Source organism: Melanotaenia boesemani, chromosome 21 (assembly GCF_017639745.1).
Source record: "Melanotaenia boesemani isolate fMelBoe1 chromosome 21, fMelBoe1.pri, whole genome shotgun sequence".
NCBI classification, from domain to species: Eukaryota; Metazoa; Chordata; class Actinopteri; order Atheriniformes; family Melanotaeniidae; genus Melanotaenia; species Melanotaenia boesemani.
In genome coordinates this window covers 21,862,188-21,934,276 of record NC_055702.1, presented here as the reverse complement: position 1 = coordinate 21,934,276, position 72,089 = coordinate 21,862,188, and the positions used below count along the sequence as shown (strand labels likewise).

The 72,089-nt window shown below is 41.3% G+C and overlaps 3 protein-coding genes across 5 annotated transcripts; all 3 read right to left on the bottom strand.

Moving 5' to 3' along the window:
• Positions 1-28,889: 28,889 nt before the first annotated feature.
• Positions 28,890-30,355, bottom strand: LOC121631990. 2 transcript variants are annotated; one of them, XM_041973110.1, is made up of 2 exons: positions 30,257-30,355; positions 28,890-30,035 (listed from the first exon to the last, which is right to left on the bottom strand). In XM_041973110.1, exon 2 carries the CDS (start codon positions 30,015-30,017, stop codon positions 29,133-29,135), a length of 885 nt encoding a protein of 294 aa, XP_041829044.1. In that variant the 5' UTR covers positions 30,018-30,035; positions 30,257-30,355; the 3' UTR covers positions 28,890-29,132. The 2 variants fall into 2 exon arrangements, with proteins under 2 accessions (XP_041829044.1, XP_041829043.1); XM_041973109.1 differs by having other exon boundaries at positions 28,890-30,032; positions 30,257-30,328.
• A 13,952-nt stretch (positions 30,356-44,307) lies between these two features.
• LOC121631995 lies at positions 44,308-45,758 on the bottom strand. Of its 2 annotated transcripts, none has more exons than XM_041973117.1 (2): positions 45,675-45,758; positions 44,308-45,453 (listed from the first exon to the last, which is right to left on the bottom strand). In XM_041973117.1, the coding sequence occupies exon 2, from the start codon at positions 45,433-45,435 to the stop codon at positions 44,551-44,553; it is 885 nt and encodes a 294-aa protein (XP_041829051.1). In that variant the 5' UTR covers positions 45,436-45,453; positions 45,675-45,758; the 3' UTR covers positions 44,308-44,550. The 2 variants fall into 2 exon arrangements, with proteins under 2 accessions (XP_041829051.1, XP_041829050.1); XM_041973116.1 differs by having other exon boundaries at positions 44,308-45,450; positions 45,675-45,748.
• A 20,812-nt stretch (positions 45,759-66,570) lies between these two features.
• LOC121632622 lies at positions 66,571-68,056 on the bottom strand. The gene is made up of 2 exons (XM_041974266.1): positions 68,026-68,056; positions 66,571-67,716 (listed from the first exon to the last, which is right to left on the bottom strand). Exon 2 carries the CDS (start codon positions 67,696-67,698, stop codon positions 66,814-66,816), a length of 885 nt encoding a protein of 294 aa, XP_041830200.1. The 5' UTR covers positions 67,699-67,716; positions 68,026-68,056; the 3' UTR covers positions 66,571-66,813.
• Between the last annotated feature and the right edge of the window lie 4,033 nt (positions 68,057-72,089).

Here is a 72,089-nt window from a genome sequence, read left to right as displayed (position 1 = left end):
TCCAAGCCTAAACAAAGACATTTGTCAGATTCAGCATTTGAGATTTTAACTGGAGCGGATACCATTGATGAAAAGTTCCATTATATTTGTGCAATACCACCGACAAAAGTCCAAAAATCTCCAAGAAGTCTGTCTGACATCCTGAGGATTGTGCCAAGATGTGTCATAGAATTAAAGATAAAATATGACCATACCATGGAATAAAAGTATTCTAAACTGCTTTAAAATTTAGTTTTTTGAGCCTTGTGATAGTTAAGATTATGCTTTGTGGCAGTCTCACAAATTTTTGTGAAACTTTAGATCGAGTTTCAAAATGTCATGGAAGCTCCTAATTACTGAAAAATTCTGACATCCCAAGTAGCGGAAAATATTCATAATTCATTGTAGTTTTCCATAACTGACCAGTGAAGTAAGATATAAAGTGACATTAAGCATGAGATTTTTTTCTTTCCTCTGGAGGGTAACAATAACAATAAAAAAGGGTTTTATCAGCTGCTAAGGTTTTGTGTTGACATTCTAAAATATATGAATCTACAGACCCTTCATCGACCGTTGTCAAGCAAGCATTTGTTTTATCTTTCCAAAAGGTCAGCTATCTCCATTCATACTGTTCACACAGTGAGATATAAATTCCACATATCAGTATTGTGTCTCTAAGCCAAGAGGCAATAATGGATCAGTTCTGCTTCTTTCATTTGATTATGGCCTCATTCATTGTTCCATTCTGTTATCTTTTTTAGACATGGACAAATGAGAATCATTTGATTCAGACAAAGCTCTAGCAAAGCAAATAAAGCACACAAAAATTACTCTCCCTCTCACAAACACGCCCATAAAATCTGTCTCTGTTTGTCTCTTGTCAGCAGTTACTCCTATGACTCATGCATTACTCTAAATTTCATACAGACAAAGGATCACGATTTGGATAGAGAGAAGCTGTGGGAGTCTGAGCGCAGTCTGCCTGCAGGCACACCAACTCATAAAATGCTGCACACACACCTTTTCTACAGATTTGCCCACAGAGACAGTGAGTTAATGGAATTGATGCTAAAGCTCTAAATGTGGCTTCTGGTGATCAGTCATTGCCTTGATTTTTTATTATTTTTTTAAAAACATGAACAGGCATGTTCATAATTCAAAGTTTCAGACCTGTGAGCTGCACTCCTTTCTATTTAAAAAACACAAATCTAACACATATGCATTGTGAAGTCATTCAGACAGGCAATGCAAGACAACCTAACTTATTTATTAACGCTCGTTAAGAAACAAGAAATTGCTGACTAGGGCAGTGCACAGAAAAAAACAAAACAAAACAAAGAGAAATTAAAAGACATACAGTAGAAAAATACTTTATGACTCATTCCTCTGGAAACTGTGTAGCTTTCACTTAACAACCTTCATTGGCCAATTAAAACTAATCTGTGCCAGTTTTTTCTTAGTAATCATAATATGATTTATACAGGTGCTCGTTATAAAATTAGGATATCATGAAAAAGTTTATTTATTTTAGTAATCCCATTCAAAAAGTGAAACTTGTATAATGTACAAAATTATTCCCTTCCAGACTGACATATTTCAAATGTTTATTTCTTTTAATTTGGTTATTATAACTGGCAACTAATGAAAACCCCAAATTGAGTATCCCAGAAAATTAGAATATTGTGCAAAGGTTCAAACTGAAGACACCTGGTGCCACACTCTAATCAGCTAATTAACTCAAAACACCTGCAAAGGTCTTTAAATGGTCTCAGTCTGGTTCTGTTGTCTACACAATCATGGGGAATACTGCTGACCTGACATTTGTCCAAAAGACAACCATTGACACCTTGCACAAGGAGAGCAGGACACAATAGGTCATTGCTAAAGAGGCTGGCTGTTCATAGAGCTCTGTGTCCAAGCACAATAATAGAGAGGCAAAGGGAAGGAAAAGATATGGTAGAAAAAAGTGTACAAGCAATAGGAATAACTGCACCCTTGTAAGGGACCAAGCGGGTGAAAGACAAGAACACATTTGGTTTTAAATAGGACCGGGTTTAATTTACCCCAAAAAATGCTCACGAACAATTTTGGGCTCTTAAAAGAGGTCAAATGAACAAAACTAAACAAAAGTATAACAATAACTCAGAAAACTTGAAATGAAATGTTCTCACAGTGTACAGATGGTACTCTGGCTTCCTTCCACCGTCCAAAGACATGCATGTTGTGTCAACTGGTCATTCTAAATTCTCCCAGGGAGTAAGTGTGAGTGTGAATGGTTGTTTGTCTCTGTGTTTGCTTTGTGATGGACTGGTGACATGTCCAGGGTGTACCCTGCCTCTCACCTGCTAAATTGCTGGGCTAGCTCCAGCTTCCCCGGTGACCCTTAATGGATGAAGCAGTATGGATTATGTATGTATGTATGTATGAATGAATGAATGAATGAATGAATGAATGAATGAATGAATGAATGAATGAATGAATGAATAATAATAATAATAATAATAATAATAATAATAATAATAATAATAAACAACATTTTTGTAAACCTATGTGCTCAATCTCCATTTTATGTTGCAACCCAATGAGCCTGATAAACTGCTCCCTTGAAACTTGAAGCTGGCTCTAAACATGTATTATTTTATTTAAAGTCCCATGTAAAAATTCACAAATTTATACCAGAAATAAACTTGGCCTCATTCCATAACACTAAATACTGTTCAGATTGTGAAAGAGTGGTTTAGGGAACAGGAGACATCATTTTCACACATGGCTGCGGCACTGCAGAGTCCATATCTGAACCCCACTGAGAATCTTTGGATGTGCTGGAGAAGGCTTTGCACAGCGGTCACACTCTCCCATCATCAATAAAATATCTTGGAGAAAAATTATGCAACACAGGATGAAAATAAATCTTGTGATATTGCAGAAAATTAGTGAGACAGTGACATGGAGAATGATGCCATAAGTAAAGCTAAAGGCGATCCAACAAAATACTAGAGTGTTTGACCTTTTGCTTTGGTGCCAACTTTTTTGGTCCAGATGAACAATTACAGTCACGACAGAGCCAGTCGCCTATGCAAATGCAAGGTTATAAAGTCAACAGTCTGATATATCCACATCTACAGCCTACAGTTCTGAAATTGTTATGTAACTGTAATTTTTTTATTTTTACGGGCACTGATGCATGAAGTTTCCTCACTTCATCTAGACAATGATACATGGGAGAAAATAAGTTGTCCTAAAGAAAATATATCAGCATGAAGAAGGAGCTTTAAATATTTGATTCAACCTCTCCCTTTCTACTCTCAGCTTTACAGGCAGCTGTTACACACTTTTGTATTCATTACCATCCAAATGAGTTCAGGACAATGCATTCAGGAGATGCAGATTTAAAGGACAGGTTGGTATCCTTTAGGTATAACAAGCTATGATATGAATATGAATGTACTGACAGTCAAAATGGAAGAAAGAAGAGAGCTTTAAGCTAGTAAAGAAAGGAAAGAAAACTGGAATTTGGGTTTTGACTTTTTGCATAGGCAGTCATGCAAACTGTGGGCGTTTAGTCTTTAACTACAAAAATATGGATCAGCGAGAAACTGAATCATAAACCCAGAGTTCAGGAGCAGAACCTGAACAGTATGAATGAAATGTGAAATAGTTTAATTGGTTGCTTGTTTCCTTTATATTCTAAAGGCTGTCAGCCTAATTTGTAACAGATAGTCTCCTTAGTGCAACAAACAGCTGATTGGAAAAGCCCATAAGTAAACTACAGACAATCACATTCAGACATGAACATATAATAAACATGGGCAAATAATATTTCTGCATAGTATTGTTACATATCTGAAAAAAAAAGCTTTTAAGCTGTTTAGGCTCTGTCCACTTGACGTGCAATGTGTTGCATCCTAGCCACCGGGAGGTGATCCAACAGGTCTGATGGCCCAAACTAAACCCCTTACAACACCGAGCCTAGGAAGCAGAGTGACAGCAGGTTATCATTACTGATAATGATCTGATGAAGCAGGAGAGAGTGAGGGGCTGCAGATCAGATGATGAGTCACGCTTACTGTAGAGGAGTCACTAACAGGCAGAATGGATAGTTCCTTTTGTAATTTTTCTCTATCCATACTCTGACTAAAATAAACAATAAACAACACATTGTATGAATAACCAGAGCATGAGTAAATGGCATCCAAACAAGCAGTTCATGCTTTTTAAAAGACCTTCAAAGTTATAAAGATTATTTTTTATTATTGTGAAATCCATGCAGATGAAACACTGCAACCATGTACTGAAACTCTCTGCAACACTATAAATGCTACCAACTATAATTAGAGGTCACTCCGTGCCTCTAGGGCTCCATTTCTCAATTATAGCCATAACTACTATTCTGGGGAGAGGCTCTATGAATTCAGTGGTGGGAAAAATAAATAAATAGAACAGCCAATTTACACCAATAATATATCACTCTTTCCATTATGAAATTAGGTTTTGACCTTTCCATATTAGCTAATACAGCTAAGTTCTATGCAACCTCAGACCAACTTACTTATATCTACTTTTTTTTTTCTTTGCTAGAGAAGAGAATCACTAAAATATCTCTGAATCTTATTATTTATTCAAAATCCTTTTTTCATTTATCTGACTGTGCAGTTGGTTGGCAGGATTTCATCCTAGCTAGAAAACAGAAATGCCTCAGCCACTGCCACAAATTAAAGGACAGAGTGCCATTTCCTGCCTCCTTATTTGTAGCTGCATAACAAGGCATCCTCTACAGCAATGATCTATACTGTGTTTTGCATGAGAGCCATATTGGCAAGACAAAGACAAGGAGGAGTGCTATCTTTAAAAACAAAACACATCCATTCAACCAAAATATTAAACATGTGTTCCTACATATCCCATAGCACATAAAATGTAAATAGAACAAAGAGAAATCTCCGCCCATTTTTCTGGATATTTCCCAAGTTTGTATACATCACACCTTTCTTTTTTTACCCCCTTGTAACAATTGCTGTCTGCTGGCTAGTCTCCTCGTTGGTGTCTTCACACCTGTTTTTATTTGCTACAGGTTCAGAGTCGTAATTTTCCTCAGTTGTTTTAGCACTGTGCATGTATCAGTATGTTTTTCCCCTTTTATTTAACTGGAAATCAGTCCATGTTTGGAGCATTTTATAAATAGCTAAGCTATCATTGGATGCTGCATTAGCCAAATACTGCAATTTCTCAGAAGAGTTGCCAAGTGACAGTTTCCACCACTTACCGAGAGAAATAAGCTTCGTGTAAGAACTTAACTTCTGTTATATATATAATATAATGCTATATGCTTCAATTGCTGTGCCTTTCCTTGAGGAGCAGTCATTTCTTTTAGGGATTTATTGAACAGAAGCTCTTTCATCAACAGGGTAAATACACAAATTAAATATGATTAAAAACTTTGATAACCACTGAGCAGTGAGAACAAATCTAAATAATATGTCTCATCAATTGCCTTTGTAATATATATATATATATATATATATATAGCAAGAGAGAGAGAGAGAGAGAGAGAGAGATAGATAGATAGATAGATAGATAGATAGATAGATAGATAGATAGATAGATAGATAGATAGATAGATAGATAGATAGATAGATAGATAGATAGATAGATAGATATAGTTTGTTTTGTTTTGTGTAAAGAGACTGTATGGGCACCCTGGATCCCCTTTAGGGATTGATGGAGTATTACTATTTCCAATTCAATTCAGTTACACATTATGTAAGTCTCAGAAACCCACCTGAATGAATTAAACTTTATTGTCATTGCCAACAGGCTGTGCACAACAAAATTTTGTGGCGTTAATAACCAACTGTAACACTCTTGTGACACAGCAGCATTATTCTGTCAGCTTTTTATAGCTGCTGTCATTCCTTACTGAGACTTCCAACTGATTAGCAACATGTGTTTTTTCCAGGTCATCCCCAATTACAAGGTGTGAATATGTGAAATCATCCTTGTTAGCACTAATCTATGTGTACAGTGTGTGGCATCAACACGGCTGCTTATTGTCTATGATGCTTTGGTACAAGAATCTAAAATTATAAGGGATATTTCACTTTGTTGCAGTGCCAAGTTTTTTCTTCTTCATATATTTTTTATCGGATGGTGAAACAAGAACAGTTTTCATTTTCTTTTTCAGAAGCTGATTTCCACTGTGCCATCCTGTAGCGTGTGAAAAACGGCTGGAACTGAAAGACCTTATCCATCTCATTGAGCATAAAGCCTTCACTGGTTTTGGTCATGCTAGGTGTTGCAATGCTTTCTGAATCACTGAAACCCACATTTTTGCCAAAGACCTGCAGGCGTCCTCTGTTATTAGGAATATCTTTGAAAAACAGCTGTTCACTTGGAATGACCAGAAGTATACACATGATGGAGATAAATACTTGGTAGTTTTAAACTACAAAGGGGTTAGCAGTGCGTCTAACTGCAACAATGTGGTGTTATTTTTTTCCAGGTGGACTTTGTGGAGATGTGTCATGCCCATCTTTTGATTCAATTCAAGGAAAGAACTCTACTCCATTAATTGTGAACTGTTAATTTTGAGCTTTGAGTTTATTATTGGATTATATTTAGAGGATGATGCTGGAGAGTGACTGAAAATGGACTGTACAAAACTTTACTTGAAGCCCAATATCTGCAAAATAATGGAGCTATTTTTAAAATGACCACCAGCCCATTGCTGTATATAAATATATGTATTAAAATAATTAAGAGCTGCATAAATCATAGTTTTATAAGTAAATACTGCATTATAGATGAGTTAAAGTACTGGAAGCTTCAGCGCTTTAAATTCAGCAGCACAGTGACATCTGCTGGTTTGTTCAGCGAACCTTACACCTGCTGATGTGCTGATGACTCTATTTGGGATGTTGTGTTCACTTCCAATAAATAATGTTTAATGATCATCCCTTCAAACTAAAAACTGACAGCAGCTGATCCACAACCGGAAGCTCAGGGAACTAATAATCTGTCATGTGGAGGATAATGTAGTTATTCACATTTGAAAGTAAGTATATTATTATCTTCTTTAGATTAAAACATTACTGATACTTACAATTATTTATCTACTTATTTATCTTTAAAAAATAAACAATCAAACTAAACCGTTCTCAAGAATTTTATAGAAAACATTCGTTGTCATGACAAGTCATACTAAAACACTGAATCTTCATTAAAACATGTTGTCATATTTACTTTTAAGAATTAAATGAAAAAAACACAGATCAAAACATGTCTTCACTTGAGCCTTATCCAGATGGTTTTTCCCTGACAGGTGGTGACAGGCGTTTGGTTCCAGTGCCCAAAAAGAAGCACCCTAGCACACACAGTGACTATAGACCAGTGGCCCTGACATCACATCATGAAGTTGCTGGAGAGGCTCATGCTTAGGCACCTTCGTACAATCGTCGGACCATTGTTGGACCTCCACGCAGGTTTTGCCTGCCAGCCCCAGATAAGAGTAAAAGACGCTATCATCTTCCCTTTTTTTTTTTTTTTTTTTTTTTTTAACTTGTCCTGTCCAGCATCATAGCAAGCAAAATGATAATCTGGTTGCTGTATCGTGCTGAACAAATTTGCTCCGCCAACGGGAGGCCTATGGGTAAGGCTCCTCTTGATAATGTGATTAATTAATTTATTTATTTACTTTGAATCACTGAATCTATGTAATCTTACTGGACCTGACCGGAGGGGACAGAAAAAGATGGAAAATAGCAAAAAGAAGCAAAAGGGAAAGAAGAAAGGAGACAAAAACATCACAGACAGAAGGAAACGACCCTTCAATCCACACCATCACCAGACAACAAACTGTTACACCTGTACATGAACACACCAGAAAATTTCCTACAACTTTTACAAGGAAACAGAGCTGCTAGTCATTAAGAGTTTTTAAATAATAACCAAATCAAAAAGACATATCATGAAAGTAGCACAACAGCAACCAGATACTAACTCAGAAAAAAAAAAAAGAAAAAAAAAAAAGAAGAAGAATCTCTTAGTATATAAACCCACTGGACAACTCAGTGACTATGTCAGCATGCAGAGCATGAGGAATAAGGAGTGATCAGAGTGGTGAGTGAGATCGTGCAAATGCGACCACGCCTCCACGGAGGTCAGAGGCAGACCAGGGCAGCCCAGAGACTCGGGCCTTCAGCAGCAGCCCCAGAGCACTATCCCAAGCTACCCCACCCCGAAGATGACTCCAGCCCCACCTGAAGGGCAGCAGAGGAGAGCCCCAGCAAGAGCCCCCTGGGGTCGTGGGGCACAGGTCCCAGTGGGCCAAGATTGGCAGCCGCCGTCTCCGCCAGGGACCGGCCTCCCCCACCCCCCCAAGGGCAGAGGGCGAGCACCATGCCCAGGTGAACCAGGCCCCCTCAGACAACCACCCGGCGTAGGCCAGCACACACCCCAATGTTTCAGCCGCACACCCCGGGAAACAGGGCGCTATCGACCCCCTTCCCCCACCCTCCACCTACTCCAATCTCCACCCCATATAGCCCCACACTCACACCCTCCCCTATCATCTTCCTGCTGCACAGAGCCTACAGCCACCTGGAGGAGACAGGTAGCAGTATGAGAGTCATGTTCTTCAACTTCTCCAGTGCTTTTAACACCATTTGACCTGCCCTGCTCAACAGGAAGCTACTGGACATGCAGGTATGCTCCGCTTGTGGCCTATGTGAGTCTGGGGAATTTCACATCAGACACCGTTGTGAGCAGCACAGGGGTGCCACAGAGAATGGTCCTGTTTCCCTTCCTGTTCACCCTTTACGCCTCAGACTTCATGTTCTCTTCACAGTCCTGCCACCTGCAGAAGTTCTCGGGTGACTCTGCCATCATAGGCTGTATCAGCAGGGCCAGGAAGAGGAGTACAGGGTGTGGTGGGACAGGTTTGTGGAGTGGTGTGGACTGAACCACCTGCAGCTCAATGTCACAAACACAAACAAGGTGGTTATGGATTTCAAAAAGCAGAGGACCCATCTGAACTCTGTTACCATCAGGGGAACATAAGTGGACATTGTGGACAGCTACACGTACCTGGGCACCAACTTGGACAATAAACTGGACTGGACAATAAACACTGATGCCATCTACAAAAGGTCAGAGTTGCTTGTTCTTCCTCAGGAGGCTCAGATCTTTCAATGTCTGCAGGATGCTGCAGATGTTTTATCACTCGGTGGTATCCAGCGTCATCTTCTACACTGTTGTGTGGTGGGGCAGCAGGCTGAAGACAGTCGACACTAACAAACTCAACACGCTCATCAGGAGAGCTAGATCTGTCATAGGAGTTGAACTGGAGTCTGTGGGGGAGGTGTCCGAGAGGAGGATGCTGATGAAGCTCCTCATTATTTTGGACAATGTCTCTCACCCCCTGCATGCCACACTGACATCTTCACTTTTATACAAAACACCTTTAGTATTCATTGTACACTTGAATAAGAACTTTTTGCTCCAATGGGGTGAAATAACTGGGATGCACTTTGTCAGCAGTTGTCATGGTGACTCCAGGCATTACATCTCCATTAATGATTAATTTTTATTGGGGTTCCTAACTCTGGGTAAAGATGCTCAGAGTTGATTGAAGCAACTGGAAGCTGATCTGGAGCTGAAAACTCAGAGTTTCTCTATTCAGAGTAAATCAACCCAGAGTTTCTTTCTAGACACAGACTTAGATTTTAGACTTAGACTTAGATAGGAGCTTGGTGCATCCCTCGTTCTGGGTGGCCCTGATTAGATCTCTGGCCATCATGGCAGAGGTGATCGAGCATGTCAGCTGAATATACCCGTGGTGTGCATACAGGTTGCCGTCACTTGCAGCAGAGAGTTTCCCAATTTGTGGATCAGTCGCCAAGTAGCTCGGTGGCTGATGGAGCTGAAGCTAGTGTGGGATTATATAGGCCATCTGGCAGTATTCGTGTCAGTTTCAGTGTCCTCCCCCTGTGAAAACCACATGTATTGGCCAGCGGATGAGTGCGCATTGAGGTGCATCATGCGTTGGCACTGACGGACATGCTGCTGTTTTGTTGAAAAACTGACCAAGGTTCCTGGTTCTGGGTTCACTGGTTTCACCTTGGCTCTGATGAAATGGTCTTTTAGATTCTGGTTCCTCCTAACAGCCCCTATCATCTGGTGGTCTTTGAGGAGCCCAGGGTTCTGGGGCAGGTCCTGGAAGTTACTCCCGAGCACACAAACTAATTTCACTGTGGGGGAGAAGAATACTGTGATGACCAAAGTAAGAATAGGAGACACATTGATCAGTCTGGTCTGGAGGAAAGACGTGAGACATTTCCTAAGAAAGGAGCGACAGTTCCCTCTGCTGGACAAAGAGTGAAACAGCACTTTAGTGTCTGCAGCAAAGTCAGACTGCTGTGTGCAGATTCTGTAGAATCTCAGCAGCTGAAATTTTACCAGGCCAGCAAACGTGTGTTTCGGATGGAAGCTGGTTTTCTGCAGGAAGGGCATGAGTATCACTGGGTTTGAAAAAAACTTTCATTTCCAATTTGTGGCTCTTGAAATTATTTCCTTTATATGTTGTTGTGTCTAGAAATCTATTGAATGTGTGTTTCTGGTTGATTTAAGTGAAATGGATGATTATTTAAGGTGCTCAAGAGAAGCTCAAAGTCCTGTTTTGAGTCACCCACACTCCCTAGATGTCATCCAGGAACCTGTAGGAATGTGAGGCCTGTGTATCACAGCTTTCTAGAGCTGAAGTTTCCCAGTCTGCCATTAAAAAGTTGGCATAAGCTGGAGCAAACTTCTTTCCCATTGCTGTTCCCCATGACTGTAAGTAGAACTCACCTTAAACTTAGTCGTTTCTGGTTACATTCACTTCCAGCAGCTGTAGCAGCTCTTAATCAGGTTTCTTTTTGTTGGGGTATTTCTGGAAAATCTTTTTAACCGCTTCCAATTCCTTCTTTTCTTTCTCCTTCAGTTTCCTTCTATGTTTGTATACAGACTGTCAATGTCAACTATGAATAAAATGCTTTTGTCTGGGAGTTTAATTTGTTTAATTTTATCAATGAAATTATAAGTATTTTTAATAGAACTCTCATGTTTGGTGGAAAGAGGACTGAGGAAGTGGTCAATATATTTGGCTGTATTATAGGTCTCACTGTTAATGGTTGGACACAATGGGGCGTCCATTTCTTTTAAATTGTTAATAATTTTATCAATTATAGGTACTGTTTCCATATAAATAGGTCTTCTCAGTTTAGTGTAATAGGTTTTATCATTAAGTTGTCTGTAGCCCTATTTTAAATATTGATCTCTGTCTAAAATCACTACTCCACTCCCTTTATCTGCTGGTTTATCATTGGGGTCCTCTTGTGGGGGTGGAGGGCTCCACCAGGTCCCACTGTCTGGTTCTGGGGAGTCGATGTGGATCGGGTGCTGGTGATGAACTGAATCTAGATGTTGTGATGGGCTGGTGATGGGGTACCGCTCTGCCAGATTGGCCACAATTACAACTTGAGCTTGTCCAGGCTCTCTGTCTTGAGTTAGTGACCCAGGTTTCTTTTAGCCCAGAATGCTGCAATTTCAAATGGGCCCCTCCCCAGTCCTGTGAAGAAAACCAAATAATGCTTGGTCCTCCTGATCTATATTATCAGTGTAGTTGTACTGAAGAATTTTTACAGTAGTACAGGCCCACTGATTTTCATTGTTTTCAATTACCTTCTGAATTTTTCTATTTGGAGTAGCTGGTTTCACCACATCAGCCAGGTTACGAGTCGTCTTATCAGTCGAGGGTGGGAGGTGTGGTTGTGCAACGTTTTTAAGATGATGTACTGCTTTAATGAGTTTGTGAATGAAACAGACCATAAAGGAGAAGTCTGGATCATTAGATTCAATTCTATGAGCCTGGGTGGGTCCGGGGTGTCTCCGGTTTGGTCCCACATTGAGTACCATGATGGGGTCTCCCTTGAGTGGAGTGTTGCTCACGGTCAGGCCGTCTCTCTTGGTGGACTGGTGAGCGGTGGTAATGATAGAAAGATCAAAGGCATTATTAAAGTCAAGAAACGACATAAAGCAGCTATGATAGATAAATCAAAAGTCAAGAATTTCCTGCTTCATGGAGGAGAGGCGGTCAGCACCACAGTGGTTCAGTCTAACCCCTGCTGGTCCATCCCCCAGTGATGTAAAGCTGAAAAAATCTAGATAGCTAAATTAGATATGATACCTCCCAGAAGTGTGAATGAGATGGGTTTTAGATAATCATCTCCTTATAATAAATATGGATCAGTATTATTATCATTATATCTTTATTGTTAAATAGAGTCCATTATTACAGTTATTATCATCAAATCTCATTATTCCCCTACTCAGGGATTTAAACCCTAACATCACTGAATACTTTCTTATTAACCCCATCCCATGTTATCTTTATATGTATCTTCTTATTTGTCTCTTTACTTTCTGACCAAGGAACTTTACTCCTAACCCTAGCCTCTCGGGCCCTTTATTTCATAACCCATCAGATTTCATTAACTGCTTGAGTCTGGGATTTATTAATGCCTTATTATATGATTTGATTTCTAACACTAATCTACTGCATCCCCATCTAGTTATTCCTAAATAAAAGATCAAACCAATGATTATAGAATATCCATTTATAAGAATTCTTTTATATTTTCTAAAGGTGATATGCTGGTGTGTCTCTTCCTCTTTACCAGGACATCCTGCCCAGAAGAGGTGATATTTCAGGGGAGTGGGGTTACCGGAAACAGGAATGGAATGGCCAGTGCACTAGCTCTGCAGCCTCCGGCCTTCATCTTCTGGCAGCAGAGTTAACATTGTTTTCTTTCCCTGCCCCAATCCCAACATAAGTGTATGTAACTGTCGCTGTAACTTCATTCTGATGGAAAAATCTGAAAATCTGGTGGTCCTTTAGACGGGAAGTTTGGGATTTATGAAACAAAGATGGAACCATCAATAAGAACGCTGTCATGTGTGGACGGAGCAGGAAGAAGTTTCAGTTATACCCAAGCTGCTCTATCTTAACGTCAAGCACGCATTTGTTGAGACTGCAACTTCAGGATTAACACCTAGTTTTCTGCAGACCAAAAGCTAGGTCTTTATATTCTGAGCTATCCTGTCATAAAACAGATTAAAGATTTTAGTCGCCCTAAAATAAAACCAACCAGACATCAGAGTGGACTTTATTGGCTTCTTCCCTTCACCGTAAAGGAACATATCAAAGTCTTTGCTTTGAATTATCTTTCTTATTTTTATTAAAAGCCATGCTGGAAACATAACTGTGTCAGAATAAGAGTTGAACTGTGAGGAAGTCGATGTGACGACGGTTAAATTCACCCTCACTCTGAACTGATGGAGTGATGCTGCTGAGCTGCTCTCATCTCATCTTAGATGTAATTTTATTTCTTCGTCTGTTTAACAGGTCAAACAGGAATAACCACAACAAGAGAGTCAGATGCAAACAGGACTTTAATTAAAGAAGATAAATCAGAATGAATTCATACAGAGTCACGGAAGAATGATTGATGTGACTGATTTGTAGGATCAATAACAGAGTTACATGTTGGTAGAAAAAACCCTCTGAGATCTCTGCATTGAAAACACTTATTTCAGAAGAGAAAATTCATCACCAGACTAATTAAACTTTTTCTTCTGCTTTTGCTGATGACGATGCTCAGATGCGTTACCATGACGACTCACTTGCTAAAGCACAGGAAGATCTGGGTTGCAGGCCAGCAGCCACAGCCATTGCCTGAGTTGAGGCTTTTATCAATAACATGGACCCCGGCATGTTGAAACGGCTCCACCAGCTCCTTGTTGAAGATCACAGTGATGGTTTTGATGGGGGAGGAGTCGCAGTTGGCCTTGTTGTACCACAGGAACACATCCTTTCCTTTGGTCCCCTCGTTGAGATCCTGGTTGACTGGTTGGTAGTTACCGTTTTGAAGGTTCTCGTACTCTTTATCATTGGTGGAAATCCTGCAGATCTGTGAGGCCTCCCTTTGGGTCGGTGGTCAGGCGGTACCAGATGAAGACGCTGGCCCCTCCTGCTCCTCTGTTGGTGTTTCATCCACTCGGATGGCAACCCGTTCTCAAAGTACTCTTGGTCACCTGCAGAGGAATTGTTGGCAGTGATGTCACAGACGTACACCTGTTTCTCTCTTTGCAGCCACAGGTAGATCCATTGTTTTCCAGCATTTCGGTTCAGATCACAGGCCGTTCGCTCCCAACCAAACTTAAACTTCTGGCTTCATCGTCAGTAGAGACGTCAACTTTCACAATGGGGATATCATACACTGAGGAGCCCCTTATAGTACCACAGGTAGATCTCATTTCCACATGCTCCAGCATTGAGGTTTTTGTCCACCTTGTGGTACCCTGCAGTGTTTAGGCCCTCACTCATTTCAGTGTTGAAGGAAAACTGGATCCTGGTGATCGGTGAGCAGTTTCCTTCTTTGTACCACAGGTGGATTTCCTTCCCTCCGACTCCTTTGTTCAGATCACATGCTGAGCTTTTTTAAAGTGACGTTCACGGAGCTCGGCCTCCTCGGCTTTATTCAGAGACACTTGGAGTTCGGTGATGTACATGGTCACTCTGGATTTCTGCTTTAAAATGAGAGGATACAGGAATGAAGTACACAATGCAGTGATGACAGGAATGTGCAAGAAGAAACATCTGATTCAGGTGTCAAACAGAAAAACTAAACAGAGAAATAAGTTAATCAAGCTATATTCAGAAGAACAGGAACTGCAGTGGTGCTAGCTGCTGGAGATGGAGGGACACTTTCAGCCTCCGTAATACAGAGTAAGAAGAGTGTTAAACACTTACGTGTCTGCAGACAGTGTAGGACTATAGAAAGTCACACTGGATGGCTGAATGCTGCTGTTCCTTCACATAGTCGGCTGCCTTTATATACACAGCTGACATGCTGAGGTGCTAAAGAAATTACCATGAAAGAGACGTCATTATTCAGAGGTACGCTCCACCCAGCTCCTTCATCTAGCTGTGTCATCCAACGGTCCTGACTTGACCGGTTGATTGACACAGCTAGATGACACATTATCGTTTGACTTTCATTAAACATTTATCCATTAAAATCATGTCCAACAAGAGAAGTTAGCTCTGTTCTCTGACATGACTGAAGATATGTGACTCCAATTTGTGTGTATTTATAAAACACTCTACGGTTTTTCTTTTCTTTAAAATATTCTTTGTATTTTTGCACCGTGGGATGGAGAGAAACGTCTTCATTGATTCCTGTGTGTGTACTCACATACTGCAAAACTGACAATATAAAGCTTGAATCAAGAATATCAATGACAAAATCCACAGCTTTTAATGGCAGTGACATGCCGTCCTTCTGAGAAAAACTGGAAATCCTTTATTCAATCATTTCTTTTCCAAAGAAAGAGTTCTGTCACTCTGACAAACAGTAAAATTATCTTGTTTTTGCAGGTACTGCTGCTCATTGTGAAATCATTTACAGCTTTTGCTTTTTCTCAAGAAATGCTTGGGAGTAACAACCTTATGACTCAAGAACCTGATCCACCTGTCTTAACCATTTCACTGTAACAGCATAATTATCAATGACAACTTGCTGCTGTTTACACTGGAAAGGTAAGGGACACAAAATATATTATAAAGTTTTGGGGTTCTTTTATGCAATTTTTTATTAATAATTTAAGTCTTGAATAACCCTTAACTGTGTCTCTTTTGTCATCACAGGGACGACACGAACAATGCTGTACCTGAGAGTACTGCAAACTTGTCCCAAACTTTTGATCATGGAAGAGACAGCAAATGTGGCACAAAGATCAAGCAAAGATCAAACATTGAAATTATACAGATGAATATGACATCATTTACAAACCAAAGAGATTGTGGACTTCAGTAGAGGCCACACTGACCATCATTGGTGCTGCTGTGGAGAAAGCGAGCAGCACCAAGTCCCTGGGGCTGCACATCTGTGAAGACGAGTCCTGGACAGCCAACCGCACGTCCCTGGTGGAGAAAGCCCAGCGGCACCTCTATTTCCATCCGCAGGCTGAAGAGAGGGAGAGCCCCCAAGTAGAGTCATTTTCATTATCTCTGATGCGAAACATAGTAAAACAGACAGGTCCTCACAATATCCGAACCATCAAATAATAAAATCCACTCACACACATCAACATGATCGTTCACTGGAATCAGCAATAAAAAAACACTGAGGACATCAAACTAGTAAAATAAAAATGAAAAACGAAATGATACATCAATGTCCCTTGAATAATAAAAATGCTCAAGAATTAAAACAACAACAAAAAAAAAGAATCAAAAACATGATTCAATAAAATCACAAAAAGATTAAAGTCATCTGTAGCTGTTTAAAATGCTACAGCACGTGGAACAAAGGTTTGGTTTTAGTCTGATTCTGAATCTCAGACCTGAGGGACGCAGTTCAAAGTCCTGGTGTGGCAGCTGGTTCTGGTTTCCCACAATGCCCCTGGCTTTCCACCTTACCTGCTGCTCATATACAGCAGGACTGAGGACTGAGGGAGGCCTCCTTCACCACCTGCTTAACTTCATAGAACCTTCTGTTATCAGGCAATCAAACCAGAAAATGAAGGAAAATGTTAAGTCCGATTTAGTAAAAGACTTCATGTTTTGATGGATTTTCATTCATCCATCATGTTTCTGAGCGACTAAACGTTGGCGAGGATCAGGGCCGGATTAAAAGTTGATTCCAGTGTCTTTCCTCCTCACTTGACTGCCGCTCAGTGCTTCTGTTCCATCTCTCTGTCATGGCTTCTGTCTCTTTCTTTCTTTCTGTCTCACAATCACTCATTTGGTCCTTACTCTTCAGCTCTCCATCCCCACCTTGTTGTGTCTCAGCCTCTTCTCTCTTCTTGTCATAAAATAATATGGAATCAATTCAGATCAACTGGACAGCCACAGGGCTGCAAACATTTCAATAATCCTTGGAGTGAGATTTGGTGGAACCAACCAAAATTCTGTTGCATACACAGTAGAAAGGCATTAGACATATTTTGACTCATTTTGTGCTGTTAATCATAAAATACAGCACTCAGGAGTAACAAAATATTTTAAAAAGGTGTATAAATAGGTCTTCAAAGTACCAACAGAAACCTCTAAATAAAACAGGAACCAACTCAACTACAAAAAAGAAGGGATAATAAGACAGAGAGAATTCCGCAATAATAATAAGATCTGTGTGCCTTGTCGGATTGGCATTTGGCCTTTTTTGGGGCCTTAATTATCAGCTGATCAAGGTGGTGAGAACATAAAAAATTTAGTACAGCATGTGGAAAATAAGATTATCTGCTTACAGCAGAACATACAGTGGAATAAAAGTTAATGTCAGTGTTACTGAGATTATTCTGTTTGAACCAGCTGCAGATGATTGATTGTAAACTGAAGAACTTCAGCCTCATCTGGACATGATGATGGACCTGCTGCTGCTGGGTCTGAGACTGAGGATCATGCGGTTCATGATGTTACCATGTTAAAGTGGAGCTGAAAGGTTCAGTATATATGATTGTTATGCAATCATAGACAGTTCCCAATTAGGCAGTTCCTAGTTAGGCAGTTCGCAGTTAGGCAGTTCCCAGTTAGGCAGTTCCCGGTAAGACAGTTCCCAGGTTCCCAGTCAGACAGTTCTGTGCTGGAAAAATCTTCGTGGGGAGAATCAAAATGATGCTGAGTCAAAACTGTCTTTCACAAGTTTATTATAGCAAAGAGAAATATAAAAAAAACATGCAGTCAAGCATGCAGAGAGATCTCTCTGATCAAACAAGGAAATGTCACAAAGTTATATAGATCTCTGATCACGCCATTTCTAACAATCATCATCATGCATGTCTCGATGGGGATATCTATAAAGGTTGTTGCTAGGGCAAATTTTGAGAGAGTTCTCCATAAAAGGAAACTAGACTAAACTTGAGACAGCAGGTGATCTTTGCTCTTCACTTCACCCTGCTAGTAAACAGGAAAAGGGAAACTATAAAGAGAACTGGCCAGCGTCTGTAAGTTTCACTGAACTTTAGAGTGAAAAGGCCACATGATAATTCTATTCTATTCTATTCGACAGTCATTTAGCAGACACTTTTATCCAAAGCAACTTACATTTGAGAGTAAGAACAACACAAGCATGACTTCAAACAAGATGGGACGTCACAATTAAGTGATAGCCAGACACCTTTTGAGTCCAGTTGGACCCAGGTGCTGTCATGTAGTGCTAGTGCAGTGCATATAATTTTTTTTTTTTTTTTGTCATTTTATTTAAATACAAGATCACGATTTCATCACACAATATCAACTAATTTGTAAGTGTAACAGTAAAGCTGCATCTTATGACAGCTTTAATACAGTTTAGGCCAAGCTCACACAATGATTTCCATCACAGTTCCCAGTCAGACAGCAGCTTCAATACAAAACATGACTCAGTGACATTTATTGGAGAATAAATTTCAACATAATTTTTTAAAACATATTTGTTGGAGCACATTTCCAATAATCACTTATAATAATGTTGTTCTGTAAATATATATATAAAAAAACTGAGTAAAGTCTGACTGTATGACTTTCATTATGCTGGATCAAGCAAACCTCCAAATTCATGTAAGATTTTTACATTTTTTATTATATATCTGTACTTTATTTTAATCTGATGGCTGTTGCTGTAACAGAAACATTGTGAGGTTTGTTTGTGAAAAGTTATGTTAATATGTGTGGTTTATTAATCGTTATCACCAAAATAGTCTGCTGTTCACATGGTGACTTTTTTAAACGGGTTTGTGATTTTCTAGTGTTATACGTCATTTGTAATTAGGCTCACAAATTGGTTGTTTTGGAGGCATCCATTGTTTCTGAGTTAGTGCAAATGGAACGACAAGATAACTGGAACACACCAATATTCCACAGTTCTTGAGATTTTTGGCATTTGGCAAAAGCGAATTGGATGAATTACATCCACCAACTGGTCTGGAGTGTGGAACAGACTGTTTCAAAGAGCCAGAGTTTTTAAAACATCAGTTCCACTGCAACAGTTTCCCAATCTGTGTCTATACTCATATACTCTGAGGTCAGAGTTTGCAACCGGTGAACTAAAGTCTGCAGGCTATGAGCCTCCAAGTCACATCACTCAGTGACTTTTAGCGACGCATATCACACAATCAGGTTATTGAGTCATAAGGTTGTTACTCCCATGCATTTCTTGAGAAAAGCAAAAGCTGTTCATGATTTCACAATGAGCAGCAGTACCTGCAGAAACAAGAAAAGAATAATTTTATTGTCTGTCAAAGGTGAGAGAACTCCCTCTTAGGAAAGGTTGTTGTTCATGTTGAAATAATTTAAAAAAGGGTTCCCAGTTTTCTCAGAAGGACGGCATGTCACTGCCATTAAAAGCTGTGAATTTTGTCTTTGATATTCTTGATTCAAGCTTTATATTGTCACATTCCTATATATATATATATATAGGAATATACATATATATATATATATATATATATATATATATATATATATATATATATATATATATTAGGGGTGTCAAAGGATTAAAAATTTTAATCTAAATTAATCACAGGGTAACAGGGTAACACAGAAAGAAATGACAAAAAGTTGAAAGTTGATATAACAATTGCTTTTTATTTTTTAAATTTCCAAAAGATCTTATTGAGACTGAAAAATAACATCAGCATAATCACCATAATCATAAAAAATAAAAAGTAAATTTGGATCTCCCGTGCCTGAAAATACACAAATGTGTTAATCACATTTTTTTTAATGAAACTAAAAGATGACGTAAATTTTAAAGAATTTTTGCAACTTAGCTGTTGTTCTTTTTTGCAGCACATACAGGGTAGATGAATGGAACTTTTATCTGTTTTGAACTCCACTATCACACAATTACATGTGGTCCTTTAACTTATTAATCTTTTAGCTAGTTGCTAAGGCATTCTAACTGGTTAACATTTTCTGAACGTAAAGCTGCCCATTTCTTCTGAATAACATGGCCTGTTACTGAGAAGATTTGTTTGCATGGAACTGTGAATGCGGGAGTCGTTAGGGATTTGCAGGCAAGCAGGGCCAGCGTGTCATGGGCTCCTGAATGAGCTGTTCACCACTGCATGGGGTAGTTCTCTGTCATGGTTGCTGCCTGCACTTCCCTAATCAGGCTCATCTGCTCCACCTGGAGCCGCCCTGATTGCCACACCATCGTCACCTGTTCCCCACTTCATTTAAACCCTACCCTACCAATTACCCTTGGTAATTTTTCTACAACACAGGTTGTACCTCTTCATCTGACTCAGAATCTGAGTCTGTCTTTAAAAGCTTAATTTTCTTCCTGGGTGGTCCATCTTGAGAGGTCTGCAGAGACCATCTGGGTGATTGTTCATACAGCCTGCCTCCAAGTGAGGTCCACATCTGTTCTCCTTTACTCTTGGGCAGACTCTTCAAGTCTTTGAAACGTGGATCCAGCGCCGTTGCAAGCTTGAGCCATGCATTGTTAGTATTTTCTTGGCGGGAGGCTAAATCGTCCACGGAGGTTGTCTTGAAGCTCACCACATTTGCAGAGTCTTCTTCAGAGACCTTCACCACTTGATGCAGGTGGCAGAGGGCAGGCAGTACTACTGAGCAGGAGATATAGGTGTCTCCACCAAGAATCTCAGTTGCATACCTGCAGTAGAATAACACACACACAAACACAATAAGTTATTAGAATACCAGCTGCTAAGCTAGCAAATCACTTAAACATTCGACTTTGATCAGTTCAATTTATCATTTTTTTTTATTTTTTTTATTTTCACACACCCCGACTTGGCGCCTGTACATTGGGGTTTACCCCGGTGGATGAAAGGCTAGCCTTCCTCCGCCTTCGGGTTAGGGTATGGGTCCTGACTGTTGTTTGTGCTTATGCACCAAATAGCAGTTTTTGGTTTTGGAGTCCTTGGAGAGCACTCCTTCCGGGGACTCCCTCGTTCTGCTGGGGGACTTCAATGCTCACATGGGCAATGACAGCGAGACCTGGAGGGGCGTGATTGGGAGGAACGGCCCCCCTAATCTAAATCCGAGTGGTGCTTTGTTGTTGGACTTCTGTGCTCGTCATGGACTGTCCATAACAAACATCTTATTCAGACATAAGAGTGTCCACATTTGCACTTGGCACCAGGACACTCTAGGCCGCAGTTCGATGATCGACTTTGTAGTCGTGCCGTCGGACTTGCGGCCGCATGTCCTGGACACTCGGGTGAAGAGAGGGGTGGAGCTGTCAACTGATCACCATCTGGTGGTGAGTTGGCTCAGATGGTGGGGGAGGACGCCGGTCAGGCCTGGCAGACCCAGCTGTGTTGTGAGGGTCTGCTGGGAACGTCTGGCAGAATCCCCTGTCAGAAAGAGTTTCAGAGGCAGGGGACATTGAGTCCGAATGGGCTGTGTTCCGTGCCTCTATTGTTGAGGCGGCCAGCCACAGCTGTGGCAGCAAAGTTGTCGGTGCCTGTCGTGGCGGTAACCCCGGAACTCGTTTGTGGACACCGGCAGTAAGGGATGCCATCAAGCTGAAGAAGGAGTCCTATCGGGCCTTTTTTGCCTGTGGGACTCCAGAAACAGCTGATGGGTATCGGCCGGCTAAGCGGAGCACAGCTTCGGCGGGCGCTAAGGCAAAAACTCGGGCATGGGAGAAGTTTGGAGAGGCCATGGAGAAATACTTCCGGTCGGCTTCGAGGAGATTCTGGTCCACCATCTGGCGGCTCAGGCGGGTAAAGCGGTGCGCCGTCAACACTGTGTACAGTGGGGATGGCGGGCTGCTGACTTCGACTCGGGACGTTGTGAGGTGGTGGAGGGAATACTTGGAAGACCTTCTCAATCCCACTAACACGTCTTCCAATGAGGAAGCAGAGTCTGGGGACCCTGGTGTTGGCTCTCCCATTTCTAGGGCTGAGGTTTCTGAGGTTTTTAATGAATGAATAAATAAATGAATCAATAAGTAAATGAGAAGTAGTACAGTTGAGTAAAATGAAAATAAAATAAATAACATTTGTGAAATCATAGAAGTCTGATGTCCAACACGCTCCATTCATGTGAAGCATCTATGGACAAAGAGTATTGTTTGGAAACAAATACTGTGAGATCTATCCAAAACATTTACTAGAATTTGCACAGACTGCTCAGGTTTATCCTTTTTTATCTATGTTTGTCCTATCATTTTTAAATCTTGTATAGTAGATTTCATATAGGTACATATTTTGATTGTTTGTCATTCTTATGTATTGTGAAATTTTGTAATGTGAGAACGAGCCAGTCTTTTAAATGGCTCTTTGAAAGGAAAGGCTCCTTAAGATCCGGCTTGAAAGAGCCATAAATCCCATCGTTATTAGCTGAGATTCTGGATTTTCTGTGGATACAGCACATGTTTACATTTACATCTACAGACCTGACGCTACACCCGGAAACAAGATGTTAACCCCTTAACTCCCGGTAGCGGAGGCCGCAGGTGCAGTCAAGCTAAAAATGAAAGTTTAGAGAATTTATAGGCCAGAAAGCTGGATAATGAAGCACTAAAGGTGCATAGATGGATTATTGTGCATATTGTGAATATTTCTCTCTCCTCACCATCTAGAAGCTGTGAGACTCTAATCCTGCTTTCTGTCTGTTCAACTGATGCTGATATTCATCATATATTGTTCTTTCTGTGTTCAGAAGGAAGCAGCTTCACAGCTTTACCTTTTAGTTAGTAAATCCTGAGCATTTCATCCTTCTTTCTCATAAATATTTTATTTTATAAATATATATGAAGAAATATTTTAACTGTTGGTGTTTAAAGAGAAAACTGCTGCTAAACCTGTTTATGTGTTTAGTGCAGGGGTCTGCAGCCTTTCCAATCCAAAGAGCCATTTTTTCCCTCAGCCAGCTAAATAAAACTACTTTAGAACTGCAAAAAGGCTACTTAATATATATTCTTAATGAGGAGCCACCGTGTGTGTGTGTGTGTGTGTGTGTGTGTGTGTGTGTGTGTGTGTGTGTGTGCATGTGTGTGTGTGTGTTTAGAGAAATTTCTGTGTCCAGTAAGTGCTGAGGGGGAGTTCAGAGTTCAGAGTCTGGTGGGTGAAGCTCTTCATAAGTCTGCTAAAGCAGCCCGGAGGCTCCGGTACCTTCTCCAAATGGCAGGAAGCAGGAAACAGGCTGTGCGGGGAGGGCTGGAGTCCCTCACAATGACGGCTGCTTTGAAGGTGAGCCGGGTGTTATAAATGTCCAAGAGAGGGGGAGGTGGGATACTAGTGATCTTCCCAGCTGTGTTCTCTATGCGCTGCAATGTTTTTCTGCTCTGTGCTCTGTGCAGCTCCCGAACCACACAGTGACCCAGCTGGTCAGGATGCTCTCAATGCTGCCTCCGTAAAAGGTGCACATGACCAGCAGTAGGTGTGTATAGCTCCGTGCTGCGTATTGTGGTTTTGCATTAATACCCGGGTTTGAGTGTTGTGAAAGAAATTTTGCTGCATATGGTAATCACTCATATATACTCATATAATAATCACATGTATATTCAGTTTTCTTTATTCATTTATTATTGTTAATCCATTCATTGTTACATTTTCATATTGTGTGTTCTCATTTTACAGAATATTGAAGTTACTGTTTTTCAGTGTTCACTGTTTTTCAGAGAGACTGACCACTCTCTTCCAGACCTTGGATATGGGAAACACACACCTGTTAGCTAGCAATAGTTGTTAAGGATATCAGCCTGGTTTTGGTGAGAACTGGAAGGAGAGCGGAAGATTTTTAGGGCTTCCCCGAACGTATAAGCTGAATCTCTTTAGGGGAGCTCCTCTGCCTTTCAGGGGGGCCAAGCTCCCCCGTATTTCGAACCCTGGGACAGATTAACTATGTTTCAAGTGGTTACCGGCCAAATGAAAGAGATTTGTACTAAAATCTAGTTAGTTGACCAACTGAATATGTGCTATGAGGTCTCTTCAAAAGCAGAAAAATATTGTAGGAGAAACTTAAACCGCTAAATTGGATTTTTTCCATTAAAACCAGCCATATTAATGCAACCTTTAGAAAGGATCTCGTGACTGTACCTGCAACTTTTTAGAAAAACATATAATCTATAAAAGCCCTTGGCAGACAAAGCTCCTATCCCCTTTCACTAACTGAAGCATAAGCCTATCCCTGCATGAGGCTGGTTTCTGTGTGAATCGCACCAGAGTGCAGCAGGCAGGGGCACTGCCAGGGATTTTGGGCCCCCTGAAAAGAAACTGGAGTCCCGTCCCCCCCACCTTAAAATTTTAATACTATAATCAGTGTTGTGTTCGTCAACGATGATTTTATTTAGTTGACTAACCTTTTTTTAATGACGATAATGAGACGGTGACTAGCTAAAAATGGCTCGCTGATGACTAAAACATAATGAGACATTTATGAGATTTCGTTGACAAGACTAGACGAAAATGTTCAAGGGCTGATTGTCCAACATTAAAAATGCATTTCAAAAATCTGAGCGCAATCTGTCATTCAGCAATGCTGCTGCACCTTGGCTACGCCCACCACTAGACGTGCAGCTCGCACACAGACAAGCAGTTTATTCATTCATAGATGAATCATGGCGGCAGCGTCGTCGAAGGGGTTTGGTGGTCGGAAGCGACAAAACGATATATGGACATATTTTAACCATAATCCATAATTTCACTGGCAGACTAGGTCAAGTTCAGCACTGCTCATATTTTGGGCATGTGTATGTTCAGGGTGGAGTATTGCACTTCAGAAAATTCTTAGAAATAAAGCCACAGTTACTAAAGTAAGGATGTTGTTGTTCTTTGCTTTTTTGGAGTAATTGATTCCACACTTGGCACTTTATCTGTGTAATGTATAACCCTAAGTAGATCAGAAAGTATTTGCTGTTGGTTGGGAAACCTAAGTCTAAAACAATTCCTTTGAATTTTGTAATTATTGATGAAAATAACCAAACAACAAGCTAACAATGTGTTGCTATATGTTTAACTTATAGATCTGCTATTTTCTTGTGTGACATCTTTGTATGATTAAGTAGGGCATCAATGGCAGAGTCCCTGTTGATGGGAAAGTCTAGGCTAAAGATATCATTTATATGGAAACGGTACCTATAATTGCATGCATGGATGCAGCAGTAAATGCTTACAATCCCCTTGACCAGTACCGTATGGGTTTCCCTCCTCTTCAGGATATTGTATCCCTGTTGGGTGAATCTGACTAATAAAGTGTTGCCAGTTTCACCAACATACTGGAGGCCACACACTCTACAAGTCATCAAACACACATAGATCTTTGAATGTTGGGTACCTCTACAATCACATAAAAAAGCAATCTTATTGTAGGAGCTACACAACCACTGACGATGTTGAAAAACTGACCAAGGTTCCTGGTTCTGGGTTCACTGGTTTCACCTTGGCTCTGATGAAATGATCTTTTAGACTCTGGTTCCTTCTAACAGCCCCTATCATCTGGTGGTCTTTGAGGAGCCCAGCGTTCTGGAGCAGGTCCTGGAAGTTATTCCCGAGCACACAAACTAATTTCACTGTGGGGGGAGAATATGTGATGACCAAAGTAAGAATAGGAGACACATTGATCAGTCTGGTCTGGAGGAAAGACGTGAGACATTTCCTAAGAAAGGAGCGACAGTATCCTCTGCTGGACAAAGAGTGAAACAGCACTTTAGTGTCTGCAGCAAAGTCAGACTGCTGTGTGCAGATTCTGTAGAATCTCAGCAGCTGAAATTTTACCAGGCCAGCAAACGTGTGTTTCGGATGGAAGCTGGTTTTCTGCAGAAGGGCATGAGTATCACTGGGTTTGAAAAAAACTTTCATTTCCAATTTGTGGCTCTTGAAATTATTTCCTTTATATGTTGTTGTGTCTAGAAATCTATTGAATGTGTGTTTCTGGTTGATTTAAGTGAAATGGATGATTATTTAAGGTGCTCAAGAGAAGCTCAAAGTCCTGTTTTGAGTCACCCACACTCCCTAGATGTCATCCAGGAACCTGTAGGAATGTGAGGCCTGTGTATCACAGCTTTCTAGAGCTGAAGTTTCCCAGTCTGCCATTAAAAAGTTGGCATAAGCTGGAGCAAACTTCGTCCCCATTGCTGTTCCCCATGACCTGTAAGTAGAACTCACCTTAAACTTAGTCGTTTCTGGTTACATTCACTTCCAGCAGCTGTAGCAGCTCTTAATCAGGTTTCTTTTTGTTGGGGTATTTCTGGAAAATCTTTTTAACCGCTTCAATTCCTTCTTTTTCTTTCTCCTTCAGTTTCCTTCTATGTTTGTATACAGACTGTCAATGTCAACTATGAATAAAATGCTTTTGTCTGGGAGTTTAATTTGTTTAATTTTATCAATGAAATTATAAGTATTTTTAATAGAACTCTCATGTTTGGTGGAAAGAGGACTGAGGAAGTGGTCAATATATTTGGCTGTATTATAGGTCTCACTGTTAATGGTTGGACACAATGGGGCGTCCAGGAGGGTCCTGAAAGGGGACGGGCCACTTGGAGCGCTCCTGGTGAATCTTGGGTAGCATATAAAACAGTCTTGCCCTCGGTTCTGAGGATCCCAACAAGTAGTTCTTCTGTTTTAAATTAATACATTTCTTTTAAATTGTTAATAATTTTATCAATTATAGGTACTGTTTCCATATAAATAGGTCTTCTCAGTTTAGTGTAATAGGTTTTATCATTAAGTTGTCTGTAGCCCTATTTTAAATATTGATCTCTGTCTAAAATCACTACTCCACTCCCTTTATCTGCTGGTTTATCATTGGGGGTCCTCTTGTGTGGGTGGAGAGCTCCACCAGGTCCCACTGTCTGGTTCTGGGGAGTCGATGTGGATCGGGTGCTGGTGGATGAACTGAATCTAGATGTTGTGATGGGCTGGTGATGGGGTACCGCTCTGCCAGATTGGCCACAATTACAACTTGAGCTTGGTCCAGGCTCTCTGTCTTGAGTTAGTGACCCAGGTTTCTTTTAGCCCAGAATGCTGCAATTTCAAATGGGCCCTCCCAGTCCTGTGAAGAAAACCAAATAATGCTTGGTCCTCCTGATCTATATTATCAGTGTAGTTGTACTGAAGAATTTTTACAGTAGTACAGGCCCACTGATTTTCATTGTTTTCAATTACCTTCTGAATTTTTCTATTTGGAGTAGCTGGTTTCACCACATCAGCCAGGTTACGAGTCGTCTTATCAGTCGAGGGTGGGAGGTGTGGTTGTGCAACGTTTTTAAGATGATGTACTGCTTTAATGAGTTTGTGAATGAAACAGACCATAAAGGAGAAGTCTGGATCATTAGATTCAATTCTATGAGCCTCGGTCGGTCCGGGGTGTCTACGGTTTGGTCCCACATTGAGTACCATGATGGGGTCTCCCTTGAGTGGAGTGTTGCTCACAGTCAGGACATCTCTCTTGGTGGACTGGTGAGCGGTGGTAATGATAGAAAGATCAAAGGCATTATTAAAGTCAAGAAACGACATAAAGCAGCTATGATAGATAAATCAAAAGTCAAGAATTTCCTGCTTCATGGAGGGGAGGCGGTCAGCACCACAGTGGTTCAGTCTAACCCCTGCTGGTCCATCCCCCAGTGATGTAAAGCTGAAAAAATCTAGATAGCTAAATTAGATATGATACCTCCCAGAAGTGTGAATGAGATGGGTTTTAGATAATCATCTCCTTATAATAAATATGGATCAGTATTATTATCATTATATCTTTATTGTTAAATAGAGTCCATTATTACAGTTATTATCATCAAATCTCATTATTCCCCTACTCAGGGATTTAAACCCTAACATCACTGAATACTTTCTTATTAACCCCATCCCATGTTATCTTTATATGTATCTTCTTATTTGTCTCTTTACTTTCTGACCAAGGAACTTTACTCCTAACCCTAGCCTCTCGGGCCCTTTATTTCATAACCCATCAGATTTCATTAACTGCTTGAGTTTGGGATTTATTAATGCCTTATTATATGATTTGATTTCTAACACTAATCTACTGCATCCCCATCTAGTTATTCCTAAATAAAAGATCAAACCAATGATTATAGAATATCCATTTATAAGAATTCTTTTATATTTTCTAAAGGTGATATGCTGGTGTGTCTCTTCCTCTTTACCAGGACATCCTGCCCAGAAGAGGTGATATTCAGGGGGAGTGGGGTTACCGGAAACAGGAATGGAATGGCCAGTGCACTAGCTCTGCAGCCTCCGGCCTTCATCTTCTGGCAGCAGAGTTAACATTGTTTTCTTTCCCTGCCCAATCCCAACATAAGTGTATGTAACTGTCGCTGTAACTTCATTCTGATGGAAAAATCTGAAAATCTGGTGGTCCTTTAGACGGGAAGTTTGGGATTTATGAAAACAAAAATGGAACCATCAATAAGAACGCTGTCATGTGTGGACGGAGCAGGAAGAAGTTTCAGTTATACCCAAGCTGCTCTATCTTAACGTCAAGCACGCATTTGTTGAGACTGCAACTTCAGGATTAACACCTAGTTTTCTGCAGACCAAAAGCTAGGTCTTTATATTCTGAGCTATCCTGTCATAAAACAGATTAAAGATTTTAGTCGCCCTAAAATAAAACCAACCAGACATCAGAGTGGACTTTATTGGCTTCTTTCCTTCACCGTAAAGGAACATATCAAAGTCTTTGCTTTGAATTATCTTTCTTATTTTTATTAAAAGCCATGCTGGAAACATAACTGTGTCAGAATAAGAGTTGAACTGTGAGGAAGTCGATGTGACGACGGTAAATTCACCCTCACTCTGAACTGATGGAGTGATGCTGCTGAGCTGCTCTCATCTCATCTTAGATGGAATTTTATTTCTTCGTCTGTTTAACAGGTCAAACAGGAATAACCACAACAAGAGAGTCAGATGCAAACAGGACTTTAATTAAAGAAGATAAATCAGAATGAATTCATACAGAGTCACGGAAGAATGATTGATGTGACTGATTGTAGGATCAATAACAGAGTTACATGTTGGTAGAAAAAACCTCTGAGATCTCTGCATTGAAAACATTATTTCAGAAAGAGAAAATTCATCACCAGACTAATTAAACTTTTTCTTCTGCTTTTGCTGATGACGATGCTCAGATGCGTTACCATGACGACTCACTTGCTAAAGCACAGGAAGATCTGGGTTGCAGGCCAGCAGCCACAGCCATTGCCTGAGTTGAGGCTTTTATCAATAACATGGACCCCGGCATGTTGAAACGGCTCCACCAGCTCCTTGTTGAAGATCACAGTGATGGTTTTGATGGGGGAGTCGCAGTTGGCCTTGTTGTACCACAGGAACACATCCTTTCCTTTGGTCCCCTCGTTGAGATCCTGGTTGACTGGTTGGTAGTTACCGTTTTGAAGGTTCTCGTACTCTTTATCATTGGTGGAAATCTGCAGATCTGTGAGGCCTCCCTTTGGGTCGGTGGTCAGGCGGTACCAGATGAAGACGCTGGCCCCTCCTGCTCCTCTGTTGGTGTTTTCATCCACTCGGATGTAACCGTTCTCGAAGTACTCTTGGTCACCTGCAGAGGAATTGTTGGCAGTGATGTCACAGACGTACACCTGTTTCTCTCTTTGCAGCCACAGGTAGATCCATTGTTTTCCAGCATTTCGGTTCAGATCACAGGCCGTTCGCTCCCAACCAAACTTAAACTTCTGGGCTTCATCGTCAGTAGAGACGTCAACTTTCACAATGGGGATATCATACACTGAGGAGCCCTTATAGTACCACAGGTAGATCTCATTTCCACATGCTCCAGCATTGAGGTTTTTGTCCACCTTGTGGTACCCTGCAGTGTTTAGGCCCTCACTCATTTCAGTGTTGAAGGAAAACTGGATCCTGGTGATCGGTGAGCAGTTTCCTTCTTTGTACCACAGGTGGATTTCCTTCCCTCCGACTCCTTTGTTCAGATCAATGCTGAGCTTTTTAAAGTGACATTCACGGAGCTCGGCCTCCTCGGCTTTATTCAGAGACACTTGGAGTTCGGTGATGTACATGGTCACTCTGGATTTCTGCTTTAAAATGAGAGGATACAGGAATGAAGACACAATGCAGTGATGACAGGAATGTGCAAGAAGAAACATCTGATTCAGGTGTCAAACAGAAAAACTAAACAGAGAAATAAGTTAATCAAGCTATATTCAGAAGAACAGGAACTGCAGTGGTGCTAGCTGCTGGAGATGGAGGACACTTTCAGCCTCCGTAATACAGAGTAAGAAGAGTGTTAAACACTTACGTGTCTGCAGACAGTGTAGGACTATAGAAAGTCACCTGGATGGCTGAATGCTGCTGTTCCTTCACATAGTTGGCTGCCTTTATATACACAGCTGACATGCTGAGGTTGCTAAAGAAATTACCATGAAAGAGACGTCATTATTCAGAGGTACGCTCCACCCAGCTCCTTCATCTAGCTGTGTCATCCAACGGTCCTGACTTGACCGTTGATTGACACAGCTAGATGACACATTATCGTTTGACTTTCATTAAACATTTATCCATTAAAATCATGTCCAACCAAGAGAAGTTAGCTCTGTTCTCTGACATGACTGAAGATATGTGACTCCAATTTGTGTGTATTTATAAACACTCTACGGTTTTTCTTTTCTTTAAAATATTCTTTGTATTTTTGCACCGTGGGATGGAGAGAAACGTCTTCATTGATTCCTGTGTGTGTACTCACATACTGCAAAACTGACAATATAAAGCTTGAATCAAGAATATCAATGACAAAATCCACAGCTTTTAATGGCAGTGACATGCCGTCCTTCTGAGAAAACTGGAAATCCTTTATTCAATCATTTCTTTTCCAAAGAAAGAGTTCTGTCACCTCTGACAAACAGTAAAATTATCTTGTTTTTGCAGGTACTGCTGCTCATTGTGAAATCATTTACAGCTTTTGCTTTTTCTCAAGAAATGCTTGGGAGTAACAACCTTATGACTCAAGAACCTGATCCACCTGTCTTAACCATTTCACTGTAACAGCATAATTATCAATGACAACTTGCTGCTGTTTACACTGGAAAGGTAAGGGACACAAAATATATTATAAAGTTTTGGGGTTCTTTTATGCAATTTTTTATTAATAATTTAAGTCTTGAATAACCCTTAACTGTGTCTCTTTTGTCATCACAGGGACGACACGAACAATGCTGTACCTGAGAGTACTGCAAACTTGTCCCAAACTTTTGATCATGGAAGAGACAGCAAATGTGGCACAAAGATCAAGCAAAGATCAAACATTGAAATTATACAGATGAATATGACATCATTTACAACAAAAGAGATTGTGGACTTCAGTAGAGGCCACACTGACCATCATTGGTGCTGCTGTGGAGAAAGCGAGCAGCACCAAGTCCCTGGGGCTGCACATCTGTGAAGACGAGTCCTGGACAGCCAACCGCACGTCCCTGGTGGAGAAAGCCCAGCGGCACCTCTATTTCCTCCGCAGGCTGAAGAGAGGGAGAGCCCCCCAAGTAGAGTCATTTTCATTATCTCTGATGCGAAACATAGTAAACAGACAGGTCCTCACAATATCCGAAACATCAAATAATAAAATCCACTCACACACATCAAACATGATCGTTCACTGGAATCAGCAATAAAAAAACACTGAGGACATCAAACTAGTAAAATAAAAATGAAAAACGAAATGATACATCAATGTCCCTTGAATAATAAAAAATGCTCAAGATTAAAACAACAACAAAAAAAAAGAATCAAAAACATGATTCAATAAAATCACAAAAAGATTAAAGTCATCTGTAGCTGTTTAAAATGCTACAGCACGTGGAACAAAGGTTTGGTTTTAGTCTTGATTCTGAATCTCAGACCTGAGGGACGCAGTTCAAAGTCCTGGTGTGGCAGCTGGTTCTGGTTTCCCACAATGCCCCTGGCTTTCCACCTTACCTGCTGCTCATATACAGCAGGACTGAGGACTGAGGGAGGCCTCCTTCACCACCTGCTTAACTTCATAGAACCTTCTGTTGTCAAGCAATCAAACCAGAAAATGAAGGAAAATGTTAAATCCGATTCAATTAAAGACTTCATGCTTTGATGGATTTTCATTCATCCATCATGTTTCTGAGCGACTAAACGTTGGCGAGGATCAGGGCCGGATTAAAAGTTGATTCCAGTGTCTTTCCTCCTCACTTGACTGCCGCTCAGTGCTTCTGTTCCATCTCTCTGTCATGGCTTCTGTCTCTTTCTTTCTTTCTGTCTCACAATCACTCATTTGGTCCTTACTCTTCAGCTCTCCATCCCCACCTTGTTGTGTCTCAGCCTCTTCTCTCTTCTTGTCATAAAATAATATGGAATCAATTCAGATCAACTGGACAGCCACAGGGCTGCAAACATTTCAATAATCCTTGGAGTGAGATTTGGTGGAACCAACCAAAATTCTGTTGCATACACAGTAGAAAGGCATTAGACATATTTTGACTCATTTTGTGCTGTTTAATCATAAAATACAGCACTCAGGAGTAACAAAATATTTTAAAAAGGTGTATAAATAGGTCTTCAAAGTACCAACAGAAACCTCTAAATAAAACAGGAACCAACTCAACTACAAAAAAGAAGGGATAATAAGACAGAGAGAATTCCGCAATAATAATAAGATCTGTGTGCCTTGTCGGATTGGCATTTGGCCTTTTTTGGGGCCTTAATTATCAGCTGATCAAGGTGGTGAGAACATAAAAAATTTAGTACAGCATGTGGAAAATAAGATTATCTGCTTACAGCAGAACATACAGTGGAATAAAAGTTAATGTCAGTGTTACTGAGATTATTCTGTTTGAACCAGCTGCAGATGATTGATTGTAAACTGAAGAACTTCAGCCTCATCTGGACATGATGATGGACCTGCTGCTGCTGGGTCTGAGACTGAGGATCATGCGGTTCATGATGTTACCATGTTAAAGTGGAGCTGAAAGGTTCAGTATATATGATTGTTATGCAATCATAGACAGTTCCCAATTAGGCAGTTCCTAGTTAGGCAGTTCGCAGTTAGGCAGTTCCCAGTTAGGCAGTTCCCGGTAAGACAGTTCCCAGGTTCCCAGTCAGACAGTTCTGTGCTGGAAAAATCTTCGTGGGGAGAATCAAAAATGATGCTGAGTCAAACTGTCTTTCACAAGTTTATTATAGCAAAGAGAAATATAAAAAAAACATGCAGTCAAGCATGCAGAGAGATCTCTCTGATCAAACAAGGAAATGTCACAAAGTTATATAGATCTCTGATCACGCCATTTCTAACAATCATCATCATGCATGTCTCGATGGGGATATCTATTAAAGGTTGTTGCTAGGGCAAATTTTGAGAGAGTTCTCCATAAAAGGAAACTAGACTAAACTTGAGACAGCAGGTGATCTTTGCTCTTCACTTCACCCTGCTAGTAAACAGGAAAAGGGAAACTATAAAGAGAACTGGCCAGCGTCTGTAAGTTTCACTGAACTTTAGAGTGAAAAGGCCACATGATAATTCTATTCTATTCTATTCGACAGTCATTTAGCAGACACTTTTATCCAAAGCAACTTACATTTGAGAGTAAGAACAACACAAGCATGACTTCAAACAAGATGGGACGTCACAATTAAGTGATAGCCAGACACCTTTTGAGTCCAGTTGGACCCAGGTGCTGTCATGTAGTGCTAGTGCAGTGCATATAATTTTTTTTTTTTTTTTGTCATTTTATTTAAATACAAGATCACGATTTCATCACACAATATCAACTAATTTGTAAGTGTAACAGTAAAGCTGCATCTTATGACAGCTTTAATACAGTTTAGGCCAAGCTCACACAATGATTTCCATCACAGTTCCCAGTCAGACAGCAGCTTCAATACAAAACATGACTCAGTGACATTTATTGGAGAATAAATTTCAACATAATTTTTTAAAACATATTTGTTGGAGCACATTTCCAATAATCACTTATAATAATGTTGTTCTGTAAATATATATATAAAAAAACTGAGTAAAGTCTGACTGTATGACTTTCATTATGCTGGATCAAGCAAACCTCCAAATTCATGTAAGATTTTTACATTTTTTATTATATATCTGTACTTTATTTTAATCTGATGGCTGCTGCTGTAACAGAAACATTGTGAGGTTTGTTTGTGAAAAGTTATGTTAATATGTGTGGTTTATTAATCGTTATCACCAAAATAGTCTGCTGTTCACATGGTGACTTTTTTAAACGGGTTTGTGATTTTCTAGTGTTATACGTCATTTGTAATTAGGCTCACAAATTGGTTGTTTTGGAGGCATCCATTGTTTCTGAGTTAGTGCAAATGGAACGACAAGATAACTGGAACACACCAATATTCCACAGTTCTTGAGATTTTTGGCATTTGGCAAAAGCGAATTGGATGAATTACATCCACCAACTGGTCTGGAGTGTGGAACAGACTGTTTCAAAGAGCCGGAGTTTTTAAAACATCAGTTCCACTGCAACAGTTTCCCAATCTGTGTCTATACTCATATACTCTGAGGTCAGAGTTTGCAACCGGTGAACTAAAGTCTGCAGGCTATGAGCCTCCAAGTCACATCACTCAGTGACTTTTAGCGACGCATATCACACAATCAGGTTATTGAGTCATAAGGTTGTTACTCCCATGCATTTCTTGAGAAAAAGCAAAAGCTGTTCATGATTTCACAATGAGCAGCAGTACCTGCAGAAACAAGAAAAGAATAATTTTATTGTCTGTCAAAGGTGAGAGAACTCCCTCTTAGGAAAGGTTGTTGTTCATGTTGAAATAATTTAAAAAAGGGTTCCCAGTTTTCTCAGAAGGACGGCATGTCACTGCCATTAAAAGCTGTGAATTTTGTCTTTGATATTCTTGATTCAAGCTTTATATTGTCACATTCCTATATATATATATATATAGGAATATACATATATATATATATATATATATATATATATATATATATATTAGGGGTGTCAAAGGATTAAAAATTTTAATCTAAATAATCACAGGGTAACAGGGTAACACAGAAAGAAATGACAAAAAGTTGAAAGTTGATATAACAATTGCTTTTTATTTTTTAAATTTCCAAAAGATCTTATTGAGACTGAAAAATAACATCAGCATAATCACCATAATCATAAAAAATAAAAAGTAAATTTGGATCTCCCGTGCCTGAAAATACACAAATGTGTTAATCACATTTTTTTTAATGAAACTAAAAGATGACGTAAATTTTAAAGAATTTTGGCAACTTAGCTGTTGTTCTTTTTTGCAGCACATACAGGGTAGATGAATGGAACTTTTATCTGTTTTGAACTCCACTATCACACAATTACATGTGGTCCTTTAACTTATTAATCTTTTAGCTAGTTGCTAAGGCATTCTAACTGGTTAACATTTTCTGAACGTAAAGCTGCCCATTTCTTCTGAATAACATGGCCTGTTACTGAGAAGATTTGTTTGCATGGAACTGTGAATGCGGGAGTCGCTAGGGATTTGCAGGCAAGCAGGGCCAGCGTGTCATGGGCTCCTGAATGAGCTGTTCACCACTGCATGGGGTAGTTCTCTGTCATGGTTGCTGCCTGCACTTCCCTAATCAGGCTCATCTGCTCCACCTGGAGCCGCCCTGATTGCCACACCATCGTCACCTGTTCCCCACTTCATTTAAACCCTACCCTACCAATTACCCTTGGTAATTTTTCTACAACACAGGTTGTACCTCTTCATCTGACTCAGAATCTGAGTCTGTCTTTAAAAGCTTAATTTTCTTCCTGGGTGGTCCATCTTGAGAGGTCTGCAGAGACCATCTGGGTGATTGTTCATACAGCATGCCTCCAAGTGAGGTCCACATCTGTTCTCCTTTACTCTTGGGCAGACTCTTCAAGTCTTTGAAACGTGGATCCAGCGCCGTTGCAAGCTTGAGCCATGCATTGTTAGTATTTTCTTGGCGGGAGGCTAAATCGTCCACGGAGGTTGTCTTGAAGCTCACCACATTTGCAGAGTCTTCTTCAGAGACCTTCACCACTTGATGCAGGTGGCAGAGGGCAGGCAGTACTACTGAGCAGGAGATATAGGTGTCTCCACCAAGAATCTCAGTTGCATACCTGCAGTAGAATAACACACACACAAACACAATAAGTTATTAGAATACCAGCTGCTAAGCTAGCAAATCACTTAAACATTCGACTTTGATCAGTTCAATTTATCATTTTTTTTTATTTTTTTTATTTTCACACACCCCGACTTGGCGCCTGTACATTGGGGTTTACCCCGGTGGATGAAAGGCTAGCCTTCCTCCGCCTTCGGGTTAGGGTATGGGTCCTGACTGTTGTTTGTGCTTATGCACCAAATAGCAGTTTTTGGTTTTGGAGTCCTTGGAGAGCACTCCTTCCGGGGACTCCCTCGTTCTGCTGGGGGACTTCAATGCTCACATGGGCAATGACAGCGAGACCTGGAGGGGCGTGATTGGGAGGAACGGCCCCCCTAATCTAAATCCGAGTGGTGCTTTGTTGTTGGACTTCTGTGCTCGTCATGGACTGTCCATAACAAACATCTTATTCAGACATAAGAGTGTCCACATTTGCACTTGGCACCAGGACACTCTAGGCCGCAGTTCGATGATCGACTTTGTAGTCGTGCCGTCGGACTTGCGGCCGCATGTCCTGGACACTCGGGTGAAGAGAGGGGTGGAGCTGTCAACTGATCACCATCTGGTGGTGAGTTGGCTCAGATGGTGGGGGAGGACGCCGGTCAGGCCTGGCAGACCCAGCTGTGTTGTGAGGGTCTGCTGGGACCGTCTGGCAGAATCCCCTGTCAGAAAGAGTTTCAGAGGCAGGGGACATTGAGTCCGAATGGGCTGTGTTCCGTGCCTCTATTGTTGAGGCGGCCAGCCACAGCTGTGGCAGCAAAGTTGTCGGTGCCTGTCGTGGCGGTAACCCCGGAACTCGTTTGTGGACACCGGCAGTAAGGGATGCCATCAAGCTGAAGAAGGAGTCCTATCGGGCCTTTTTTGCCTGTGGGACTCCAGAAACAGCTGATGGGTATCGGCCGGCTAAGCGGAGCGCAGCTTCGGCGGGCGCTAAGGCAAAAACTCGGGCATGGGAGAAGTTTGGAGAGGCCATGGAGAAATACTTCCGGTCGGCTTCGAGGAGATTCTGGTCCACCATCCGGCGGCTCAGGCGGGTAAAGCGGTGCGCCGTCAACACTGTGTACAGTGGGGATGGCGGGCTGCTGACTTCGACTCGGGACGTTGTGAGGTGGTGGAGGGAATACTTGGAAGACCTTCTCAATCCCACTAACACGTCTTCCAATGAGGAAGCAGAGTCTGGGGACCCTGGTGTTGGCTCTCCCATTTCTAGGGCTGAGGTTTCTGAGGTTTTTAATGAATGAATAAATAAATGAATCAATAAGTAAATGAGAAGTAGTACAGTTGAGTAAAATGAAAATAAAATAAATAACATTTGTGAAATCATAGAAGTCTGATGTCCAACACGCTCCATTCATGTGAAGCATCTATGGACAAAGAGTATTGTTTGGAAACAAATACTGTGAGATCTATCCAAAACATTTACTAGAATTTGCACAGACTGCTCAGGTTTATCCTTTTTTATCTATGTTTGTCCTATCATTTTTAAATCTTGTATAGTAGATTTCATATAGGTACATATTTTGATTGTTTGTCATTCTTATGTATTGTGAAATTTTGTAATGTGAGAACGAGCCAGTCTTTTAAATGGCTCTTTGAAAGGAAAGGCTCCTTAAGATCCGGCTTGAAAGAGCCATAAATCCCATCGTTATTAGCTGAGATTCTGGATTTTCTGTGGATACAGCACATGTTTACATTTACATCTACAGACCTGACGCTACACCCGGAAACAAGATGTTAACCCCTTAACTCCCGGTAGCGGAGGCCGCAGGTGCAGTCAAGCTAAAAATGAAAGTTTAGAGAATTTATAGGCCAGAAAGCTGGATAATGAAGCACTAAAGGTGCATAGATGGATTATTGTGCATATTGTGAATATTTCTCTCTCCTCACCATCTAGAAGCTGTGAGACTCTAATCCTGCTTTCTGTCTGTTCAACTGATGCTGATATTCATCATATATTGTTCTTTCTGTGTTCAGAAGGAAGCAGCTTCACAGCTTTACCTTTTAGTTAGTAAATCCTGAGCATTTCATCCTTCTTTCTCATAAATATTTTATTTTATAAATATATATGAAGAAATATTTTAACTGTTGGTGTTTAAAGAGAAAACTGCTGCTAAACCTGTTTATGTGTTTAGTGCAGGGGTCTGCAGCCTTTCCAATCCAAAGAGCCATTTTTCCCTCAGCCAGCTAAATAAAACTACTTTAGAACTGCAAAAAGGCTACTTAATATATATTCTTAATGAGGAGCCACCGTGTGTGTGTGTGTGTGTGTGTGTGTGTGTGTGTGTGTGTGTGTGTGTGTGTGCATGTGTGTGTGTGTGTTTAGAGAAATTTCTGTGTCCAGTAAGTGCTGAGGGGGAGTTCAGAGTTCAGAGTCTGGTGGGTGAAGCTCTTCATAAGTCTGCTAAAGCAGCCCGGAGGCTCCGGTACCTTCTCCAAATGGCAGGAAGCAGGAAACAGGCTGTGCGGGGAGGGCTGGAGTCCCTCACAATGACGGCTGCTTTGAAGGTGAGCCGGGTGTTATAAATGTCCAAGAGAGGGGGAGGTGGGATACTAGTGATCTTCCCAGCTGTGTTCTCTATGCGCTGCAATGTTTTTCTGCTCTGTGCTCTGTGCAGCTCCCGAACCACACAGTGACCCAGCTGGTCAGGATGCTCTCAATGCTGCCTCCGTAAAAGGTGCACATGACCAGCAGTAGGTGTGTATAGCTCCGTGCTGCGTATTGTGGTTTTGCATTAATACCCGGGTTTGAGTGTTGTGAAAGAAATTTTGCTGCATATGGTAATCACTCATATATACTCATATAATAATCACATGTATATTCAGTTTTCTTTATTCATTTATTATTGTTAATCCATTCATTGTTACATTTTCATATTGTGTGTTCTCATTTTACAGAATATTGAAGTTACTGTTTTTCAGTGTTCACTGTTTTTCAGAGAGACTGACCACTCTCTTCCAGACCTTGGATATGGGAAACACACACCTGTTAGCTAGCAATAGTTGTTAAGGATATCAGCCTGGTTTTGGTGAGAACTGGAAGGAGAGCGGAAGATTTTTAGGGCTTCCCCGAACGTATAAGCTGAATCTCTTTAGGGGAGCTCCTCTGCCTTTCAGGGGGGCCAAGCTCCCCCGTATTTCGAACCCTGGGACAGATTAACTATGTTTCAAGTGGTTACCGGCCAAATGAAAGAGATTTGTACTAAAATCTAGTTAGTTGACCAACTGAATATGTGCTATGAGGTCTCTTCAAAAGCAGAAAAATATTGTAGGAGAAACTTAAACCGCTAAATTGGATTTTTTCCATTAAAACCAGCCATATTAATGCAACCTTTAGAAAGGATCTCGTGACTGTACCTGCAACTTTTTAGAAAAACATATAATCTATAAAAGCCCTTGGCAGACAAAGCTCCTATCCCCTTTCACTAACTGAAGCATAAGCCTATCCCTGCATGAGGCTGGTTTCTGTGTGAATCGCACCAGAGTGCAGCAGGCAGGGGCACTGCCAGGGATTTTGGGCCCCCTGAAAAGAAACTGGAGTCCCGTCCCCCCCACCTTAAAATTTTAATACTATAATCAGTGTTGTGTTCGTCAACGATGATTTTATTTAGTTGACTAACCTTTTTTTAATGACGATAATGAGACGGTGACTAGCTAAAAATGGCTCGCTGATGACTAAAACATAATGAGACATTTATGAGATTTCGTTGACAAGACTAGACGAAAATGTTCAAGGGCTGATTGTCCAACATTAAAAATGCATTTCAAAAATCTGAGCGCAATCTGTCATTCAGCAATGCTGCTGCACCTTGGCTACGCCCACCACTAGACGTGCAGCTCGCACACAGACAAGCAGTTTATTCATTCATAGATGAATCATGGCGGCAGCGTCGTCGAAGGGGTTTGGTGGTCGGAAGCGACAAAACGATATATGGACATATTTTAACCATAATCCATAATTTCACTGGCAGACTAGGTCAAGTTCAGCACTGCTCATATTTTGGGCATGTGTATGTTCAGGGTGGAGTATTGCACTTCAGAAAATTCTTAGAAATAAAGCCACAGTTACTAAAGTAAGGATGTTGTTGTTCTTTGCTTTTTTGGAGTAATTGATTCCACACTTGGCACTTTATCTGTGTAATGTATAACCCTAAGTAGATCAGAAAGTATTTGCTGTTGGTTGGGAAACCTAAGTCTAAAACAATTCCTTTGAATTTTGTAATTATTGATGAAAATAACCAAACAACAAGCTAACAATGTGTTGCTATATGTTTAACTTATAGATCTGCTATTTTCTTGTGTGACATCTTTGTATGATTAAGTAGGGCATCAATGGCAGAGTCCCTGTTGATGGGAAAGTCTAGGCTAAAGATATCATTTATATGGAAACGGTACCTATAATTGCATGCATGGATGCAGCAGTAAATGCTTACAATCCCCTTGACCAGTACCGTATGGGTTTCCCTCCTCTTCAGGATATTGTATCCCTGTTGGGTGAATCTGACTAATAAAGTGTTGCCAGTTTCACCAACATACTGGAGGCCACACACTCTACAAGTCATCAAACACACATAGATCTTTGAATGTTGGGTACCTCTACAATCACATAAAAAAGCAATCTTATTGTAGGAGCTACACAACCACTGACGATGTTGAAAAACTGACCAAGGTTCCTGGTTCTGGGTTCACTGGTTTCACCTTGGCTCTGATGAAATGATCTTTTAGACTCTGGTTCCTTCTAACAGCCCCTATCATCTGGTGGTCTTTGAGGAGCCCAGCGTTCTGGAGCAGGTCCTGGAAGTTATTCCCGAGCACACAAACTAATTTCACTGTGGGGGGAGAATATGTGATGACCAAAGTAAGAATAGGAGACACATTGATCAGTCTGGTCTGGAGGAAAGACGTGAGACATTTCCTAAGAAAGGAGCGACAGTATCCTCTGCTGGACAAAGAGTGAAACAGCACTTTAGTGTCTGCAGCAAAGTCAGACTGCTGTGTGCAGATTCTGTAGAATCTCAGCAGCTGAAATTTTACCAGGCCAGCAAACGTGTGTTTCGGATGGAAGCTGGTTTTCTGCAGAAGGGCATGAGTATCACTGGGTTTGAAAAAAACTTTCATTTCCAATTTGTGGCTCTTGAAATTATTTCCTTTATATGTTGTTGTGTCTAGAAATCTATTGAATGTGTGTTTCTGGTTGATTTAAGTGAAATGGATGATTATTTAAGGTGCTCAAGAGAAGCTCAAAGTCCTGTTTTGAGTCACCCACACTCCCTAGATGTCATCCAGGAACCTGTAGGAATGTGAGGCCTGTGTATCACAGCTTTCTAGAGCTGAAGTTTCCCAGTCTGCCATTAAAAAGTTGGCATAAGCTGGAGCAAACTTCTTCCCCATTGCTGTTCCCCATGACCTGTAAGTAGAACTCACCTTAAACTTAGTCGTTTCTGGTTACATTCACTTCCAGCAGCTGTAGCAGCTCTTAATCAGGTTTCTTTTTGTTGGGGTATTTCTGGAAAATCTTTTTAACCGCTTCAATTCCTTCTTTTTCTTTCTCCTTCAGTTTCCTTCTATGTTTGTATACAGACTGTCAATGTCAACTATGAATAAAATGCTTTTGTCTGGGAGTTTAATTTGTTTAATTTTATCAATGAAATTATAAGTATTTTTAATAGAACTCTCATGTTTGGTGGAAAGAGGACTGAGGAAGTGGTCAATATATTTGGCTGTATTATAGGTCTCACTGTTAATGGTTGGACACAATGGGGCGTCCAGGAGGGACCTGAAAGGGGACGGGCCACTTGGAGCGCTCCTGGTGAATCTTGGGTAGCATATAAAACAGTCTTGCCCTCGGTTCTGAGGATCCCAACAAGTAGTTCTTCTGTTTTAAATTAATACATTTCTTTTAAATTGTTAATAATTTTATCAATTATAGGTACTGTTTCCATATAAATAGGTCTTCTCAGTTTAGTGTAATAGGTTTTATCATTAAGTTGTCTGTAGCCCTATTTTAAATATTGATCTCTGTCTAAAATCACTACTCCACTCCCTTTATCTGCTGGTTTATCATTGGGGGTCCTCTTGTGGGGGTGGAGGGCTCCACCAGGTCCCACTGTCTGGTTCTGGGGAGTCGATGTGGATCGGGTGCTGGTGGATGAACTGAATCTAGATGTTGTGATGGGCTGGTGATGGGGTACCGCTCTGCCAGATTGGCCACAATTACAACTTGAGCTTGGTACAGGCTCTCTGTCTTGAGTTAGTGACCCAGGTTTCTTTTAGCCCAGAATGCTGCAATTTCAAATGGGCCCTCCCAGTCCTGTGAAGAAAACCAAATAATGCTTGGTCCTCCTGATCTATATTATCAGTGTAGTTGTACTGAAGAATTTTTACAGTAGTACAGGCCCACTGATTTTCATTGTTTTCAATTACCTTCTGAATTTTTCTATTTGGAGTAGCTGGTTTCACCACATCAGCCAGGTTACGAGTCGTCTTATCAGTCGAGGGTGGGAGGTGTGGTTGTGCAACGTTTTTAAGATGATGTACTGCTTTAATGAGTTTGTGAATGAAACAGACCATAAAGGAGAAGTCTGGATCATTAGATTCAATTCTATGAGCCTCGGTCGGTCCGGGGTGTCTACGGTTTGGTCCCACATTGAGTACCATGATGGGGTCTCCCTTGAGTGGAGTGTTGCTCACAGTCAGGACATCTCTCTTGGTGGACTGGTGAGCGGTGGTAATGATAGAAAGATCAAAGGCATTATTAAAGTCAAGAAACGACATAAAGCAGCTATGATAGATAAATCAAAAGTCAAGAATTTCCTGCTTCATGGAGGGGAGGCGGTCAGCACCACAGTGGTTCAGTCTAACCCCTGCTGGTCCATCCCCCAGTGATGTAAAGCTGAAAAAATCTAGATAGCTAAATTAGATATGATACCTCCCAGAAGTGTGAATGAGATGGGTTTTAGATAATCATCTCCTTATAATAAATATGGATCAGTATTATTATCATTATATCTTTATTGTTAAATAGAGTCCATTATTACAGTTATTATCATCAAATCTCATTATTCCCCTACTCAGGGATTTAAACCCTAACATCACTGAATACTTTCTTATTAACCCCATCCCATGTTATCTTTATATGTATCTTCTTATTTGTCTCTTTACTTTCTGACCAAGGAACTTTACTCCTAACCCTAGCCTCTCGGGCCCTTTATTTCATAACCCATCAGATTTCATTAACTGCTTGAGTTTGGGATTTATTAATGCCTTATTATATGATTTGATTTCTAACACTAATCTACTGCATCCCCATCTAGTTATTCCTAAATAAAAGATCAAACCAATGATTATAGAATATCCATTTATAAGAATTCTTTTATATTTTCTAAAGGTGATATGCTGGTGTGTCTCTTCCTCTTTACCAGGACATCCTGCCCAGAAGAGGTGATATTCAGGGGGAGTGGGGTTACCGGAAACAGGAATGGAATGGCCAGTGCACTAGCTCTGCAGCCTCCGGCCTTCATCTTCTGGCAGCAGAGTTAACATTGTTTTCTTTCCCTGCCCAATCCCAACATAAGTGTATGTAACTGTCGCTGTAACTTCATTCTGATGGAAAAATCTGAAAATCTGGTGGTCCTTTAGACGGGAAGTTTGGGATTTATGAAAACAAAAATGGAACCATCAATAAGAACGCTGTCATGTGTGGACGGAGCAGGAAGAAGTTTCAGTTATACCCAAGCTGCTCTATCTTAACGTCAAGCACGCATTTGTTGAGACTGCAACTTCAGGATTAACACCTAGTTTTCTGCAGACCAAAAGCTAGGTCTTTATATTCTGAGCTATCCTGTCATAAAACAGATTAAAGATTTTAGTCGCCCTAAAATAAAACCAACCAGACATCAGAGTGGACTTTATTGGCTTCTTTCCTTCACCGTAAAGGAACATATCAAAGTCTTTGCTTTGAATTATCTTTCTTATTTTTATTAAAAGCCATGCTGGAAACATAACTGTGTCAGAATAAGAGTTGAACTGTGAGGAAGTCGATGTGACGACGGTAAATTCACCCTCACTCTGAACTGATGGAGTGATGCTGCTGAGCTGCTCTCATCTCATCTTAGATGGAATTTTATTTCTTCGTCTGTTTAACAGGTCAAACAGGAATAACCACAACAAGAGAGTCAGATGCAAACAGGACTTTAATTAAAGAAGATAAATCAGAATGAATTCATACAGAGTCACGGAAGAATGATTGATGTGACTGATTGTAGGATCAATAACAGAGTTACATGTTGGTAGAAAAAACCTCTGAGATCTCTGCATTGAAAACATTATTTCAGAAAGAGAAAATTCATCACCAGACTAATTAAACTTTTTCTTCTGCTTTTGCTGATGACGATGCTCAGATGCGTTACCATGACGACTCACTTGCTAAAGCACAGGAAGATCTGGGTTGCAGGCCAGCAGCCACAGCCATTGCCTGAGTTGAGGCTTTTATCAATAACATGGACCCCGGCATGTTGAAACGGCTCCACCAGCTCCTTGTTGAAGATCACAGTGATGGTTTTGATGGGGGAGTCGCAGTTGGCCTTGTTGTACCACAGGAACACATCCTTTCCTTTGGTCCCCTCGTTGAGATCCTGGTTGACTGGTTGGTAGTTACCGTTTTGAAGGTTCTCGTACTCTTTATCATTGGTGGAAATCTGCAGATCTGTGAGGCCTCCCTTTGGGTCGGTGGTCAGGCGGTACCAGATGAAGACGCTGGCCCCTCCTGCTCCTCTGTTGGTGTTTTCATCCACTCGGATGTAACCGTTCTCGAAGTACTCTTGGTCACCTGCAGAGGAATTGTTGGCAGTGATGTCACAGACGTACACCTGTTTCTCTCTTTGCAGCCACAGGTAGATCCATTGTTTTCCAGCATTTCGGTTCAGATCACAGGCCGTTCGCTCCCAACCAAACTTAAACTTCTGGGCTTCATCGTCAGTAGAGACGTCAACTTTCACAATGGGGATATCATACACTGAGGAGCCCTTATAGTACCACAGGTAGATCTCATTTCCACATGCTCCAGCATTGAGGTTTTTGTCCACCTTGTGGTACCCTGCAGTGTTTAGGCCCTCACTCATTTCAGTGTTGAAGGAAAACTGGATCCTGGTGATCGGTGAGCAGTTTCCTTCTTTGTACCACAGGTGGATTTCCTTCCCTCCGACTCCTTTGTTCAGATCAATGCTGAGCTTTTTAAAGTGACATTCACGGAGCTCGGCCTCCTCGGCTTTATTCAGAGACACTTGGAGTTCGGTGATGTACATGGTCACTCTGGATTTCTGCTTTAAAATGAGAGGATACAGGAATGAAGACACAATGCAGTGATGACAGGAATGTGCAAGAAGAAACATCTGATTCAGGTGTCAAACAGAAAAACTAAACAGAGAAATAAGTTAATCAAGCTATATTCAGAAGAACAGGAACTGCAGTGGTGCTAGCTGCTGGAGATGGAGGACACTTTCAGCCTCCGTAATACAGAGTAAGAAGAGTGTTAAACACTTACGTGTCTGCAGACAGTGTAGGACTATAGAAAGTCACCTGGATGGCTGAATGCTGCTGTTCCTTCACATAGTCGGCTGCCTTTATATACACAGCTGACATGCTGAGGTTGCTAAAGAAATTACCATGAAAGAGACGTCATTATTCAGAGGTACGCTCCACCCAGCTCCTTCATCTAGCTGTGTCATCCAACGGTCCTGACTTGACCGTTGATTGACACAGCTAGATGACACATTATCGTTTGACTTTCATTAAACATTTATCCATTAAAATCATGTCCAACCAAGAGAAGTTAGCTCTGTTCTCTGACATGACTGAAGATATGTGACTCCAATTTGTGTGTATTTATAAACACTCTACGGTTTTTCTTTTCTTTAAAATATTCTTTGTATTTTTGTACCGTGGGATGGAGAGAAACGTCTTCACTGATTCCTGTGTGTGTACTCACATACTGCAAAACTGACAATATAAAGCTTGAATCAAGAATATCAATGACAAAATCCACAGCTTTTAATGGCAGTGACATGCCGTCCTTCTGAGAAAACTGGAAATCCTTTTTTCAATCATTTCTTTTCCAAAGAAAGAGTTCTGTCACCTCTGACAAACAGTAAAATTATCTTGTTTTTGCAGGTACTGCTGCTCATTGTGAAATCATTTACAGCTTTTGCTTTTTCTCAAGAAATGCTTGGGAGTAACAACCTTATGACTCAAGAACCTGATCCACCTGTCTTAACCATTTCACTGTAACAGCATAATTATCAATGACAACTTGCTGCTGTTTACACTGGAAAGGTAAGGGACACAAAATATATTATAAAGTTTTGGGGTTCTTTTATGCAATTTTTTATTAATAATTTAAGTCTTGAATAACCCTTAACTGTGTCTCTTTTGTCATCACAGGGACGACACGAACAATGCTGTACCTGAGAGTATTGCAAACTTGTCCCAAACTTTTGATCATGGAAGAGACAGGAAATGTGGCACAAAGATCAAGCAAAGATCAAACATTGAAATTACACAGATGAATATGACATCATTTACAACAAAAGAGATTGTGGACTTCAGTAGAGGCCACACTGACCATCATTGGTGCTGCTGTGGAGAAAGCGAGCAGCACCAAGTCCCTGGGGCTGCACATCTGTGAAGACGAGTCCTGGACAGCCAACCGCACGTCCCTGGTGGAGAAAGCCCAGCGGCACCTCTATTTCCTCCGCAGGCTGAAGAGAGGGAGAGCCCCCCAAGTAGAGTCATTTTCATTATCTCTGATGCGAAACATAGTAAACAGACAGGTCCTCACAATATCCGAAACATCAAATAATAAAATCCACTCACACACATCAAACATGATCGTCCACTGGAATCAGCAATAAAAAACCACTGAGGACATCAAACTAGTAAAATAAAAATGAAAAACGAAATGATACATCAATGTCCCTTGAATAATAAAAAATGCTCAAGATTAAAACAACAAAAAAAAAAAGAATCAAAAACATGATTCAATAAAATCACAAAAAGATTAAAGTCATCTGTAGCTGTTTAAAATGCTACAGCACGTGGAACAAAGGTTTGGTTTTAGTCTTGATTCTGAATCTCAGACCTGAGGGACGCAGTTCAAAGTCCTGGTGTGGCAGCTGGTTCTGGTTTCCCACAATGCCCCTGGCTTTCCACCTTACCTGCTGCTCATATACAGCAGGACTGAGGACTGAGGGAGGCCTCCTTCACCACCTGCTTAACTTCATAGAACCTTCTGTTATCAGGCAATCAAACCAGAAAATGAAGGAAAATGTTAAGTCCGATTTAGTAAAAGACTTCATGTTTTGATGGATGTTCATTCATCCATCATGTTTCTGAGCGACTAAACGTTGGCGAGGATCAGGGCCGGATTAAAAGTTGATTCCAGTGTCTTTCCTCCTCACTTGACTGCCTCTCAGTGCTTCTGTTCCATCTCTCTGTCATGGCTTCTGTCTCTTTCTTTCTTTCTGTCTCACAATCACTCATTTGGTCCTTACTCTTCAGCTCTCCATCCCCGCCTTGTTGTGTCTCAGCCTCTTCTCTCTTCTTGTCATAAAATAATATGGAATCAATTCAGATCAACTGGACAGCCGCAGGGCTGCAAACTTTTCAATAATCCTTGGAGTGAGATTTGGTGGAACCAACCAGAATTTTGTCGCATACACAGTAGCAAGACATGAGACACATTTTGACTCATTTTGTGCTGTTTAATCATAAAATACAGCACTCAGGAGTAACAAAATATTTTAAAAAGGTGTATAAATAGGTCTTTAAAGTACCAACAGAAACCTCTAAATAAAACAGGAACCAACTCAACTACAAAAAAGACGGGATAATAAGACAGAGAGTATTTCGCAATAATAATAAGATCTGTGTGCCTTGTCGGATTGGCATTTGGCCTTTTTTGGGGCCTTAATTATCAGCTGATCAAGGTGGTGAGAACATAAAAAATTTAGTACAGCACGTGGAAAATAAGATTATCTGCTTACAGCAGAACACACAGTGGAATAAAAGTTAATGTCAGTGTTACTGAGATTATTCTGTTTGAACCAGCTGCAGATGATTGATTGTAAACTGAAGAACTTCAACCTCATCTGGACATGATGATGGACCTGCTGCTGCTGGGTCTGAGACTGAGGATCATGCGGTTCATGATGTTACCATGTTAAAGTGGAGCTGACAGGTTCAGTATATATGATTTTTATGCAATCATAGACAGTTCCCAATTAGGCAGTTCCTAGTTAGGCAGTTCCCAGTCAGACAGCAGCTTCAATACAAAACATGACTCAGTGACATTTATTGGAGAATAAATTTCAACATAATTTTTTAAAACATATTTGTTGGAGCACATTTCCAATAATCACCTATAATAATGTTGTTCTGTAAATATATATAAAAAAAACTGAATAAAGTCTGACTGTATGACTTTCATTATGCTGGATCAAGCAAACCTCCGAATTCATATAAGATTTTTACATTTTTTATTATATATCTGTACTTTATTTTAATCTGATGGCTGCTGCTGTAACAGAAACATTGTGAGGTTTGTTTGTGAAAAGTTATGTTAATATGTGTGGTTTATTAATCGTTATCACCAAAATAGTCTGCTGTTCACATGGTGACATTTTTACACAGGTTTGTGATTTTCTAGTGTTATACATCATTTGTAATTAGGCTCACAAATTGGTTGTTTTGGAGGCATCCATTTTTTCTGAGTTAGTGCAGATGGAACGACAAGATAACTGGTACGCACCATTATTCCACAGTTCTTCTTGAGATTTTTGGCATTTGGCAAAAGCGAATTGGATGAATTACATCCACCAACTGGTCTGGAGTGTGGATCAGACTGTTTCAAAGAGCCGGAGTTTTTAAAACATCAGTTCCACTGCAACAGTTTTCCAATCTGTGTCTATACTCATATACTCTGAGGTTAGAGTTTGCAACCGGTGAACTAAAGTCTGCAGGCTATGAGCCTCCAAGTCACATCACTCAGTGACTTTTAGCGACGCATATCACACAATCAGGTTATTGAGTCATAAGGTTGTTACTCCCATGCATTTCTTGAGAAAAAGCAAAAGCTGTTCATGATTTCACAATGAGCAGCAGTACCTGCAGAAACAAGATAATTTTTCTGTTTGTCAGAGGTGAGGGAACTCTTTCGTTAGAAAGGTTGTTGTTCATGTTGAAATGATTTAAAAAAAAAAAAGGTTTCCAGTCTTCTCCAAATGACAGCATGTGTCGGGAGTATACATATATATATATATATATATATATATATATATATATTAAAATTTTAATCTAAATAATCACAGGGTAACAGGGTAATACAGAAAGAAATGACAAAAAGTTGAAAAGTTGATATAACAATTGCTTTTTATTTTTTAAATTTCCAAAAGATCTTATTGAGACTGAAAAATAACATCAGCAAAATCACCATAATCATAAAAAATAAAAAGTAAATTTGGATCTCCCGTGCCTGAAAATACACAAATGTGTTAATCACATTTTTTTTGATGAAACTAAAAGATGATGTAAATTTTAAAGAATTTTGGCAACTTAGCTGTTGTTCTTTTTTTCAGCACATACAGGGTAGATGAATGGAACTTTTATCTGTTTTGAACTCCACTATCACACAATTACATGTGGTCCTTTAACTTATATATCTTTTAGCCAGTTGCTAAGGCATTCTAACTGGTTAACATTTTCTGAATGTAAAGCTGCCTGTTTCTTCTGAATAACATGGCCTGTTACTGAGAAGGTTTGTTTGCATGGAATTGTGGATGCGGGAGTCTCTAGGTATTTGCAGGCAAGCAGGGCCAGCGTGTCATGGGCTCCTGAATGAGCTGTTCACCACTGCATGGGGTAGTCCTCTGTCATGGTTGCTGCCTGTGTGATGGGTTGATATAACATAGGCATACCCCCCTCCTCATAACCACAATTTGTATTTTCTTAAGATGGGGTAATTAATTCATGAGGTGATTTCGTTGTAAAAGAGGTAAAAAAAGTTAAAAAGAGTAACAAGGTTTTCAATAAATAGTGAAACATAAATAATTCAATTAAGAGTTAAATAGTAATTAAAAATCTGTTCATCTCATATTTCATTTATAAGGATTTTGTCATTTGTTCAATGTAATCTATTATGTATGGGTGAGCAGCTAAAAGGCCTTAAATCCTGTTGCTCTGGGATCGATTGATTCACCTACCACTAGGGGGAATTGCAGCGCTGTTTCCTCATTGCAATAAACCCCGCGTGAGGGAAGGAGTATTAATCACTCTCATGATTCTTTCTACCCTAATTCAGGTAATGGTGAATAATATAAATGTCTTCATGGTAATTACATTGTTTAAACTTGTTATAGTTTGTTACATGCTAGTTGGATGAAGTTAAATTAAGGTTTTATATGGTTTTCGGACATAATTGCTTTACCTCGACACCTGCCTTTGCCTCGAGGGATATAGCAGCCGCCTACTTTTTTTTGTAGTCTTTATGCAACATATCTTGTTTTTGTAACATTCTCTTCTGTTGATTTCATGGTATATTTGTTCAATATTGTCTACTTGTACAGTAATTGCAAAAAACCCTGCGTGAGGGAAGGAGTATTAATCACTCTCGTGATTCTTTCTACCCTAATTCAGGGGTATAACACCTGCACTTCCCTAATCAGGCTCATCTGCTCCACCTGGAGCCGCCCTGATTGCCACACCATTGTCACCTGTTCCCCTCTCCATTTAAACCCTCTCCTGTTCAGGCTTCCTTGTGAGATGGTCAGCTCCTCTTCCCCTGTTATATCCAGCCTTCCTCTTGTCTTGTTCTAGATTCCTGTTGTCAACGCCAATACGTACCTTGGACCTCCTGCTGCCTGCTCCCCTGTTGGACCTTCTTGCCTGCTGCTTATATGGATACGACCTCTGTTTCAGACTGACTACTGAACCCTGCCTGCCCCGATATCTGCCTCTCGCCTCAATGTTATGACCTGGCTGACCCTCGCCTTTCTGTGGATTGTGGACCACCACTGTTTCCTCCTGGGATCCCCCTGATTCAGGATTCCTTGCCCTCCAGTACTGGCAGGACTCTACTGCCCCCTCCCTGCGTAACCACTACAAGACTGCATCTGCATCCCTGTTGCTCAATAAACCCTATTTTTGGTCTTACCTTTATTCCAGCGTGTGTGGCTGATTTCCCGGGTCTTCTAGCCCTGTACCTGTGTATATTCCTGTCAGGTGTGAAAGAAATTTAGCTGCATATGGTAATCACTCATATATACTCATATAATAATCACATGTATATTCAGTTTTTCTTTATTAATTTAGTATTGTTAATCCATTCACTTTTACATTTTTATATTATGTTCTCATTCTACAGAATACTGAAGTTACAGTTTTTATTTTGTATGCGTGTGTGAGGTCAGACTGACCACTTTCTTTCCAGAGCTCTGATACGGCAGAGTTGAGACTGGTTTTCGCACCTCCTGGATAGCAATAGTTGTTTGGGATATCAGCTTGATGTGGTATGTGGGCTTTGTCTGAAAACTGGAAGAAAGTGGGGCCACTAAGTCCTCATATTATTTTGCTGTTTGACCTTCAGCTAGGAACCAGCTGAATAAAACAGTTTCTCTCTGATGAATTATCAGAGTCTCTCCCGATTTCATGCGAGTCGGGACGATCACTCTCTTACTTGCAAGTAATTCTTTTTTCAATACTTCTCCTGTAAATAAACCTTATATACTTTTACTCATTCCAGACTCAGACCGTGCCTGAAAATACAGAAATGTGTTATTGACATTTTTTTTAATGAAACTAAAAGATGACTTAAATTTTAAAGAATTTTGGCAACTTAGCTGTTGTTCTTTTTTGCAGCACATGCAGGCTCATCTGCTCCACCTGGAGCCGCCCTGATTGCCACACCATTGTCACCTGTTCCCCACTCCATTTAAACCCCACCCTACCAATTACCCTTGGTAATTTTTCTACAACACAGGTTGTACCTCTTCCTCTTCATCTGACTCAGAATCTGAGTATGTCTTTAAAAGCTTAATTTTCTTCCTGGGTGGTCCATCTTGAGAGGTCTGTGGAGACCATCTGGGTGATTGTTCATACAGCATGCCGTTGGGGTACAGGTTGGGGTACGGGTCCTGACTGTTGTTTGTGCTTATGCACCAAATAGCAGTTTTTGGTTTTGGAGTCCTTGGGGGTGTTGGAGAACACTCCTTCCGGGGACTCGCTCGTTTTGATGGGGGACTTCAATGCTCACATGGGCAATGACAGCGAGACCTGGAGGGGCGTGATTGGGAGGAACGGCCCCCCTAATCTAAATCCGAGTGGTGCTTTGTTGTTGGACTTCTGTGCTCGTCATGGACTGTCCATAACAAACATCTTATTCAGACATAAGAGTGTCCACATTTGCACTTGGCACCAGGACACTCTAGGCCGCAGTTCGATGATCGACTTTGTAGTCGTGCTGTCGGACTTGCGGCCGCATGTCCTGGACACTCGGGTGAAGAGAGGGGTGGAGCTGTCAACTGATCACCATCTGGTGGTGAGTTGGCTCAGATGGTGGGGGAGGACGCCGGTCAGGCCTGGCAGACCCAGCTGTGTTGTGAGGGTCTGCTGGGAACGTCTGGCAGAATCCCCTGTCAGAAAGAGTTTCAGAGGCAGGGGACATTGAGTCCGAATGGGCTGTGTTCCGTGCCTCTATTGTTGAGGCGGCCAGCCACAGCTGTGGCAGCAAAGTTGTCGGTGCCTGTCGTGGCGGTAACTCGTTTGTGGACACCGGCAGTAAGGGATGCCATCAAGCTGAAGAAGGAGTCCTATCGGGCCTTTTTTGCCTGTGGGACTCCAGAAACAGCTGATGGGTATCGGCCGGCTAAGCGGAGCGCAGCTTCGGCGGGCGCTAAGGCAAAAACTCGGGCATGGGAGAAGTTTGGAGAGGCCATGGAGAAATACTTCCGGTCGGCTTCGAGGAGATTCTGGTCCACCATCCGGCGGCTCAGGCGGGTAAAGCGGTGCGCCGTCAACACTGTGTACAGTGGGGATGGCGGGCTGCTGACTTCGACTCGGGACGTTGTGAGGTGGTGGAGGGAATACTTGGAAGACCTTCTCAATCCCACTAACACGTCTTCCAATGAGGAAGCAGAGTCTGGGGACCCTGGTGTTGGCTCTCCCATTTCTAGGGCTGAGGTTTCTGAGGTTTTTAATGAATGAATAAATAAATGAATCAATAAGTAAATGAGAAGTAGTACAGTTGAGTAAAATGAAAATAAAATAAATAACATTTGTGAAATCATAGAAGTCTGATGTCCAACACGCTCCATTCATGTGAAGCATCTATGGACAAAGAGTATTGTTTGGAAACAAATACTGTGAGATCTATCCAAAACATTTACTAGAATTTGCACAGACTGCTCAGGTTTATCCTTTTTTACAGTATCTATGTTTGTCCTATCATTTTTAAATCTTGTATAGTAGATTTCATATAGGTACATATTTTGATTGTTTGTCATTCTTATGTATTGTGAAATTTTGTAATGTGAGAACGAGCCAGTCTTTTAAATGGCTCTTTGAAAGGAAAAGCTCCTTAAGATCCGGCTTGAAAGAGCCATAAATCCCATCGTTATTAGCTGAGATTCTGGACTTTCTGTGGATACCGCACATGTTTACATTTACATCTACAGACCTGACGCTACACCCAGAAACAAGATGTTAACCCCTTAACTCCCGGTAGCGGAGGCTGCAGGTGCAGTCAAGCTAAAAATGAAAGTTTAGAGAATTTATAGGCCAGATATCTGGATAATTAAGCACTAAAGGTGCATAGATGGATTATTGTGCATATTGTGAATATTTCTCTCTCCTCACCATCTAGAAGCTGTGAGATTCTAATCCTGCTTTCTGTCTGTTCACCTGATGCTGATATTCATCATATATTGTTCCTTCTGTGTTCAGAAGGAACCAGCTTCACAGCTTTAAATTCATCCTGCTAATTTTTTACCTTTTAGTTAGTAAATCCTGAGCATTTCATCCTTCTTTCTCATAAATATTTTATTTTATAAATATATGTGAAGAAATATTTTAACTGTTGGTGTACTGGCCAAATGAAAGAGATTTGTACTAAAACCTAGTTAGTTGACCAACTGAATATGTGCTATGAGGTCTCTTCAAAAGCAGAAAAATATTGTAGGAGAAACTTAAACCGCTAAATTGGATTTTTTCCATTAAAACCAGCCATATTAATGCAACCTTTAGAAAGGATCTCATGATTGTACCTGCAACTTTTTAGAAAAACATATAATCTATAAAAGCCCTCGGCAGACAAAGCTCCTATCCACTTTCACTAACTGAAGCATAAGCCTATCCCTGCATGAGGCTGGTTTCTGTGTGAATCGCACCAGAGTGCAGCAGGCATTGGCGCTGCCAGGGATTTTGGGCCCCCTGAAAAGAAACTGGAGTCCCGTCCCCCCCACCCGAAAATTTTAATACTATAATCAGTGTTGTCTTCGTCAACGATGATTTTATTTAGTTGACTAACCTTTTTTTAATGACGATAATGAGACGGTGACTAGCTAAAAATGGCTCTCTGATGACTAAAACATAATGAGACATTTATGAGATTTCGTTGACAAGACTAGACGAAAATGTTCAAGGGCTGATTGTCCAACATTAAAATGTACGACATTTCTGAGCGCAATCTGTCATTCAGCAATGCTGCTGCACCTTGGCTACGCCCACCACTAGACGTGCAGCTCACACACAGACAAGCAGTTTATTCATTCATAGATGAATCATGGCGGCAATGTCGTCGAAGGGATTTGGTGGTCTGAAGCGACAAAACGATATATGGACATATTTTAACCATAATCCATAATTTCACTGGCAGACTAGGTCAAGTTCAGCATTGCTCATATTTTGGGCATGTGTATGTTCAGAGTGGAGCATTGCACTTCAGAAAATTCTTAGAAATAAAGCCACAGTTACTAAAGTAAGGATGTTGTTGTTCTTTGCTTTTTTGGAGTAATTGATTCCACACTTGGCACTTTATCTGTGTAATGCATAACCCTAAGTAGATCAGAAAGTATTTGCTGTTGGTTGGGAAACCTAAGTCTAAAACAATTCCTTTGAATTTTGTAATTATTGATGAAAATAATGTGTTGCTATATGTTGAACTTATAGATCTGCTATTTTCTTGTGTGACATCTTTGTATGATTAAGTAGGGCATCAATGGCAGAGTCCCTGTTGATGGGAAAGTCTAGGCTAAAGATATCATTTATTTGGAAACGGTACCTATAATTGCATGCATGGATGCAGCAGTAAATGCTTACAATCCCCTTGACCAGTACCGTATGGGTTTCCCTCTTCTTCAGGATATTGTATCCCTGTTGGGTGAATCTGACTAATAAAGTGTTGCAAGTTTCACCAACATACTGGAGGCCATACACTTTACAAGTAATCAAACACACACAGATCTTTGAATGTTGGGTACCTCTACAATCACATAAAAAAGCAATCTTATTGTAGGAGCTACACAAGCACTGACGATGTTGAAAAACTGACCAAGTTTCCCTGTTCTGGGTTCACTGGTTTCACCTTGGCTCTGATGAAATGGTCTTTAAGATTCTGGTTCCTCCTAACAGCCCCTATCATAGGGGAGACACATTGATCAGTCTGGTCTGGAGGAAAGACGTGAGACATTTCCTAAGAAAGGAGCGACAGTATCCTCTGCTGGACAAAGAGTGAAACAGCACTTTAGTGTCTGCAGCAAAGTCAGACTGCTGTGTGCAGATTCTGTAGAATCTCAGCAGCTGAAATTTTACCAGGCCAGCAAACGTGTGTTTTGGAAGGGAGCTGGTTTTTTGCAGAAGGGCATGAGTATTACTGGGTTTGAAAAAAAACTTTCATTTCCAATTTGTGGCTCTTGAAATTATTTCCTTTATATGTTGTTGTGTCTAGAAATCTATTGAATGTGTGTTTCTGGTTGATTTAAGTGAAATGGATGATTATTTAAGGTGCTCAAGAAAACTTCAAAGTCCTGTTTGGAGTACGCCCACACTCCCTAGATGTCATCCAGGAACCTGTAGGAATGTGAGGCCTGTGTTTCACAGCTTTCTAGAGCTGAAGTTTCCAGTCTGCCATTAAAAAGTTGGCATAAGCTGGAGCAAACTTCTTCCCCATTGCTGTTCCCCATGACCTGTAAGTAGAACTCACCTTAAACTTAGTCGTTTCTGGTTACATTCACTTCCAGAAGCTGTAGCAGCTCTTAATCAGGTTTCTTTTTGTTGGGGTATTTCTGGAAAATCTTTTTAACCGCTTCAATTCCTTCTTTTTCTTTCTCCTTCAGTTTCCTTCTATGTTTGTATACAGACTGTCAATGTCAACTATGAATAAAATGCTTTTGTCTGGGAGTTTAATTTGTTTAATTTTATCAATGAAATTATAAGTATTTTTAATAGAACTCTCATGTTTGGTGGAAAGAGGACTGAGGAAGTGGTCAATATATTTGGCTGTATTATAGGTCTCACTGTTAATGGTTGGACACAATGGGGCGTCCAGGAGGGTCCTGAAAGGGGACGGGCCACTTGGAGCGCTCCTGGTGAATCTTGGGTAGCATATAAAACAGTCTTGCCCTCGGTTCTGAGGATCCCAACAAGTAGTTCTTCTGTTTTAAATTAATACATTTCTTTTAAATTGTTAATAATTTTATCAATTATAGGTACTGTTTCCATATAAATAGGTCTTCTCAGTTTAGTGTAATAGGTTTTATCATTAAGTTGTCTGTAGCCCTATTTTAAATATTGATCTCTGTCTAAAATCACTACTCCACTCCCTTTATCTGCTGGTTTATCATTGGGGGTCCTCTTGTGGGGGTGGAGGGCTCCACCAGGTCCCACTGTCTGGTTCTGGGGAGTCGATGTGGATCGGGTGCTGGTGGATGAACTGAATCTAGATGTTGTGATGGGCTGGTGATGGGGTACCGCTCTGCCAGATTGGCCACAATTACAACTTGAGCTTGGTACAGGCTCTCTGTCTTGAGTTAGTGACCCAGGTTTCTTTTAGCCCAGAATGCTGCAATTTCAAATGGGCCCTCCCAGTCCTGTGAAGAAAACCAAATAATGCTTGGTCCTCCTGATCTATATTATCAGTGTAGTTGTACTGAAGAATTTTTACAGTAGTACAGGCCCACTGATTTTCATTGTTTTCAATTACCTTCTGAATTTTTCTATTTGGAGTAGCTGGTTTCACCACATCAGCCAGGTTACAAGTCGTCTTATCAGTCGAGGGTGGGAGGTGTGGTTGTGCAACGTTTTTAAGATGATGTACTGCTTTAATGAGTTTGTGAATGAAACAGACCATAAAGGAGAAGTCTGGATCATTAGATTCAATTCTATGAGCCTGGGTCGGTCCGGGGTGTCTCCGGTTTGGTCCCACATTGAGTACCATGATGGGGTCTCCCTTGAGTGGAGTGTTGCTCACAGTCAGGACATCTCTCTTGGTGGACTGGTGAGCGGTGGTAATGATAGAAAGATCAAAGGCTTTATTAAAGTCAAGAAACGACATAAAGCAGCTATGATAGATAAATCAAAAGTCAAGAATTTCCTGCTTCATGGAGGGGAGGCGGTCAGCACCACAGTGGTTCAGTCTAACCCCTGCTGGTCCATCCCCCAGTGATGTAAAGCTGAAAAAATCTAGATAGCTAAATTAGATATGATACCTCCCAGAAGTGTGAATGAGATGGGTTTTAGATAATCATCTCCTTATAATAAATATGGATCAGTATTATTATCATTATATCTTTATTGTTAAATAGAGTCCATTATTACAGTTATTATCATCAAATCTCATTATTCCCCTACTCAGGGATTTAAACCCTAACATCACTGAATACTTTCTTATTAACCCCATCCCATGTTATCGTTATATGTATCTTCTTATTTGTCTCTTTACTTTCTGACCAAGGAACTTTACTCCTAACCCTAGCCTCTCAGGCCCTTTATTTCATAACCCATCAGATTTCATTAACTGCTTGAGTCTGGGATTTATTAATGCCCTATTATATGATTTGATTTCTAACACTAATCTACTGCATCCCCATCTAGTTATTCCTAAATAAAAGATCAAACCAATGATTATAGAATATCCATTTATAAGAATTCTTTTATATTTTCTAAAGGTGATATGCTGGTGTTTGTCTTCCTCTTTACCAGGACATCCTGCCCAGAAGAGGTGATATTCAGGGGGAGTGGGGTTACCGGAAACAGGAATGGAATGGCGCACAGCCGCACCATACAAGGACGCACAGCCGCACCATACATGATACATATAAACACTCGCGTTTACTGTATGAGAGAACACGCATTAAGGTACATATACGGACATTTAACATACGGACAAACGCGCGCAATCAGGCTGCATGCAAACACGCGCGAACACGCAAGAGGGGCGCACAAAGACACACGCGTCAGTAACACGCATGAAGCATTAAACCGTTCACAATAACCATGTTAAAAATCGTCTGTTGGAATGTACATGGAGCCGGTTCCAGGGAGAAGAGGTTGAAGATCTTTAATAAATTACAGGAGCTGCAGGCTGACATTGTCTTACTACAAGAGACTCATTTAACAAACTCAACCATAGATCTTCTTCAAACAGCTCAGTTTCCTCATGTTTACTCAGCTTGTTACAATTCTAGGCAAAGAGGAGTAGCTACTCTTATTAATAAGAGACTAAATTTTGACATAGATAGCACAGTAGTGGATCCGGAAGGCAGATTTCTGATAACTTTATTATCTATTTGTAATATCAAATTATGTATTACCAATGTATATGGCCCCAATGCAGATGATCCCTCCTTTTTCCACTCCCTGTTTGCTACACTCCAGAATTATTCAGATAACAGAATAGTGCTAGCTGGTGATTTTAATGTAGTCTTGACTGAACAAGATCGCTGCAGCACATCAGCCAGTCATCGAGTCTGGCAGTCGTCAGAAACTATCAAACAGTACATGAAGGATTTTGGTCTTTGCGATGCTTGGCGCTCTCACCATCCTAAACTAAGAGAATACACCTTCTTCTCTTCAGTTCACCACTCCTTCTCTAGAATAGATTATATATTAAATAGTAACTCACTAATGGGCGACATTTCAGAGACTCAGATACATCCAATCAGCATTAGCGATCATGCACCAGTTTCATTCACTCTGAGAAACAAAAATAATAAACCGATTGGTAAAAGCTGGAGATTTAACACCTCTTTATTGAAAGATCCTGAGTTTATTGATTATTTTAAAAAAGAATGGTCAATTTATATAGAAAAAAATGACATGCCTGAAACTTCAGCGTGTCTCCTTTGGGAAGCAGGAAAAGCAGTAATGCGAGGGAAAATAATTTTCTTCTCCTCACATAAGAAGAAGAAGGAAACAGCAAGAGTTTTAGAATTAGAACTCAGGATTAAATCATTGGAGGAGGCTTACCGCATTTCCCCCGAAGAGCACACAATGAATAATATAAGGAAAACTAAATTGCAGCTTAAAGAAATTATAGATAAAAAAACACAGTTTTTAGTGCAAAGACTTCGCTTGGAGAACTTTGAACACAGTAACAAATCTGGAAAGTTTTTAGCAAATCAACTAAAAACAAACAAGGAGAAAACAACAATCTCCTCTGTTAAAGATCAAGACGGAAACATCAGCCATGACTCAGACAAGATAAATGACACGTTTAGAAGCTTCTATAAAACATTATATGAATCACAGATTAATCCAACAGATGAACATATTGAACAATTTTTAAACAACATTAATCTACCAAAACTAAAAAATGAAAATAAAATAAATTTAGATGCACCTATTACTGTAGATGAACTCCACGAAGCTCTCCAACATATGCCCAACAATAAAGCCCCGGGTCCAGATGGTTACTCAGCAGAATTTTACAAGGAATTCTGGACAACGCTAGCTCCTACATTTTATAATATGTTGTTAGAAATACAGGAAAAACAAAAAATACTGCAAAATATGAACTTAGCTAATATAACACTATTGCTAAAACCAGGCAAAGACCCCACACTTCCATCCAGTTACCGTCCCATATCTTTAATAAATGTAGACCTGAAAATAATTAGTAAAGCTCTTGCCAGAAGGATAGAAAAAATAACCCCTCTTATAATACATCCGGACCAGACAGGTTTTATAAAAGGTCGACATTCATCTACTAACACACGTAGACTAATTAACCTCATTGATTACTCTACTTTACATAATCTAGAATCCACAATCATTTCTCTAGATGCAGAAAAAGCCTTCGACAGGGTAAACTGGAAGTTTCTATTTGCAACACTAGACAAATTTGGGTTTGGACCTTCTTTCATAGAGTGGATTAAAATATTATATAATAACCCAAATGCATGTGTGAAAACCAACGATCAAACTTCTCCAAGCTTCCGCTTACAGAGAGGCACCAGACAGGGCTGTCCACTCTCCCCCTCACTTTTTGCCATTTTCATAGAGCCGTTAGCAGCTGCTATTAGACAAAATACAGAAATTAAAGGAATCCAGGGCAAAAATATAGAACATAAAATAAGTCTTTATGCAGATGATGTATTACTCTTCCTTCAGAACTCACAAACATCACTCTCTGAGACAATCACAGTTATTAATAAGTTCTCATCAATATCTGATTATTCTATTAACTGGTCTAAGACTACAGCCATGTCCATCAACTGTGACCTACAAAACATCCCTAATATCAAAATACAGACAGGAAACATTAGATATTTAGGTATAAATATTTCCCCCAGATTATCAGATTTAACAAAATTAAACTATGTTCAGCTACTAAAAACAATAGAAGATGATCTCTTACGGTGGAGGCGCTTACCCATCTCACTAATGGGGAGAGTTGCCACCATTAAGATGATGATTCTACCTAAAGTTAATTATTTATTTTCAATGATACCCACTAAACCCTCCACCAGTTGGTTTAAATCTCTGGACTCTTTCATATCCAAGTTTCTTTGGAAAAACAAGCCGTCACGTATCAGTCTTAAAACCTTACAGCAGACTAAAGATAGAGGAGGACTGGACCTACCAAACTTTAATAACTACTTTATAGCTAACAGGCTGCAGTACATCTCCAAGTGGCTCAAACCCAGTTATCTGGATGAGCCGTGGCTAGATGTGGAGCAGGCTTTGTGTGAGGACTTAGTCATCTCTGACCTGCCGTTCATCAGCTCAACCATTAACCCATATAAGTGCTTTAAAAGCCTTAACATCCGTTTTTCCTTAATGGCTTGGTGGGAATTCTGTAAGATAACCAGATCTTCCCTCTTTCCATGTAGACTTACACCCATCTGGAACAACCCTGACATCCTGCAGAACAAAAAGATGATAAACTTCACTCAATGGAAGACTAAAGGAATACAACAGTTAGGACAGATAATAGAAAATGGAAACTTTGTATCTTTCAACACAATTGTCTCACAGTATGGAATCAACAGCAATAAATTCTTAGAGTACCACCAACTAAAATCAATTATATGTAAGAAGTATACCCCTGTACAGTTAGACTTGCAGCTTCCTATCAGAATAGCAGAATTCCTGAATCATAATACTCCAAAATTATTATCAAAAATATATAGATTACTTGCAAAGCTAGAAGACAGGATATCTCTCCCAACTTCAAAATGGGAAGATGATTTATCTAATAACTTTGATCAGAAAAGATGGTCACAAATATGTTTAAACACGTTTAAAATGACTCAGAATTCAAATATACAACTAATACAATTCAAAATTCTCCATAGAACTCATTATACAGGACACAGGATGTTCAGGATGGGCCTTTCACCATCAGATATCTGCCCACACTGCTCTGAGAACACCTCTGATAGCTACATCCATGCGCTGTGGTCCTGCACACCTGTCCAAAGGTTCTGGATTAAGGTGTGTGAAGATCTCTCAAAATGGTTTAAAACTAGTTTTCCTACAAACCCCACACTTTGCCTACTGGGCGACCTGGGTGACACTAACATAGGAATACACTCCATAAACTTGGTCCTCGCAGTCTTATGCATCGCAAAGAAAACTATTCTTGTGAACTGGAAAGATAAGAATAATTTGTCTATCCAGCAGTTTAGAAATCTCCTGTTAGATCACATCAGCATTGAGACAATGTCTGTCTCCTCCAGGAACCAGTCAGATGACTTTCATTCCCTCTGGTCCCCTGTGACTGGCTACATCACTTAATGTAGGTGGAGGATTGCGGCTTCGCTGGGATGGGGGCGGATGTGGGTGGGGGGTCCCTGGTGGCTTCAGGTCTCCGGTTGTCTCCTGGGTGGGGATCTAGGCTGCTCCGCTGCTGGGTCTGCTGGGGGTTCCGGTCTGGGCGGGCGGCATTGGGTGGGCCCCGGGGTGGGGCTGCCTCGTGGCGGTGGGGGGTGGCTGCCGGGGTGCCTGGGTCGGTGTCTGTCGGCCCCTGGCCGGGTGGCCGGTCGGGCCCGGGGTGGGCCGGGTGGGGGCCCCGGGCTCTGGGGCGTCGGGTCTCCCCCCGCTCCTGGGGGTGGGGGGGTCTGCCGCTGCTGGGGGGGGCTGGGCCCGTCCTGATGTGCCATGCCGGGGGTTGGTCCGTGCCCTGGTGCTTGGTCGCAGCCCCGGAACCTGGGTGGGGGTGTGTTTGTGTGTGGGTGTGTGTGTGTGTGTGTCTGTGGGTATGCTGGTGTGTGGGTGGGTGTAGAGGGACGTGTGTGCTGTATGTGTGTGTGGGTGTGTATGAAGGTCTGGGTGTGTGCGTGTATGTGTGTGTGTGAGTGGTGTGCGGGTGTGTGTGTGGGTGTGTGTGAAGGTATGTATATATGAGTGTGTGCACGTGGAGGTCGAGGTGTGTGTGGAGGAGTGAAGGAGTGGGTGGAGGCGTGAGTATGTATGGAGGTGCTTGTGTGTATATGCAGGTATGTATGTGAGTGTGTGTGTAGTGGTGTATGTGTATGGAGGGGTATGAGAGTGTGTGTGTATGTGGGCACCGGTGTGTGTGTTTATAGGTATGTGCGTGACGTGTGTGTGTGGAGGTATGTGCACGTATTGAGGTGTTGGTGTATAGAGGTGTGTGAGAGTGTGTGTGCGTTTGCAGGGGGTTAGGACGTGTCCTCTGGGGGGCGCCCTGGCTGGGTGTTGGGGGCGGGGGCCTGGGGTTCCCTTCCTTCGCCTCGCCCCCCTCCCACTCAGAAAGAGGAAAGTGGCCCCTTGGGCTGGGGGCTGGCCCCTGGGGGGGTTCGTGGCGTGCCTGGGTTGGGGTGCCTGCTCTGGGCCTGTGACGCCCTTCGGGGCCGGCGGGGGACGGGGGCGCCCTAAGCCCAGCTTTTAATTCCACTTAGTCACTGAGCACAAATAACATTTGCAACATACAAACACGTTTTGGGGGGTGGAACATGCAAGGTCAGGTGGGTGGGACTGCTCAGGTGGCCCCACCCCCTCCTCAATGCAGTTACTGCCCCCCAATTTTAACCCTCTTTTTTAAATTGCAAACAGCACATAATATATTCCCTCACTAGTGGGGGAGGGAGGGGGGATGGGGTCTTCAAGCGCCCCTGTCTCCATGGATGGCCCGGGGGCGGGGCGGGCCGGGTGGCCTGTCGCGTTGGCCCGGGGCGTGGGCGGGCTGCCCCGGGGGGTTTGGCTGCTGGCCCTGGGGGGAAGGTGCTGTTTTGGGGGTGGGGAGTGGGGGACTGGGGCGGGGTGGGGGGGGGTGGGGGCCTGGTTCGTGTCTCCTCGCCTCCTGGCTGGGGCTGTCCCCCCGCGGCGTGGGGTGGCGGGAGGATGGTGGTGGGGGGATGGTGTTTGTGTGTGTGTGTGTGTGTGGGGGGGAGAGTGGTGTGTGTGTGGGGGGATGGGTGGTGGAGGGATGGTGTGTGTGTGTGGGAGGGTGGGGTGTGTGGAGGTGGGTGTGTGGTGTGTGGGAGGGGGGGTGGTGTGGGTGTGGGAGGATGAATGGTGGAGGGATGATGTATGTGGGGGAGGATGGGGTATGTGTGGGAGAATGTATGGTGCAGGGATGGGGAGTGTGTGGGAGGATGGATGGTGGAAGAATGGTGTGTGTGCAGGAGGATGGATGGTGTATGGGAGGGAGGATGGTGTGTGTTTGGGGGAGTGGTGTATGTTTGGGAGAGTGGGTGATGGAGGGGTGGTGTGTGTGTGTGTGGGAGGATGGGGTACGTGAAGGTGGATGTGTGGTGTGTGGGAGGGGGGGTGGTGTGGGTGTGGGAGGATGAATGGTGGAGGACGGTGTATGTGTAGGAGAATGATGTATGTGTGGGAGGATGGGTAGTGGAAGGATGGTGTGTGTGTGTGTGTGTGGGAGGTGTGAAGGTGGAGGATGGTGTATGTGTGGGAGGATGAGTGGTGGAGGGATGATGTGTGTGTGGGAGGATGGGGTAGGTGTGGGAGAGTGTATGGTGGAAGGATGGTGAGTGTGTGGGAGGATGGATGGTGGAAGGATGGTGTGTGTGTGGAAGGATGGATGGTGGAAGGATGGTGTGTGTGTGTGGGAGGACAGAGTATGTGAGGGTTGGATGGTGTATGTGTGGGAGGATGAATGGAGGAGTGGAAGGAGAGTGTGTGTGTTTGTGTGTGTTGGTCTGGGGGGGGGGGGCAGGACTGGTTCTCGGGGTGTGCGGCTGGGCGCTGGGGTGTGGGGCTGGCCTCTGGCGGTGGCCGTCTGGGCGGGCCGGGTCCCCCCGGGTGGCGTGCTGGCCCTTGGCCTGTGGGGGTGGGGGGTGTCCCTGCGCTCCTGGGCCCGGGCCCTCTGCCCCGTCTGTCCCGGGCGGCCGGTGCCCGGGGGGGTCGGGGACTGCTGGCCTCGGCCTGCCGGGGCCGGTGCCCTGTGTCCGCGGGGCGGCTCCTGCTGGGGTCTCCTGCTGCTGCCTTCCTGGGCGGGCGAGTGGTCGTCTCTGTGGACCGGTCGGGATCTGTAGCCTACGGGGGGGCTGGTGGCCTGGGTCTCGGGACCGCTGGCCTGACTCTGGCCTCTGTTCAAGTGAGGTGGCATCTGCATGATCACTCTGCATGGTCACTCCTTCCTGAACGTCTCCACACAGTCTTTGCGTCGCCGTGTGGCCGAGTTCTCCAGCATATCCACACAGGTTTCTCTGCGCGTGTTCTTGAATACAGCAGTTTCACTTATATCTATTATCATATTTTTTTTCTTTTTTTTTTTTATTATTTCTGTTCTTATTATTATTATTATTACTCCTACTCTTATTATTATTACTACTACTATTATTATTATTATTACTATTATTGTGATTATTATTATTGTTACTATTATCAACTAGTTGTGTAATGACCTACTGGCCAGGATGATCTTAGCTATATATGTTGCAAGTAGTATGGATTACATGGTTTTCTGTATAATGTTTTAAGTCCCCACCCGCACTCCCCACACCCTTTCTGTCCCTCTCTCTCCCCTCCCTCTTCTCTCTACTTTCTTTTCTATCTCTCTCTCTCTCTGTCCCCTCCGGTCGAGTCCAGCATTAAGAGTCTGATTTAATAAAGTTTTTCATGTCATCAAGAGGGACTTTATACATGTAGTATAAATCCCTGCTTGATAGAGTAAAATTGCCCAGCACCAGACAGCAGCCAGACAATCATTCTGTTTGCAACGATGCTGGACAAGACAGGTTAAAAAAAAAAAAAAAAAAAAAAAAAAAAAGGAATGGAATGGCCAGTGCACTAGCTCTGCAGCCTCCGGCCTTCATCTTCTGGCAGCAGAGTTAACATTGTTTTCTTTCCCTGCCCAATCCCAACATAAGTGTATGTAACTGTCGCTGTAACTTCATTCTGATGGAAAAATCTGAAAATCTGGTGGTCCTTTAGACGGGAAGTTTGGGATTTATGAAAACAAAAATGGAACCATCAATAAGAACGCTGTCATGTGTGGACGGAGCAGGAAGAAGTTTCAGTTATACCCAAGCTGCTCTATCTTAACGTCAAGCACGCATTTGTTGAGACTGCAACTTCAGGATTAACACCTAGTTTTCTGCAGACCAAAAGCTAGGTCTTTATATTCTGAGCTATCCTGTCATAAAACAGATTAAAGATTTTAGTCGCCCTAAAATAAAACCAACCAGACATCAGAGTGGACTTTATTGGCTTCTTTCCTTCACCGTAAAGGAACATATCAAAGTCTTTGCTTTGAATTATCTTTCTTATTTTTATTAAAAGCCATGCTGGAAACATAACTGTGTCAGAATAAGAGTTGAACTGTGAGGAAGTCGATGTGACGACGGTAAATTCACCCTCACTCTGAACTGATGGAGTGATGCTGCTGAGCTGCTCTCATCTCATCTTAGATGGAATTTTATTTCTTCGTCTGTTTAACAGGTCAAACAGGAATAACCACAACAAGAGAGTCAGATGCAAACAGGACTTTAATTAAAGAAGATAAATCAGAATGAATTCATACAGAGTCACGGAAGAATGATTGATGTGACTGATTGTAGGATCAATAACAGAGTTACATGTTGGTAGAAAAAACCTCTGAGATCTCTGCATTGAAAACATTATTTCAGAAAGAGAAAATTCATCACCAGACTAATTAAACTTTTTCTTCTGCTTTTGCTGATGACGATGCTCAGATGCGTTACCATGACGACTCACTTGCTAAAGCACAGGAACATTTGGGTTGCAGGCCAGCAGCCACAGCCATTGCCTGAGTTGAGGCTTTTATCAATAACATGGACCCCGGCATGTTGAAACGGCTCCACCAGCTCCTTGTTGAAGATCACAGTGATGGTTTTGATGGGGGAGTCGCAGTGGGCCTTTTTGTACCACAGGAACACATCCTTTCCTTTGGTCCCCTTGTTGAGATCCTGGTTGACTGGTTGGTAGTTACCGTTTTGAAGGTTCTCGTACTCTTTATCATTGGTGGAAATCTGCAGATCTGTGAGGCCTCCCTTTGGGTCGGTGGTCAGGCGGTACCAGATGAAGACGCTGGCCCCTCCTGCTCCTCTGTTGGTGTTTTCATCCACTCGGATGTAACCGTTCTCAAAGTACTCTTGGTCACCTGCAGAGGAATTGTTGGCAGTGATGTCACAGACGTACACCTGTTTCTCTCTTTGCAGCCACAGGTAGATCCATTGTTTTCCAGCATTTCGGTTCAGATCACAGGCCGTTCGCTCCCAACCAAACTTAAACTTCTGGGCTTCATCGTCAGTAGAGACGTCAACTTTCACAATGGGGATATCATACACTGAGGAGCCCTTATAGTACCACAGGTAGATCTCATTTCCACATGCTCCAGCATTGAGATTTTTGTCCACCTTGTGGTACCCTGCAGTGTTTAGGCCCTCACTCATTTCAGTGTTGAAGGAAAACTGGATCCTGGTGATCGGTGAGCAGTTTCCTTCTTTGTACCACAGGTGGATTTCCTTCCCTCCGACTCCTTTGTTCAGATCAATGCTGAGCTTTTTAAAGTGACGTTCACGGAGCTCGGCCTCCTCGGCTTTATTCAGAGACACTTGGAGTTCGGTGATGTACATGGTCACTTTGGATTTCTGCTTTAAAATGAGAGGATACAGGAATGAAGACACAATGTGGTGATGACAGGAATGTGCAAGAAGAAACATCTTTTTTTTTTTTTCAAATTCCCAAATTTCCCTGAGGACTCTCTGAAGGGATTAATAAAGTATTTCTATTATATATTCTATTCTACATCTGATTCATGTGTCAAACAGACAAACAAAACAGAGAAATAAGTTAATCAAGCTATAATCAGAAGAACAGGAACTGCAGTGGTGCTAGCTGCTGGAGATAAAGGACATTTTCAGCCTCCGTAATACAGAGTAAGAAGAGTGTGAAACACTTACGTGTCTGCAGACAGTGTAGGACTGTAGAAAGTCGCCTGGACGGCTGAATGTTGCTGTTCCTTCACAGAGTCGGCTGCCTTTATATACACAGCTGACATGCTGAGGCTGCACTGTGATGAAAGCTGATGTGATGAGTGTTGCTCAAGAAATTACCATGAAAGAGACGTCATTATTCAGAGGTACGCTCCACCCACTTCCTTCATCTAGCTGGGTCAGCCAACGGTCCTGACTTGACCGTTGACGGACTCAGCTAGATGAGACTTTGGGCCATTATCGTTTGACTTTCATTTAACATTTATCCATTCAAATCATGCCCCACCAAGAGAAGTTAGCTCTGTTCTCTGACATGACTGATGATATATGACTCCATTTGTGTATATCCTGAACAATATATATTTATATAAACAATATGGTTTTTCTTTTCTTTACAATATTCTTTGTATTTTTGCACCGTGGGATGGAGAGAAACATCTTCATTGATTCCTGTGTGTGTACTCACACACTGCAAAACTGACAATATAAAGCTTGAATCAGGAATATCAAAGACAAAATTCACAGCTTTTAATGGCAGTGACATGCCGTCCTTCTGAGAAAACTGGAAACGCTTTTTTTGAAATAATTTTAACATGAACAACAACCTTTCCAAAGAAAGAGTTCTGTCACCTCTGACAAACAATAAAATGAGTCTTATCTTGTTTTTGCAGGTATTGCTGATCATTGTGAAATCATCTAAAACTTTTGCTTTTTCTCAAGAAATGCTTGGAAGTAACAACCTTATGACTCAATAACCTCATCCACCTGTCTTACCCTTTTCACTCTAACAGCATAATTATCAGTGACAACTTGCTGCTGTTTACACTGGAAAGGTAAGGGACACAAAATATAAAGTTTTGGGGGTTTTTGTAATGCAATTTTTTTATTAATAATTTAAGTCTTGAATAACCCTTAACTGTGTCTCTTTTGTCATCACAGGGACGACACGAACAATGCTGTACCTGAGATTATTGCAAACTTGTTCCAAACTTTTGATCATGGAAAAGACAGGAAATGTGGCACAAAGATCAAGCAAAGATCAAACATTGAAACTATACAGATGAATATGACATCATTTACAACAAAAGAGATTGTGGACTTCAGTAGAGGCCACACTGACCATCATTGGTGCTGCTGTGGAGAAAGCGAGCAGCACCAAGTCCCTGGGGCTGCACATCTGTGAAGACCAGTCCTGGACAGCCAACCGCACGTCCCTGGTGGAGAAAGCCCAGCGGCACCTCTACTTCCTCCGCAGGCTGAAGAGAGGGAGAGCCCCCCAAGTAGAGTCATTTTCATTATCTCTGATGCGAAACATAGTAAACAGACAGGTCCTCACAATATCCGAAACATCAAATAATAAAATCCACTCACATCAAACATGATCGTTCACTGGAATCAGCAATAAAAAACCACTGAGGACATCAAACTACTAAAATAAAAATGAAGAAGGAACCATCAATGACCCTTGAATAATAAAAATTGCTCAAGATAAAAACAATAAAAAACAATAAAAAATATGATTCAATAAAATCACAAAAAGATTAAAGTCATCTGTAGCTGTTTAAAATGCTACAGCACGTGGAACAAAGGTTTGGTTTTAGTCTTGATTCTGAATCTCAGACCTGAGGGACGCAGTTCAAAGTCCTGGTGTAGTGGGTGGTTCTGGTTTCCCACAATGCCCCTGGCTTTCCACCTTACCTGCTGCTCATATACAGCAGGACTGAGGACTGAGGGAGGCCTCCTTCACCACCTGCTTAACTTGACAGAACCTTTTGTTGTCAGGCAATCAAATCAGAAAATAAAGGAAAATTTTAAATCCGATTCAATAAAAGACTTCATGTTTTGATGGATGTTCATTCATCCATCATGTTTCTGAGCGACTAAACATTGGCGAGGATCAGGGCCGGATTAAAAGTTGATTCCAGTGTCTTTCCTCCTCACTTGACTGCCTCTCAGTGCTTCTGTTCCATCTCTCTGTCATGGCTTCTGTCCCTTTCTTTCTGTCTCACAAGCACTCATTTGGTCCTTACTCTTCAGCTCTCCATCCCCACCTTGTTGTGTCTCAGCCTCTTCCCTCTTCTTGTCATAAAATAATATGGAATCAATTCAGATCAACTGGACAGCCACAGGGCTGCAAACTTTTCAATAATCCTTGGAGTGAGATTTGGTGGAACCAACCAAAATTTTGTCGCATACACAGTAGCAAGACATGAGACACATTTTGACTCATTTTGTGCTGTTTAATCATAAAATACAGCACTCAGGAGTAACAAAATATTTTAAAAAGGTGTATAAATAGGTCTTCAACGTACCAACAGAAACCTCTAAATAAAACAGAAACCAACTCAACTACAAAAAAGATGGGATAATTAGACAGAGAGAACTTCGCAATAATAATAAGATCTGTGTGCCTTGTCGGATTGGCATTTGGCCTGTTTTGGTGCCTTAATTATCAGCTGATCAAGGTGGTGAGAATGTACAAAAATCAATACAGCAAGTGGAAAATAAGATTATCTGCTTACAGCAGAACATACAGTGGAATAAAAGTTAATGTCAGTGTTACTGAGATTATTCTGTTTGAACCGTCTGCAGATAATTGATTGTAAACTGAAGAACTTCAGCCTCATCTGGACATGATGATGGACCTGCTGCTGCTGGGTCTGAGACTGAGGATCATGCGGTTCATGATGTTACCATGTTAAAGTGGTGCTGAAAGGTTCAGTATATATGATTGTTATGCAGTCATAGACAGTTCCCAGCAAAGCAGTTCCCAGTTAGACAGCTCTCAGTTAGGCAGTTCCCGGTCAGACAGTTCCCAGGTTCCCAGTCAGACAGTTCCCAGTCAGACAGCAGCTTCAATACAAAACATGACTCAGTGACATTTATTGGAGAATAAATTTCAACATAATTTTTTTAAACATATTTGTTGGAGCACATTTCCAATAATCACTTATAATAATGTTGTTCTGTAAATATTAAAAAAAAAAAACTGAGTAAAGTCTGACTATATGTCTTTCATTATGCTGGATTTTTAAAGCAAACCTCCAAATTCATGTAAGATTTTCACATTTTTTTTTATTATATATCTGCACTTTATTTTAATCTGATGGCTGCTGCTGTAACAGAAACATTGTGAGGTTTGTTTGTGAAAAGTTATTTTAATATGTGTGGTTTATTAATCGTTATCACCAAAATAGTCTGCTGTTCACATGCTGACATTTTAACACAGGTTTGTGATTTTCTAGTGTTATACTTCATTTGTCTTTTGACTTTTCTCCAAGTCACATCACTCAGTGACTTTTAGCGACTCATATCACTCAATCAGGTTATTGAGTCATAAGGTTGTTACTCCCATGCATTTCTTGAGAAAAAGCAAAAGCTGTTCATGATTTCACAATGAGCAGCAGTACCTGCAGAAACAACATAAGAATAATTTTATTGTCTGTCAAAGGTGAGAGAACTCTCTCTTAGGAAAGGTTGTTGTTCATGTTGAAATGATTTAAAAAAAAAGGTTTCCAGTTTTCTCCAAAGGACAGCCTGTGTTGGGAGTATATACATACATAATATAATAATAACGGTTAAAAAATTTAATCTAATTAATCACAGGGTAGCAGGGTAATACAGAAAGAAATGACAAAAAGTTGATATAACAATTGCTTTTTATGTTTTAAATTTCCAAAAGATCTTGTTGAGACTGAAAAATAACATCAGCATAATCATCATAATCATAAGAAATAAAAAGTAAATTTGCATCTCCTGTGCCTGAAAATACAGAATTGCATTATTCACATTTTTTTTTTAAATAATCTTAAAGATGACTTAAATTTTAAACAATTTTGGCAACTTAGCTATTGCTCTTTTTTTTTGCAGCACATACAGGGTAGATGAATGGAACTTTTGTCTGTTTTGAACTCCACTATCACACAATTACATGTGGTCCTTTAACTTATTAATCTTTTAGCCAGTTGCTAAGGCATTCTAACTGGTTAACATTTTCTGAACGTAAAGCTGCCCGTTTCTTCTGAATAACA

Bases quoted from the DNA above. Each gene is read 5' to 3' on its own strand.
- LOC121631990 (XM_041973110.1), bottom strand. From the start codon at position 30,017: ATGTACATCACCGAACTCCAAGTGTCTCTGAATAAAGCCGAGGAGGCC.
- LOC121631995 (XM_041973117.1), bottom strand. From the start codon at position 45,435: ATGTACATCACCGAACTCCAAGTGTCTCTGAATAAAGCCGAGGAGGCC.
- LOC121632622 (XM_041974266.1), bottom strand. From the start codon at position 67,698: ATGTACATCACCGAACTCCAAGTGTCTCTGAATAAAGCCGAGGAGGCC.